This window comes from Papaver somniferum, chromosome 10 (assembly GCF_003573695.1).
Source record: "Papaver somniferum cultivar HN1 chromosome 10, ASM357369v1, whole genome shotgun sequence".
NCBI lineage: Eukaryota > Viridiplantae > Streptophyta > Magnoliopsida > Ranunculales > Papaveraceae > Papaver > Papaver somniferum.
Window position 1 is genome coordinate 53,620,142 of NC_039367.1, and position 72,089 is coordinate 53,692,230.

Below are 72,089 nucleotides of genomic sequence, written 5' to 3' on the forward strand. Positions count from 1 at the left end.
ACATTGGTCTTTGGTACCATTCAAGTTATTTCTCTTATATTCAATCGGGCTCGCAAGTTCCTATTTGCGAATTTCAGATTGAATTGAGAGATTGGGATATAAAACTCTTTGGTATACTTTTATATAGATTGAGTCTGACTGTCTAGTTGATTCTCTTGAAAGTATATTGGAGTTTGTCTATTCAGATTGCCGAACTAAATATTGGGTGTGGTTGATAGACCCCCGATTTTTCACGTAGCTAGAGCAAAAAGCTTTCCAACACATATTCGGGAAAGATATAAGCGAGTTAAACTCAACTCGAAATATCAAATGTGCATAATGTAAAAGTATATATAGCTATACGACTTAGTCTCTATATGAGATATAATAGAACAGACTTCTGAGTGATAGATAAGTTTTAGTCTCCACATACCTTTTGTTGATGAAGTTCCTCCAAGCTCTCCTCACTAGATCTTCGTCTTCAATCGATGAACACCGTGAAGTCTAAAGCTCAACTACACATTCTATCCTAAGAGACATGGCTATAAGTAGACTAGAAATCAAGACTTATAGTTTTGATCACCTAAACTTGACAAACAAGCTTGAGATAGCAACGCTTGCGAGTTCGACCGAGCAGTGCTCTAACAATAGTGATGCTCTTTCAACTGGGAAATTTAATCCTTGACACTTTGTGTCCCAGTTGATAGCTAGATTCGTCCTCTATTGACCTAGGTTTCGTCTAAAAAACATAATCAGGTCAACGACTGAAAGACTTCCCTTTAGGGATTCATGAAGCCAGGTACAATTATATTTATCTTGATAGTTCGTGTATCTATATCTTACTTTTCTGTTATTGAGGTTCTCGTAGTCTCTTTCAGGCAAGATAGTAATCGCAAAGTTCTCTTCATCTCAAACTTTGTGGTTCCTCAAGATAGATACCGAGAAACCTATTCTTAATTGATAAGTTGAAGATTGTTCTTGATAGGTGGTAAAAATCCAGGCTTCTCATCTAAGTGAGTTTAAGTGTTCTGCACTTTTGAGGTTTGCTAGCTTTATTTATTGAAAACAGATAATTTCCAAGCCTTGATCTTTGATCTAAAGGGAAATCAAATAGGCTTATCTATTTTGAGCTAAAAGTTTATTTATTTTGAATCCATTATGTGTTGTATAGTTTTGTCACTAAAAATTGACAATGGGAGAGATTGTTAGAGCAATGCTCAGTTGAACCCATAAATTTGTTATCTCAAGTTTTTTGTCAATATTCTTGGATATTTATTTTTGAGATCGTCCAAGTACTCTTCTTAACAATCAGGTTCACGGACTCCATAGTCAATAAGTACTGACTGAGAAGAGATTGTGATACAAACTTCACATACATATTGTCAAGGATCATTATGTTAGTCTGCTTGAAATTGTATTAGGTTTTGTCCGACCCGGTTGCCGAACGAAAAAATTCGTGGTGTACTTGGTACCCCACTCCTTTCAGTTCTTCTTATGGTGTATATTTTCGATGGGAATTGGGAAACCCATGTGTAGTTATTTGACCGAGCAGTGCTCTAACAGTTATATTTTTATTGATTAAAGATGAATTCAATGTTCAATGCCCCCATTAAACCATTGTTCTGGATTCACTACAAATTTTGCATGTTTATTATGTTAGTTTCTATGTAATTATTATGTGATTTTAGTTGTATTTGAGTATTGCAAGAATATTCATGATAAAGAGATAGAGGAAGAAAAAATGGCTTACTTTGGAGTTTAAAGGAGCATGGTTGAGAAAGAAGAAGAACCTCAATTGAAGATCATTTTATTTGATTAGTTGTCGTCACTCTCCTCAAATCACTAAGTTGCTACTACCTCTCATGTTTCCAATGAATATCAATAAAAACGAAGGGAATGTGCATCCCAGTGTTGGAGATAAATTTTTGTAAAATATGAGTCTAAAATCCCAAGTGCATGAGAAATATTAGACATCCCTGAGTTACAGATGCTCTTAGAAAATATGTATTGATTTGTTTTGTTTTGAGTAAAATCAAGAATAATCAACATTTAAAATATAATTTTGAAATAAAAAATCAGAACTTCATTTCTATATGATCATGCTTTCTAACTTCATTTCAATTAGTTTTATATTGTTTGTTTCGTTATGTTTTGTAATCTTACTTAGATTTATCTATTATGAATTATTAATTTTTCTTTAACTTTGTGAAGGAAATTAGAAATTTATGGAAAGGTTTTCTGATAAAGATGATGGAATTAAAGACTTTCTTTGTGAAAATTTTCCACGAGGAGCTGTGTTATTAAGATGTTATCCGGCTAACGAAATAAAAACAAAAACAAATATTAATCATGGATTGGTTGACTAATTAAAAAAAGGATAAAAAATGTTTAGGCAATTCTTCGTCGTTCCCAAGTACTCTTGAAACTAGGATACTATTTATTTTTAACCACACAAATAGACGAGGGTACCCGAATACACCACAATATTTAATTTATCCACCTATAAGTCCTATTACCGAAAGTGATTGTCTATGGACAAAGTCGAGACAATACTACAAATCGGTATTCATGACAAAGCGGGGGTCCAACAACCACACCCAATATTTCGATTAGAAATCTGTATGGACTAACTCCAATATACTTTTAAGAGATCAAACTAGACAGTCAGACTCAATCTTAATGAAAATATATCAAAGAGTTATATCTCTCTTTCTCGATTCAATACTTACTCAAGCAAATAGAAATCTGCGAGTCTAATTGAATACAAGAGAAATCACTTGAACGGTACCAAAGACCAATGTTCAAGTATCAATCAATTTCAATCAACAACCAAAGGTTGGATTTCCCAATTGATTGATTCAAACACACAACCTGTGATATTTCAATTATATAATAAAATATAATGCGAAAAATAAATAACACAGACACCAGAAGTTTTGTTAACGAGGAAACCGCAAATGCATAAAAACCCCGGGACCTAGTCCAGATTGAACACACACTGTATTAAGCCGCTACAGACACTAGCCTACTACAAACTAACTTCGGTCTGGAGTGTAGTTGTACCCCAATTAATCTCACACTGATCCAAGGTACAATCGTGCTCCTACGTCTCTGATCCCAGCAAGATACTACACACTTGATTCCCTTAGCTGATCTCACCCACAACTAAGAGTTGCTACGACCTAAAGTCGAAGACTTTAATAAACAAATCTGTATCACATAGAAAAGTCTACATTAATAGATAAGTCTGTCTCCCACAGAAATACCTACGAGTTTTTGTTCCGTCTTTTGATAAATCAAGGTGAATAGGAACCAATTGATAAAACAGACTTATATTCCCGAAGAACAACTTAGTATTATCAGTCACCTCACAATAGTCTAAATCGTATGATGGCGAAACTAGATATTGTGGAATCACAAACGATGAGACGAAGATGTTTGTGACTACTTTTATATCTTGCTTATCGGAGAAATCAATCTCAAGCCAATCCTTACGATTGTACTTAGTACGATAGAAACAACAAGATCAGATCACACAACTACGAGAAAGTAGTATCGGTCTGGCTTCACAATCCCAATGAAGTCTTCAAGTCGTTAACCTACAGGGTCTCGGTAGAAACCTAAGGTTAAAGGAGAATCGACTCTAGCTAATATAACTAGTATCACACAGGAGGTGTGGGGTTAGGTTTCCCAGTTGCTAGAGTTCTCCCTTATATAGTCTTTCAAATTAGGGTTTGTAATCAATGTTAGCTTAGTAACAAAGCATTCAATACTCACCGTTAGATCGAAACTTAGCTTGTTACACACAAATGAAATGCACGTTTATCTAGGTTTGTGTAACCGTACCGAAACATGTACATCTAGTTGGTTCAACAGTAGTTAACCAAATGGTTAGCCGCGTATGAGCACTTTCATATCAACCATATTTTTCTTTACCACAACTAGTTCAAATGACTCAAATGAACTAGTTAGAGAGTTGTTCAATTGCTTAGACCCTTATAATAGACAAAATTGAAACAAAACGATTTGATTCACTCGAATCGATTCATGAACTTTATATCCACGATTCGCAAACTTGCATTCCTTAGTTTATATAAGTTTAAGTTCACGAATAATCGTTTTTAGAAAATAACCAACTTAAGTACGTGGACTGGTACGCGGACTTAAGTACCCGGAATAAGTTTGTAAATAGTTCACAAACTCCAGCAGATTTTCTCAGGAAGAGAACCTCCGACAGTACGCGGACTGGGCTCGCGGACTCTGTTCCAGTTTTCTTGATCAACAAAGTACGCATACTTTGGTTCAAGGAATAAGGACTTATACATGTATGAGTTATCACACAATGCTTATATCCAACAATGGTTATATAATCTAAACTCTCGTTTCAATCATTGAAACATTCTTAGAGGACGTTATATAGTTGTTATTCACAAACCATTTTTCTTTAAAGCCATTTTCAAGTGATTGAAACTTAACATGACTTTCGTCACTAGTAAAGATGAACTTGGACAAAGAGAAAGCTTACCAACACATATTTCAAGAAATAGAAAAGCGAGATAAACTCGGCTCATAATAGCAAATGTGTATAATCATAGTCTATATAGCAAAACGACTTTTGTCTCAAGATAGGAGATAGAGTAGATAGACTTTTGAGTGATAGATAAGTTCAAGTCTCCACATACCTTTTAGTCGATGAAGTTCCACAAGTTCCTTGAGTAGTTCTTCGTATTCGTATGATGATCGCCATGGATTCTTGAGCACAACTACACTTTCTATCCTAGTCCGAGACTTAGCTAATAGTAGATTAGAAATCAAGACTTATAGTTTTGATCAATAACATTGACAAACATGCTTGAGATAGCAACGCATGCGATTTCGACCGAGCAGTGCTCTAACAATTCACACTTTGTGTGATTGTCTATGGATACGAGATCGAGATAATACGACTATCAAAGTGTGATTACTTGATAATAGGTTCGGACTTAACCAAACTCTATAGGATCACTATCAAATAAATTGGAGTTAACGTTTGTGTAATTTACTTTAAATTATAATAACAACAATTATAATTGCGGAAAGGAAAAGTAAATGACACAGCAAGATTTTGTTAACGAGGAAATCTGCAAATGCAGAAAAACCCCGGGACCAAGTCCAGAATTGAATACTCTCAAAATTAAGCCGTTATAAAAAATCTAAACCAACTTCGTATAATTGAGACCAAGCAACTACCCCTAGTTCACTTAGTTTCCTCGGTATCCCTGCGCTTCCGACTTCGATGAGTGCACACACTGGAACAATTCTTTTGGATCGTATTCCTAACACTAAAGGAACAACAAATTTGTTTGGTAACAACTCTATTGGTTCTTTAAGATAAAAAATATCTCAAGTCATATGCAAAGGCTCTTCCGTTTAAGCTAATAAACTACTTTTCCTGGTTAGATCAATCTATCAAATAACTATAAAGTAGTCAAGTTTAGATTCACAATCAATCGAAATAGATTCCAACAAGAAACTATAAAGTGATGCCGATCTCACGCAACTAATCAATCGAATATAATCGATTCTAGTTGGATCCCAGCAAATCAAGGTTTGTGCAACACAAAGATATGAGAAACCAATAAGAAATCTTCTTTAATCTTCAATTAAACCTGCATAACACCACTTGTATCTCTTGTGATCAATCACACACAGAACGGAGTCTGTTAACAATGGATTATCACAAGATGTCTTTAGATCTACACACTGTTCTAAAGATCTCATCGATAGTTCGATCTAGTTTGAGTGAATCTTATATTAGAAGAAAAGATTCTCAAAAATAAACAAACTAGGTGCAATCAAAGTTTCAACAAGCGTTAGTCAATCAAATCAATCGAAAACTAATAACACTGTAATTATCTAGTTTCCACCAACGGTACTCGTAGAGCTTCTTGATCCCACAGAAGTTTTTAAACGAGCGTTCGTAAGAGATTTCGCCTAATTAGGTTACTTTCCTCTCCGATTAGACGGCTCCACCAGAAATAACAAAAGGATGAAGTTTGTCTGGGTCTTAGGATAGTTTGCTAGAAATGCAAACTTAGGTATTTATAGACCAAGGATGTTTGGACACCAAGGAATTTCTAAAACCGAAAGTATTCACAAGATATGCAATAAATGCCCATTCGGTTTTCATAATTCCAGTAAATGCTTTGTCTAATTTTTCTCGATATCTCTCAATATAAAATCTCAAATTAGTAAATGCACATTACTATTTTTCATTCTCTAGATATATGCATTTAATTGCTGGTAATTAAAGCATATAAAACTAATAACCTTTATTAAAAGATTCTTAATTTATTTCGGAACAAGATCTCCTTGAGTACTAAGGAATATCTTTGAACAATAAAAGATAAGAGTTATTGTATGTGTTCAAAGAATGTTGACATCTCTTCTTTGTAAATCCTCTTTCATATTTACAATCTTGGAATCGATTATACCACACTTCCAAACAAGTTTAGAATTGGTTCATCTGTATTCCAAGACAACTATGTGATTGATCAAATATCAAATCACATTCATGGATTCAATCGGTTCTACCAAACACCGGGATCGGTTATACCTAATATGGAAGTACTTGTGATCGGTCACACAAGTTACCAGGACCGGTTGCATCGATTACATCAATTACCAGGACCGCTTACCATATACACATGGTATTGCTTGTGATCGGTCGCACCAGTCACTAGGATCGGTTACACCAGTTACCAGGATCGGTTCCACCAATTATTAGGACTGGTTACACCAATTACAAGGATCTATTACACAATTCTCTGTGATTGGTCACACCGATTACTAGGATCGGTCACACCAACTACAAATATCTATCATATTATCTCAGGTTATTACTTAGGATCGGTTACACTAATTAATCAAAACTAGTCATACCAAATCATAAGTCAGGCATTGTGATTAGTTGTACCAAGATACATAACAAAGTTACGATCGGTTCTACCATCTCACACATATTGGTAATCCAAAGATTTGCAATGAATAGCCGTACCAATAATCCTAGCGATTTCCCTTTCGATTTACAAAACAAGTTCATGAATGTACTTCCTTTAAAAAAATGTAAAACATTGTTTCCTAGGATGAAATCTTTACCTTTACCCATACACATAATCATAACAGCACTCATAAGATTATGTCGAAGTCATATCTACGAAGTTCAAAAGATAAGCGTTATACTTCGTAGTCTAATTCCCTAATATTATGATCATATGATCATGTCTCACTACTAGAGTAATATTTCCATACACAGCTTCGCAGTTATGTTTTCAATATAGAACGACTTGAAAAATACGTTAGGAATGAAACAGTTCAAGTCAATATTACTAACCTCAAGAGGAAGGATGATGTTGTCGTTCTAGCTCGTTGCTTCTTCACATTCTTCAGGTCTTCGAGTAATACTTGTATGTCTCAACATTCCTAAACTTTCTAGTCTAACCTAAACGAAGTTGTCTCTAGTACATAATCAAGCGACTCTTAGATGAGTTTTGACTCACTAAAATATTACAACCAAACTTGACATACCAACGCTTGATGGGTTCAACCGATTTATGCTCTAACATTTTTCCTTTTACTACACACCAATTATTTATCTTTTCATCTTGATAGTTCTCAAGTACCCCTGTGGTTGCACCAAAATACGTAAATCGACCCGTCCTAAGACAACTTATTTAACTATATGGTGAGTATATTTAAGGAATTTGCAGCCTGCTTATAATGGCAGGGAGATCATATACTCTGGTGGTCCTTTGTCATTTGAAAAAAAAGAGTTTATAGTCAATTTGGAGGGAGCTTCTCATGGTATGGCTTACATTTGTGTGGTTTCTTTTTCTATGCCAATTTCAAATATTATGCATTATGTGTCTATCCTATTCTTTGTAATAATTATTCATCATTGTTTTGTAATTGCAGAAGAGTTAAAAGGTATAAGTTGAAATCACAATTGCATCCAAGGATGACTTGCACCACTTGCATCTGTTTCTAAATGGTAGACAAAGTAATTCAAAAAAAGAAACAGTCCAAGTTGTTGATGTGGTTATGAGAAAAATACCAACTAGAAAGTGCATTTAGCAATATAATTAATTTTCGTTGTCCTTGTATGGCTCACATAACGTTCAAAAATTAACAATTAAAATTTGATTTTCATTATCTATATAAAAAAAAAACTTGTCATGAATTCTTAATTTTCTACCTAAAGTTAACGAAAACTTAATAGTACGTAATAGATAAAGCTAACTAGGATTTGAAAACATAGTGAAACAAACAATATTAAATAACAAACTAAAATGAACTTATGAAAGATATTATAATGATCAAATAGAAATAAGATTTTGATTATTTTCTTTTCTTTCAAAATTATATTTCTAAATCATGATTATTCTTGAGTTTACTCAAAACAAAACAAATCAATACATATTATCTAAAAATATCATCCAATTGTTTAGGAATGTCTAATATTTCTTTACCACCAAGAATTTTAGACCCATATTTTATAATTTTCATCTTCAACAGTGATGTCCTAAAAATTAAGAGTGATTACATGCGCAACAAAGGTATAAGTGAAAGTCTAATCTAGGTTTTATGTTAAACCTCCATATAATATCCAAGTCATAATTTTCATCTATTAAAAGTTATGTTTATGCGTATAAATTTGAGCACCTCCTATAAACTATGGTGCATATCCCCTCTCTCATGGATCGTTCACTTGACTAATGTTTAATTATTTTTAGTATAGTTTAGATTGCATTGAAAACATAAGAGATAGTAGTAACTTAGTGGTTTGAGGAGAGTGGTAAAACTAGATAAATGAAAAGACCAATATGAATGTGAGAACGCGAAAATAACATATTATTATGTTTATCCACATGTGAGTTCTCTCTAGTATTATGTTCCACGGCTGAATTTCTAAAAATTTTCCTTCATCAATATCCAAACTCAAATGAATGATATAGATTTGTTACAGTGTCAGAACAAGCTGATATGGAAAAATATGACAAACTGCACATGAAATACTTGATTGAAGCATCACAGCTATGTTCACAAAATCAGGTAATTCTCGTGTCGCACACAAGAACTACAAAAAGCTAGCAATTTTGTGTAAGACACAAAATTTGCTCACTTCACTCAATTTTGTGTCGAGACACAAAGTTTGCTCAGTTTACTCAATTTTGTGTCAAGACACAAACATTTGCTCGATTCACTCGTGTAAAACATAAAATTTTCTTACTTTACTCAATTTTGTGTCACTCACAAAATATAATCTCCGACCATCCGGACGCTAGCTTCTCCGAGCTTGGGATCACCTCCCATGATTGGTTGCGTCAAAATCCCAAATATGGAGAATAAAAATAGAAAAAATCCTATTTGGGCTTACGGTGGCTGACCACATCAGTCTTAAATCGATCCAAGCCATCCAACTTGGCCGGTCGTAGATCAAATCCCGAATGATCAAGTTGGCCAGTCAACTTAGTCGGCCATCCCTCTTTCACGCTGGACCATTCACGACCTTTAAACTTGGTCAGACGAGCTTCAAAAGGGAACCCAAAGTCGGCCGGACAAACTGTCATAAACATGTCAATCACATGAGACTGTCATGTGGTAAACATAGAATTTACATAGATGAGACTGTGCAATGCTTTTAAGCATTTCAAAACATCGTTGCAACGCGGAAGTCTGCACCTGGCAACGCTTATGCATTTATGTGTTGCAATTTGGCTTGTGCCGACTGCCACATATATAACGTTGAAAAATTTATTGCAACATGTAAGATTAAAGCATATTATAAGAGGCATCTATTACTTTCCTTAAGTATCAGATTCATGTTATTGATAAATGTGACATACTTCAATAGTTTATAACTCATATGACCTCCCAAATTCGACCCACCACGAGTGCCACACACTAATTTTGATCGGCTATCACATGAAATTAGAATGACAAGTCACATTTCTATGAAACCTGACTTACCACTCATGACTCACCATGAGTGCAATTCACACGTGACTGGCCATAGTGGCATGATATAATGATTGGCCAAAAATATTTTATTTTTCATGTGGCCTCACACATATGTCCTGCTACATATGCATGACAACTTTCATACTCTATATGTTCTTCTCCGCTCTTTCATGACCACTCAACACTTCTCGTTGATATCATGAAAATCGGTGCTTGACTCACTCAACAACCACATTCAACATCACTTGTTCATCCAAACATGTCAACACTGATTGACATAGATGAACTCTCACAACTTGTTCAAGATTCCTAATACTTGACATGAGACCTAAATAAATATATATTTTTATTTTAGTCTGCCTGCTCCGTACGAGCCTCACCAGTTTTGTCAGACTCATCAAGACTTGTCAATTACATCTAAACAGACATGATACATCACCAGTCAGTTTGACTATGCAAGTCACCTTTGACTTTACATTAAATTAATATTTTGTACTAAAATCATACGAGACGCCAACAATATCACAAATGAGGGAATATTCACTAGAGTATTGATCAAGTAGTCTACGCCATGTAGTGTAGCAATACACCCATTACGAGAAATGTCAGGATGTGCCGACAGTTGGCAAGAATATAGGAGTATTGGGTATGTAATCGTCCAGTCTTCCCGAGTAAGAGGGCCACTATTTTTCATCACTTTCATACGATCTCCACCTTCTCACTATTTCACTACTTTCACTTCCTACGAGGTCAGGGTGTGCGGTTATGACTCTATAAAAATAGATTCTTCAATATATTCAAATCAAACTATTTGAAACAAGTAAGACAGACAGAACACACTACATACAACTTACAAGCAAGTTTTGCATTATGATTACACAAAAGCCTTCTCTCATCATACACAATTAATTATTTATTTAGATTCACACACAACAGCCACACCTCATAGAGTCTTCCACTCTGATCTCAACACTTTTCTTGCTTCCCTACCTAAAACCAACCCTTCTTCTTTGTGACCGAAACAAGAATGGGATGGCCATTTCTTGGTTTAGGCCATAATTGTATCGATTGATCTTTCGAATCGAAGTGCTTCCCCATAGTACATTTTTTTTTAGAGTTCAGACTAATTTCTCATCAACCTACCCCACTTTTCAACCTTTTCACCAGAATTGGTTTTTACCCGTAAACAACTAAAAACATTCAAATTCCAAAGTTGTATTCAGATACAGAAAAAAATCTGACAGGTATTTAAGTTTGTTGCATGGAAGAAACAAAAGAGTAAAGCATAAAGGAGACAAAAGAGAAAGAGAATCAGATATACTTCTCATTCATTGTGTTTCTCATTAAATACATGTAGGAAAGTAAGAGAGGGTAGCTACTCCCATTACATGTGTAGTTAGTGGAAGAGAAAATACAACAGGTGTTAAGCATGAAGGAGGCATGTGCATGCACTATGACACATGTCGGTAGTGGTTAGACACATGTCACTACAACACTCCCCCTTGGATGACCACCATTATAGACTCATTGCATTGTCAAAACCTTGCCAGAAAAGTTCTTCGAGGTAAAAACTGGCCGAAGGAGAAAGACAATATTTGAGCTTCTAGAATGGCGTCCACTCTCAAGACTTTTCTTCTTTGTAGAACCGTGTCAGGAAAAACATTTGGTAGAAAAACCAGAACATATACAAGAATAAGAATAACCTCAACTGAGAAGTTATATTTCTGGTGATATTGTTGTCTCATTAAAAACCTTTCCGGATAATAAAACCCCGTGGGAAAAATAACCTCGGTAAAGGAAAAGAGTGCAACACACCTTTACGTTAACATCACATCGTTAGATGCTCCCCCTGATATCGACATCTCCCCATGATTTGTATTATGGTATTATTGTTGTCTCATTTAAACCTTTCTGAGTAGTAAAACCCAGTGGGAAAAAGTGACCTCGGTGAAGGAAAATAGTTCAACATACCATCAGGTGCCCCCCCTGATGCAGTCCAATTTCTTTAGTCTATACATTCATGGGAGTGGACAGTTCCTTTAGTCCTATGGGGTCATGGAAGTTCATACAATCTCTTTAGTCCTATACTTCTCACATGTTTTTCAAATGTGGCCTTAGGTAGTGACTTAGTAAATAAGTCTGCCACATTTTCGTCAGATTTTACTTTACTGACCTGAATGTTTAGAAGATATTGTTGTTGCTGATTGTAAAAGAACTTTGGTGATATATGTTTCGTATTATCACCCTTGATATACCCTTGCTTCATTTGTTCGATGCAAGCTGCATTATCTTCGTAAATGCAAGTTGGCTCTTCAGTGGTAGAACTCAAACCACATGTCCCTCGAATATGTGTAATGATACACCTTAACCATATACACTCACGAACCGCCTCATGTAGGGCAATGATCTGAGAGTGGTTCGTGGAGGTAGCCACAATGGTTTGCTTGGTCGATCTCCAGGATATCGCTGTATTCCCGATAGTGAACACATATCCAATTTGTGATCGACCTTTTTGTGGGTCTGAGAGGTACCTAGCATCAGCAAAACCAACCAAAACATTATTTGGGGTCTTGGTGTAAGGAGTGGCAATTACATTAGCATCTCTCCTTTCGTATTCATAGGGATAAAACAAACCCAAGTCAATGGTTCCCTTTAGGTATCTAAAGATATTCTTTATACCATTCCAATGACGCTGCGTTGGCGCTGAGCTATATCTAGCTAACAAGTTCACTGAGAATGATATATCTGCTCGAGTACATTGTGTTAAGTACAATAATGCGCCTATTGCACTTAGATAGGGATATTCATCTCCCAATACATCTTCGCTATCTTCCTTTGGACGAAATGGGTATTTATGTACATATAAAGTTCGACCAACCATGGGAGTGCTAGCAGGGTGCACTTTGTCCATATTAAATTACCCGAGTATCTTTTGGACATATACAGACAGGTGGATTAATATTCCACAAGATCGATGTTCTAGTTCAAGTCCTAGACACATCCGAGTTTTCCCAAGATCTTTCATCTCAAATTCGGATTTCAAATAGCTTGCGGTTTCTCTTATTTCATCAAGAGTACCTACTATGTTCATGTCGTCGACATAGAAAACTATAATTGCAAATCCGGAACTTGTTTTCTTTATAAACACGCATGGGCACAATTCATTATTTGCATATCCCTTCCCAATCAAATAATCACTTAGACGGGTATACCACATCCGCCCGGATTGCTTTAATCTGTAAAGTCAGCGTTTCAAATGTATTGCAAACGCACTCCGTGGTTTAGAGTTACTTGATTTGGGAAATGGAAGTCCATCTGGAACTTTCATGAATATCTTTGTATCAAGATCCACATAGAGATATGCGGTAACCACATCCATAAGTTGTATTTCAAGTCCTTCTGAAACTACTAAGCTAACTAAGTAACGAAACGTGATGACGTCCATTAAAGGAGAGTACGTTTCTTCGTAATCACTCCCAGGGCGTTGTGAGAAACCTTGCACCACAAGGAGAGCCTTATATCTCAAGAATTCGTTCTTCTCATTACGCTTTCTAACAAATTCCCATTTATGTCTTACAGGCTTACACCTGGTGGGGTTAGCACTACCGCACCAAATACCTGTCTTTTTTCCAGTGAATTTAATTCAGCACGGATTGCATCTCTCCATTGAGGCAAATCTTCTCTCTTTTGGCATGCTGCAATAGAGCGTGGTTCGATATCATCGTGCTCTATAATCTCTCGAGCAACAATATATGTGAATATATCATCAATATGTGTGGAGGATCTTTCCATCGACCCGTATGAACTTTCACAATCCATAGAGATTTATTTGTTCGCTGGAATCAATTCAAACTTCGGGGCGTCCCCCAGTAATGATTCATGGACATAACTGTAATTATATACAATCTCATGAGATGGATTATTTGTATTGATGATATATGGATCGGTTTGTGTTTTACTCGCCCTTTTCTTTCTTGGCTGAGTATCGATCGAACCAAATGGTCTCCCTCTCTTCTTTTTGGGGGCCACGGCCTCAGCTACACTTCCACCGAGTGCAGCCTTGGTACCTATATTTATGGTACCTTTTCCCTTGTCGGGGATTTCTAACCTTACAGGTACGTTTGCAACTGGTATATGTGATCTCGTCACTTTAGCGATATCAGTAAATGCATCAGGCATTGAATTTGCCACATTCTGAAGATCGATAATTATTTTCACTTCACTTTCACATTGTGGAGTGCGGGGATCAAGATGAGACAACGTGAGAACACACCACGACAATTCTTGTCATTCCCTTTGGAAGTCATTTTCCATACCTCTCCCTAACGACGGGAAGGTTGTCTCATCAAAGTGACAATCCGCAAATCTAGCGGTAAAGAGATCGCCTGTCAAAGGTTCTAAGTAGCGGATAATTATTGGGGATTCATATACAACATAAATACCTACTCGTCTTTGTGGACCCATCTTAGGACGCTATGGGGGCGTAATAGGCACGTATACGACACAACCAAATATGCGTAAATGTGAAATATCGGGCTCATATCCAGTTACCAACTGGTACGCAGAAAATGGTTGTCTAGCAGTGGGTCTAAAGCGAATAAGTAATGTTGCATGAAATATGGCATACCCCAGGCAGTAATAGGCAGGTTGGAACCCATAACCAATACCCTAGCTATCATCTGTAACCTTTTGATGGTAGCTTCTGCGAGACCATTTTGAGTGTGTACATGGGGTATGTGATGCTCTACGTCAATTCCATTTGACATACATAAATCATCAAATCCTTTAGATGTGAATTCTCCAGCATTATCAAATCTGACAGACTTGATTGGATAATCGGGGTGGTGGGCCCTTAATCGTATAATTTGTGCTAGGAGATTTGCAAATGCAATATTTCTTGTGGACAACAATGCAACATGTGACCAACGGGTTGAAGCATCAACCAGAACCATAAAATACCTGAATGGTCCGCATTTTGGATGTATAGGTCCACAAATATCACCTTGTATTCGTTGTAAAAATGAAATATTTTGTTTGGTATCTTTAGCATAGGATGGTCTCGATCCCGTCTTTGCTAAAGAACAAGCTTTGCAGAATGAGCGATGTGCCTTCGATAAGGACAACGAAGAAGAATGGGACAGGGGGTGCACTTCAATTACTTTGGAATACGAAGGTTGCGCTTCACTTACTTTAGAAGGAATAAAATGTGCATCATTTACTTTAGAATGCACATTGTTACTCTGCATTGTAACAATCTTTTGTCCCATTTTCTTTTTCATTCGGAATAAGGGATGTCCGTGCGAGTTCTTCAAAACACGGATCATCATATCACGACCTGGTTTCCCTAGTCGATCGTGCCAAAGCTTATATAAGTCACTGGCCAACAGTTCATCATTGGTAACAACATGGGATTCAATAATCCTAATAGTGGTGATGTACAATCCACTAGATTGACTCATTAGTTTCTCTAAGATACGCTTCCTTCCGCATTCACTAGAGGTCACGTATATGTACTCAATTCCATTTTCACAATGAGTTTCCAAGTGATAACCATTTGCACGGATATCCTTGAAACTCAACAAAGTGCGGTGAGCTTTTGGTGCATATAGAGCTTTTGTGACTTTAATCATTGTGCCGTTTAGCAACAAGAATTGAGCAGTACCTCGCCCAATGATTAGTTGTGATGATCCAATCATCGTAGTCACAGATGTATTATAAGGAGTAAAATCAACAAATAATTGTCTATTTCGTAGGATAGTATGGGTGGTAGCTATCAGCTAGACATTCAATTTCTCCTTGAGACATTCCTACAAGTACATTAGGCAGGAAGGTTATAAAGATGAACAATTTATCTCATTTTCTTTAGAGAAACCTGTTCTACTAAAATGACATCCTTACCATTCTAATATACATGCTAAACAATAAATTATCATAAACAAAGTAAAATTCTATAGAACATGATAGAAAACAAGTACTCATAGATAATCCACACACATATTGTAAAGATGCTAAGAACATGTTTAGAAACAACACCACCTACTCAAACCATTAAACAAACGGTAGACTAAGAAAACATAAAGTACCTCAAAGCATGAAAAAGCGGGGTACAAAAACCACACCAATAATTCGTTTGGCAATCTGTATAAACCAAATCCAATATATTTTCAAGGGAATCAACTAGACAGTCAGACTCAATCTTAAGAAAAGTATATCAAAGAGTTATATCTCTATTTCTCAATTCAATCCGCAATCAAACAAATAGGAATTTGCGAGCCCGATTGAATATAAGAAATAACTTGGACGGTATCAAAAACCATTATCCAAGCGTCAATCAATTTAATCAACAACCAAAGGTTGGATTCCCAATTGATTGAACTTACGCACAACCTGTGATATTTCAATTATAAAGATAAACAATATAACGCGGAAAAGAAATAACACAGACACCAGAAATTTTGTTAACGAGGAAACCGCAAATGCTGAAAAACCCCGGGACCTAGTCCAGAATAAACACACACTGATTATAAGCTGTTACACCAAATTCCTACTACCTATTCGGACTAGATGTAATACCTACTTCAGCACTTGTAGAACTCCTAGCAGAATACCGATTCTCTTTAGAAATTCTTCACGTAAATCTTCTAGCAGAACCCAAGGTTCCCTTTGGAAGATACAATAACACGATTGATATGATTTGATATTTTGTTTGCACAAAACACCGGTTTGATTTCCCTTTAGATGTGAATCAAGGTTTTGGAAATCTTGTGTTTATTTTGATAGAAACAATCACTAGGTAAAAGTAATTTCAAAACAAACTTGTAGATTAGTGATAGGTGTTTAAAACACCTAGATTTATATCTATTGTTTACGCTTTCTGTGCAAGTTTTCTGTAAAATATGTATCTTATGTTTGCTTTTGAGTTATTTAGGTACTTTGGAGTCATTCGGAGCGAAAGAGGAAAAAAATGTCCATTTGGAGCGTAAAGTGCAAAAGGTCAATTCACAAGCGAGCTATACTTGGAGTCAGCTAGGTTGCACAAGAATGAACTGTCAGATCCCCGCAACTGACAGTTGAGCCAGGAAGCAAATAAGCAGTCGGTTCTCTGAAACCGACAGGCCACAAATTAACTTGGCATCCGTTATCCTATTTATGGGTGTCATGATAAGTCTTATCATCTATTACTCAATCCTGAAACCGAGAATGGTCTTCATTACGACAACCACCTGAAATTCAGAAACGAGAGAAAATGGTGGCGCCGTATTTCAGAGAGATCGAGAAATTGGAGCTGTGGAAGATGATGATCGAGATGCTGTTTGATGTTGGCTAAAGAATCAATCGAGAAGAACAAGCTAGAGATGGGTGTTTTTGCTGACATCTAGGGTTTGCAATCGAAGAATTAAATGGGGATTTGAATCAGATGAGGTTTGAACAACAAATTTGATGAATTAGGGTTTGAATTGGTTTTCTGGGTTCATGAGGAATGGAGAAATGGGTGATAGATCGATGGGTTCTTACCCATTTCGAGTTTACAGTGAGTATTAGAAGAAGAGGGTTCTGAAATTAGTGCTAAGAAGATATTGAATTGCAGGTGGCCTAGAAGAGAATGCTGGAGTGATGTTGGCTGATTAAGTGATGAAAATGATGATGGTGGATCTGAGTTGCTGCCAGATATGGTGTAACTTTAGATGAATTGCAGACTGGTGGTTGAACTGAAGTGTGGGTGGTCTGAGTTGAGATACTGCAGATGATGCTTGAATGATATAGATGAATGTTAGGAGTGAGATGGCAGTTGCAGGTTGTGTAGCTGAGTTGCGGCTATGTTGCAGGGAAGACAATGGATTGCAGGTGCAATGGGCATGAGTTGGAGATTGATTCTGGTGTGTTACTGAGAGTATGGATGGATGCAGGTGAATGAGACGGAAGTGGAAGAACTAATGCTGCTGCTGGTGGCAATGTAGTGGTGGAATGGCTTACAGAGCTGATTAATAGGGAGCAGTGATGGTGGAATGAAAGGCTTGGCAAGAACTGAACCGAGATGAAGATGGAGCTGCAACAGAAGGTTTTTGATGATTGCCAAGGGTTTGGTTGTCTTTTTGTGCAACTGAAGTCGCAGTCTGGATGCAGTTCAGGTGGTGAATGCAGTAGCTGCTGAAGAGTTGAACTGAAGTGTTGCAGGTGAATGAAGTTTGAGCTGCTATTATTACAGATGATGCGAGACGGAAGTTGCGATGATGGGGATAGCTGGGATGTGAAAGCAACAGTGAGATGAGTGAGCTGAACTTGTTATGGTTGCTAAGCCTTGGTCTTGTGCAGTCAGTTAGCCATGTTGCTGGTGGTCAATAGAATGGAAGAATTTGGCTGGAGTTAATCTGCGTTGGCAGAGAAGATGGATACTGTGGTTTGTCACAGGGCAGTGCCGTAGAAAATGGGTTTCTCAGTGTTTGGTGCTTAGAGTTCAAGCTCAATTGGATGTTGTTGGTTGGCCTGAGATACAAGCAAGCAATGAAGCTAACTGGTGGCTAGTCAGGGAAGTGGTGATATGAATTGGTAGGAAGCTCAGGTCTGGTGTGTTGATTAAATGGGTCGGAGAACTGATGGATGATTGAGCTGTGCTGAAATGGAGTTCTGGCAGGATGATAGATAACAGTTGGATTTGTGCTCGATTGTGTTGTGCAGTGAAGGCATGAATCTGTAGCAGATGTTTCAGCTGCAATGTAAAGGAGGTATGAAGCTGCTTTAAGGGAATGTGATATGGACTGTTGAATGCAATGAGCTGCAGGTGATTGCAGTTGTGGTCTCTGGATGAATTGAGGTCTTGCATATTCATGAGGAATTGGCTTTGCGGGCATGTTCCATTGCAGCATTGGAGTTGTATACATGAGTCATGGAATGGATGCTGTGTTACAGGCACGGATGGTAGTATGTAAGTGATGCAGCAATGAGTTTTACACTGAAATGTGTGCTGCAGCTATGGGTCAGATGAGAAGAACAAGAAGCCGCTACCAGTATTTGAGTTTAACAGCGAGACGCCAAGAGAAGCTGATTGATGCAAAGAAAGCTAATGCAAGAGAAGAATGCACTACAGGGAAGTGGTAAGGAAGTGTTGGCAAGGCTGTGAAGAGCAAGGAATGAATGAAGTGAATGCTATAGATGTATGCTAGAAGTGTGCAGAGAAGGACTCAAAGAAAGGCCAGGATTTGGCCTGGAAACATACAGAACTCTGGATGAATCGGAGTCAGCCGAGTTGACTTACCGATCCAGTAATTGTTACTCATATGGACTTGGGCTCTTATGTAGCAGAAGCAACATTAGCCTATGCGGTGGGAGATGGCTGATATTTAGAAATCAAAGGCAGAGATGTATAAAAGGAGGGGCTCGATTCTATTATCTTTATCTTATCTTTATTTCTATTTTTGTTCTAGGGTTTAGAAATATGAGTTTTCTCTTTATTCTTGTTATGAACTCCATTAACATGAGTAGTTAATCTTATTATTGGTTATGGAATAATTGAATTTCACACAACATGCTTTATGATATGATAAATTAGTTTTCTCTCCATATTATCGATTATGATTCACTATTATATTGTTACATGATTTGAATGCTTGTTTGATCGAGTCGCGAATCGGTTAAGTTTGTGTTCATCTCTATTGCTCGATTAGGATTTATTATACGCAAAAGTGATAAATTCCTGATTACAAGTAGCATAATTGTGAATATTGCTTGTAGTGAAACATCCTAGTAGTCACAAGTGGATCATAACCTTTGTTAAATCGGATTAGTGCTTTTACACGTTCGATTGCTTTGATTGGCCTGATTTCATAGAACTTAATGCATCTAGGGAATTAAACTTGATTAGTGCTTTTACACGTTAGGTTGTTCTCTAAGATAGAATTCATATTCGCATCTTTTAATGTGTTTGTTGATGACAAAAGGAGATTTGCGGGATATACTTGCGATCAAGGTATCCTAGGGTCTTTGATAAAAGAGAGATTAAATATCAATTCTAATTATTGTTAAAAAAGCATGCTTGTGAATGAAGATGAATCCTTAACCAATATCCGTTCTATTTGATTTGCTTGTTTATTTCTTTATTTGCTTTTATTTTATTTTAATTTATGAAAATCAGAAAACTCCCCCCTTTGTTTATATATAAGAAATCGAAACATATTGACAACCTAGTCCTCTCTGTGGGAACGATCCTTTCTTACCCTGCTATATCATATATTTTGAGTAGTGAGAAAGTGTAATTTATTTTTGACGCCTACGACAACGATCAATTAGGGTTTTAATTTACAATCAGTATGCGTACTGACAACAAGTCCGTGAACCTGATTTTCGTAAGTGAACTTGGGTGATTCCAAAGATCAATTTACAAGTTAAGAAAACCCTAATAATTCTACAACAAGAACAACTAGATGAATCTAGAGATATCTTGTTTAAAAATTCTTAAGAATTTTTACGAGATGCCTTAATCGAAGTTTTCTTTCTAGCTTCCGATTTCGACTAACAAGTGTTGGTATACGATCGGAATTTGAAATCTATCAAAACCTAGGGTTTATGATCAACAACTCTTGAATGGTTTTATATCAGAAGAGAAAACCTTAGAATAGACAAGAAGTGAAAAACCTAGATTACAAGTTGTATAATCAATCACGAAGATTAGACTCAACTTGGATTTGTGATCCCCAATACAAATATTTTTATCTCACTCTTGTTCACGAAGAACAGAAGACATGGAAAACAACCTTATGAAGCTAACACCAATTTTCCAAAGGGGATGAAAACGTGTAACACTCACGAACCCTTTATTTATAGTGAAAGGTAGGTTGAAAGCTAAGCATAGCTATTTTTGTTTTTCAAGACTCTCCAAATTTTGGGAGTCTTTCCTAAGTTACAACTCTTGCCAAAATAATTAAATAAATAATTAATTTAGCAAATTGTACTTATGTGAATAAATCACAAATTAAATTAGGAAGGAATCACAAACACTTTAATATGGTAATCAAAGATGTTTGGAGTAATAGATAACTTGCCTAGATAAGGAAACATCACCAACTTGACTAAAAAAGACTTCTAGTCACGTAATTGGGCCCAAGTCCGTGAACCGTTACAAACAGTCCATGGATTGTTTCCTACTAACGAACTGTGACAATTACAACAACACTTATAATTGTTACTTTAATAAATCACTCATAACTTCATCGTTATAACTCTGAATTGAGTGATTCTTGGCTCGTTGAATTCGTAAGCTCATTCACTATAACATGAGATCCTCTATAGGGATAAAGGTTATTTTCATGAATCAAATAACCTCAAGTATATATACATAAATGTACATATACCGTCATAGGAATTGTTCCATAGAGTGAGCATTTATCTTGATAGATTAGAAAGGTAGAATTGAACAAGAATCCAAATGAAACCAATCACATACCTTTGTTGATGAAGTACTTGTTAATGTCTTCTTGCAGTCTTCAATCTTCATCCTTTAAGAATAGCTTCGATTCAACTTCTTAGACCTAATCTAATCCGAAACTATCTTTAGTATGCTAAATCAAGAATGCATTTTGGCAACTAAAATTGACAACTAACTTGACATACCAACGCTAGTGGGTTCAACCGAGCTATGCTCTAACAATCTCCCCCTTTGTCAATTTTAGTGACAAAACCGTTTTACATATGGATTGTACTTGTTAAAAAGCATTACAACTCCAAAATCCTACATACTTGATTTCCTTGGTTCTCCAACTCTGCGTGTGTTCATCCTACACTTGTTGAAGATCCATCATAGTATTATTACACAATATCAAAGTTTCATTGTATCTCAACATGAAAACCACTCCCCCTTACATAATGATCCGTGAACCATATGTATTTGTAGTGTGAACTACACATTAATTCTCCCCCTTTTTGTCAATATAAATTGGCAAAGGTACGAGAACTAGTGGGATCCTCATGAAATTTTCACCGAGACACTTCATGACTAAAAGAAAGAAACATATCAACTTTGTTTAGACGATATCACAGAGTCGAAACTTAATGACTTCATCAAGGAGTTTATTAAGATACAAGTTAACCCCTACATGTTCCACAACTGCTTCTCTCCTCAAAGATATAACAATTAAGCACAAGTTCATTTAGGAACTCTCCCACATAAAATGTCATTCCTGAAAGAACAACAAGAGCGACCTTTCTCCAGGGAGAATGATTTATATTGGATTTTAGAAATCCTACAAGGAGATACGATTTAAGAACAAATCATTGAAAGCCTCTCATGAGATCGTGTTACAAAAAAAAACTAGAACTATCTCATGGTAACAATACACAATATGTAATCATAAAGATCAAGTATTGTGATCATCTTTTCTAAGATACAAACTTGTATAAACAAGAGTTGATATGCTTAGAATGAAGAATAACCTTTTCCACAAGGATTTACACCAAGAATGGTTACCATAAGAGTATGAAAAGGTTTCTTTTACAATAAAAACCAACATCCATGGCTTTGATAATTGCTTCTAACCTGTTATATTTAAGAATTTCAATCACAAATCAAGTTAGGTAATTAAGAATCATACATGTGGTATCTAGCCATATTCATATTTCTCATATCTAGTTCAAATGACTCAAAAGAACTAGTTGAAGAGTTGTTTAAGTGCTTAGGTATTTATACATAGACACAATTGAAACAAAATCGGTTTGATTCACTTGAATCAATTCATGAACAATATAGCCATGGTTTGCAAAGATTACATTCCTTATAACTTTCTCTGGAATAGTTCATCCTAATGAATACGAGGAATTAACTATTTGAGAAAGTCTTTGGTTAAACTCATCAAAGGTTTCATCATCAGACATGTGAAGATTTTCCCAGTCAGAAGCTATATTTTGAAGCCTTGCTTATTTCTCCGCGGCATTCCCTTCGAATACGGTTTATAATATATCCCAAGCATCTTTAGACTTATTACACATAGTAACGTGGTGCTGAAGATCTGGGGTAATGACAAGGATGATTGCGTTTAATCCTTCAGAATTTTGCTTTGCAGCAAGAATCTCAAGATCATCATAATCACCAATATCCTTTGCAACAGTTACACCGTATACTGTAACCAATGGAGGATTATAGCCATTAACAATACGAACCCATGATTGAAAATCTCGCGCTTGAATAAAAGAACGCATAACAATTTTCTACCATAAATAGTTCGTGCCATTGAAGACTGGTGGGCACTTCTGTCCATAACAATCAGATTGCTTCAAACACAAACTTATGAGGTCTTAGCGTGTTTGCCTGCTCTGGTACCAATTGAAAAAGCGTGGGTATAACAACCACACTCGATAATTCGTTTGGCAATCTGTATAAACCACATCCAATATATTTTCAAGAGAATCAACTAGACAGTCAGACTCAATCTTAAGAAAAGTATATCAAAGAGTTATATCTCTATTTCTCAATTCAATCCGCAATCAAACAAATAGGAATTTGCGAGCCCGATTGAATATAAGAAATAACTTGGACGGTATCAAAAACCAATATCCAAGCGTCAATCAATTTAATCAACAACCAAAGGTTGGATTCCCAATTGATTGAACTTACGCACAACCTGTGATATTTCAATTATAAAGATAAACAATATAACGCGGAAAAGAAATAACACATACACCCGAAATTTTGTTAACGAGGAAACCGCAAATGCAGAAAAACCCCGGGACCTAGTCCAGAATAAACACACACTGATTATAAGATGTTACACCAAATTCCTACTACCTATTCGGACTAGATGTAATACCTACTTCAGCACTTGTAGAACTCCTAGCAGAATACCGATTCTCTTTAGAAATTCTTCACGCAAATCTTCTAGCAGAACCCAAGGTTCTCTTTAGAAGATACAACAACACGATTGATATGATTTGATAGTTTGTTTGCATAAAACACCGGTTTGATTTCCCTTTAGATGTGAATCAAGGTTTTGGAAATCTTGTGTTTATTTTGATAAAAACAATCACTAGGTAAAAGTAATTTCAAAACAAACTTGTAGATTAGGTTTTAACTTACAATCAATATGCGTACTCACAAGAAGTTCGTGAACCTGATTTTCGTAAGTGAACTTCGGTGATTCCAAAGATCAATTTCCAAGTTAAGAAAACCCTAATAATTCTACAACAAGAACAACTAGATAAATCTAGAGATATCTTGTTTAAAACTTCTTAAGGATTTTTACGAAATGCCATAACCGAATTTTTCTTTCTAGCTTCCGATTTCGACTAACAAGTGTTGGTATATGATCGGAAACTGAAATCTATCAAAACGTAGGGTTTATGATCAACAACTCTTGAATGGTTTTATATCAGAAGAGAAAACCTTAGAATAGACAAGAGATGAAAAACCTAGATTACAAGTTCTATAATCAATCACGGAGATTAGATTCAACTTGGCTTTGTGATCCCCAATAAAAAGACTTTTATCTCACTCTTGTTCACGAAGAACAGAAGACATGGAAAACAACCTTATGAAGCTAACACCAATTTTCCAAAGGGGATGAAAACGTGTAGCACTCACGAACCCTTTATTTATAGTGAAAGGTAGGTCGAAAGCTAAGCATAGCTATTTTCCTTTTTCAAGACTCTCCTAATTTTGGAAGTCTTTCATAAGTTACAACTCTTGCCAAAATAATTAAATAAATAATTAATTTAGCAAATTGTATTTATGTGAATAAATCACAAATTAAATTAGGAAGGAATCACAAACACTTTAATATGGTAATCAAAGATGTTTGGAGTAATAGCTAACTTGCCTAGATAAGGAAACATCACCAACTTGACTAAAAAAGACTTCTAGTCACGTAATTGGGCCCAAGTCCGTGAACCGTTAAAAACAGTCCATGGATAGTTTCCTACTAACGAACTTTAACAATTACAACAACACTTATAATTGTTACTTTAATAAATCACTCATAACTTCATCGTTATAACTCGGAATTGAGTGATTCTTGGCTCGTTGAATTCGTAAGCTCATTCACTATAACATGAGATTCTCTATAGGGATAAAGGTTATTTTCATGAATCAAATAACCTCAAGTATATATACATAAATGTACATTTACCGTCATAGGAATTGTTCCATAGAGTGAGCATTTATCTTGATAGATTAGAAAGGTAGAATTGAACAAGAATCCAAATGAAACCAATCACATACCTTTGTTGATGAAGTACTTGTTGATGTCTTCTTGTAGTCTTCAATCTTCATCTTTTAAGGATAACTTCGATTCAACTTCTTAGACCTAATCTAGTCCGAAACTATCTTTAGTATGCTAAATCAAGAATGCATTTTGGCAACGAAAATTGACAACTAACTTGACATACCAATGCTAGTGGGTTCAACCGAGCTATGCTCTAACAAAGCAAATAACAACCTATTAAAACAACAGTGTCCAGAAAGCCATGAAAATTGAAACTAAATGTTTAGGCCCAGGAAAAGTCAGGCACATCCATTGTTGGGGCAACGTCCTCGTTTCCCAGGAAGTCTGAGACTGTGAGGTTAGCGTCAGGGGTAACAATATTTTCTTCTGCGTAGTTAGCCTCCTGTTCGATAGCTTCCCGGTACTTTTTATAGCTCGAAGCTACATTGGCGCTAGCCTTGCAATGCTTGTACCAATGTCCGGTGAATCCACACTTAAAACAACGCGCACTTCCATCTGCAGCCTTTTTAGTGGAGGGATTCTTAGGGGTTTTCTCGAACTTAGGATCACTACCACTATGGCCAGAAGTTCCTTCTCTATGCCAAACATTAGAATGACCATTTCTCCCTCGACCTCGATTATGTCCCTTACGTCCTCTTCCATGAGAGGTGTTATCTCCACGTGGGTATGGATCTGAATCAGAATGTCGAGCCATCTTTCCTTTGGGGCCCTTCCCTTTATTGACCTTGCCATGGTTAGCTTCGGGAACTTTCTTTTTCCCGACAGCTCTGGCATTGTTGTTGACAAGAATCTCATTGTGCCTTTCGGCCACTTGCAGTAAGTTTATCAACCTACTGAATGTGGTGATTCTTTTGTTGTCAACCTCCAAACGATACTGGTTCGCTAGTATCATGGACGAGATAGGAAAGGTCGATAGGGTTTTCTGAATCATTTCCTAATCAATAAGTTTCCTTCAACAAAAGTTCATACGTGCCTGAATTTTCAGCATGTCCTTTTGGAAATCATTCACTTTTACATAATCGAGAAAGCAGATTTCGTTCCACAAGACATTCAATTGTGGTATTAAGGAATCATGAATTTTCCCAAAACGGCTATCGAGAGCATCCCATAGCTCTTTTGGTATCTTCAAGTGATGATAACCCCAACGCAGGTTAGGATCGATATGCCTCTTGAGAAACATAAGAGCATTAGCTTTGTATTTCTCAGTTGCCGGAGCAGTGTCGGCAGATGGCTTGATAGTGGAGGTGAAGTCCTTTGCCACGAAGGTAGTTTCCACATCAGCTACCCAACGGTGGTACTCAAGTCCTACTGAGTCCAAAAGTTCGAACTCCGGTCGAATTGGGTCCATCTTATTTTCAAAAATCCTACTTGATATTAATGGTAGAACCAACAACTTTTTTTTGTGAAGGATCAATGCGCAAGTGGAAACAAAGAACAAAGTGCTGATAACGTATTTAAGTTTGTTGCATGGAGGAGACAAAAGAGTAAAGCATAAAGGAGACAAAAGAGAAAGAGAATCAGACATACTTCTCATTCATTGTGTTTCTCATTAAATACATATAGGAAAGTAAGAGAGGGTAGCTACTCCCATTACATGTGTAGTTAGTGGAAGAGAAAATACAACAGGTGTTAAGCATGAAGGAGGCATGTGCATGCACTATAACACATGTAGGTAGTGGCCAGACTCATGTCACTACAACAACAACAAGAAACATCTATAACGAGATTTTTTTTTGTATAGTTTTATAATGCATAAATTAGAGACTTATTTTCCATTCAAAAACAAAAACTGGAAGAAAAGAAAAATGGGATCTTACAATCTCAAGAATGGTGTTCTTCGTGTGCAATAATGGATTAAAGATTTTAATATGAACAATTAAAAGCAAAATCCTTTTGTATGAATTGAGAATATTAGAACTTTTCAGCTGCACAATAACACTTTTTTCCGCAATTAAAGATTTTTGGCACTTGAACTATAGGCTTTTTCGTCCATCGATTGTGCTCATTGCTAAAATCACTTCACTCCTTTAATTTGGTCTTTAATCGGGCTTCTTCTACTTTCTCAATTGTGTCCCCTTTAAGTCTTAAGTAAGTCAATTTTCTTCATCCTTTGTCTATTTATCATGATTACTCCTGCAATACTCAAATACAATTAAAATCATAGAGTAATTACATGAAAACTAACAAAATAATCATGTAATAAACTATAATAATAAATAATATAAATTAAACACTCGTCATATTCTTAATTCATGGAGATGATTCAAGAGTTAAGTAGAAAAAATATTGTTTGTGGTCTTGTATTGTAAAAGAAAAAAAGTCTCGTATGAGAAGAGTATAGGAAAATCATTTCAAAGTTAAACTTCAGAGCATTAATTTCCCAGGGCCAGCGAGAGCCCTACAATCAGATGAGTAATACCATCGCTGAATTGACCTGTTACCTCCAACAATAAGTTTAATTTCCGCTCCATCATAAAGGAACTCGGGAAAAATAGGAAACTTAACCCTCCCTGGCAAAAGCTGCAAAATTCTACCAGTGTAGTCGATCTCGGACGACATTTTCAGTTTCGGTCAATGGCCGAGAAGAATTTCTGAATTTAGTAATACACCTTTGAGAACTCTTTTGTTACCTTTTTCAAAATTTGATGTTGTTCTTTTTATATCTACTATAGTTTAACATATGCAAAATGATCGATAAAATTTGATGTTGTTCATTCTAATACACTTTAACATGTGCAAAATGTGCAAAATGATTGACATATATATTACGGACATAAAATTTGAAAATGAGGAAGGATACGATGACATGGTTAGAATGACATTATCATGATATGGTGATATTCTTTTTCCTAAAAATCTAAACGACGATGAAACTAAGATTTTAGTGACACGTTCCTCGTATAAAAATCTACGTTCCTACCAAAAGTGTAAGTATTCCGAAATACGAAACTAAAGATTCCCAAATTTCACCGGGTGTTTTAGTCCGGACCAGGACGACGTTGAGAACTGAAATTGACTACAATGAACCTACCTCTCGCCCGCACTATTTAAGGAAATTCAATGGTATTACCGTTGTACTGGTCCGCGAACCCCTTTGGAATAGAACTTTGAAAGATCTAGGAAACCAGGGGAACACGACCGCACTAATTAAGGCAACACGCATGTGGCAACTGGCCTTCATATCCTATTGTATTAAAAAGTCTTCGTTACAGCTAAGTAGATGAGTATACATGCAGTCTACTCAAGGTTACTAGATAAACTCTTGCATTCCGATCATCTTCTAAATCTCATGGCTTCTTATTCTTTCACTTGTTTTCTTCTCATCTCCTTCTTACTTTCACACTCTGATGCTCAGCCTTTTTCTTCATCACGACCTCGAGGAGTAGTCCTTCCATTTCATAAAGATCCATCCACTCTCCAATATGTTACGGAAATCAGTTTAGGAACCCCCAAAGTTCCCATAAGCCTAGTTCTCGATCTAGGCGGTAAATTCCCCTGGATCCATTGTGGTCAAAAGCAACAACTTAATTCATCGTCGTATCAACCGGTGGATTGCAAGTCACCTCAATGCTTGCTGGCCAGCAGCAACTCCGCTCAGATTCCGCATTGCTGCAACGAAACATGTAGTATTTCCTCAACTAACACAGTAACTCGGTCAACTAGGAGCGGTCAGCTAGGTTCAGATGTTGTGACTCTGCAATCAGGTTATGAGCCTGGTCGACGACCTTATCTCTGGCTCCGAGGCGAAAATGTTACGGCTCGTCGGTTTGCTTTCGGATGCGGAACAACTAGTCTAATTGGACTTGCCAAGGGTGTTAATGGGATGGCCGGTCTTGGGCGTTCAGGACTTTCTTTCGTTTCACAATTTGCAGCTGCATTTCATTTTTCTCGGAAGTTCGCTTTGGATTTTCAATTTGGCAACGTCTATTTTGGCGGCGGACATTACATTCACGAAACGTTGAGGCCTTCTTTCATTTACACCCCACTCATCACTAACCCATACAATCAAGACTGTTCTACTGATTATTACATTGGCGTCAAATCAATCCAGATAGATGGTGAAAATGTCGCAATACACAAAAAAATTGTTATCTATTAACAGAAAAAATGGAGTTGGCGGAACGAAATTCAGCACTTTACTTCCCTATACTGCTATGGAGACATCAATATACAAGGCTTTCACTAGTCTTTATGTTAAGAGGGTGAAAGCCATGAATATCACTCGCGTTGCTTCGGTCAAACCTTTCGGTGCTTGTTTTAATTCATCTACCATGGCTACTAGCTATCCAGAAGGACTTGTTGTGCCGCAAGTCAATCTTGTATTGACCAACAATGTAGTTTGGCGTGTAGTTGGGGCAAAGAGTTCTTTGAAGTATGTTAACGATAATGTGTTATGTTTGGGGTTCATTGATGGAGGTTCAAAGGCAAGGACTTCGATAGTTATCGGTGGGCATCAACTGCAGGATAATCTGTTGGAGTTTGATATTCCAAGGTCAAGAGTAGGATTCAGTCAACCCTTGTATCAATTAGTTGGTCCAACCAACTAGTAGTTGGTTAAAATGGCATTCCGGGGCTTGCATCACCAGCTGAAGTACCGTGTCGATGCATTTAGCTAGTCGGTCGTTTTGTACTTTTTTCTTTGTGTGTTCTTCTCAAAATTCTAAACAAATGCATGAAAAGAAGAAAAGCAAAAGAAAGAAAACTTAAACTAGTATAGATTCCCACTTTTGTCTCTGTCACTCTCTCTATTATCTTCACTTTGGTGATAATCTGAACATTACTGATTATTCTTTGTCTATATTCTCTTTGGTGATATATAGATACAAATTGTCTTCACAAACCACTCTTCATGAACCCTGAAAATTCCTCCAATGGCTTCACTGTTTACCACCAAACCCATATCAAGTACTTCTTTTATCACTATATTTCTAATTCTTAATATAGCTTTCCCCAGTTTCATTTCTTCTCAATCATCTTTGTGTAGGACTTCTTGCGGTGATGTCCCAATCGAATATCCATTCAGTATTGATGCTGGATGTGGAAGTCCATATTTCAGACACATTTTTTCATGTTCTGATTCTGGAAAACTCGAGTTAAGAACACCCTCTGGCAGATATCCCGTGGTTAATATAAGTTACTCCGATTCGCACATCCTAGTTTCTGATCCTTTCATGTGGAAATGCAACGACCGCCATGACTTTCGCCCTACTAGACCTTTTAGTCTTGATACAAGCACACATTTAACTCTTTCTACTCAAAACAACTATCTGTTCTTCAACTGCAGTGAAGAAAAGGTTATCGTTTCACCGAAACCAAGTTTTTGTGAGCGGCTCCCAGATAAATGTGATTCGTCTTGTGACAGTGCTAGTTATCTTTGTCGACATTTACCTGACTGTCCTTTCGGTTTGGGTGGGAGGGTTCCTTGTTGTTCTTACTATCCCAAGGCTACTGAATCTCTAAGGTATTTACATTTCTATGGTTGTATGCATTTTCAATATAATTTTTATGATGGATTATGGTGATCATGCTGTTTTTCTTTGACAGGTTGATGTTGCAGTACTGTACATCATATACTAGCGTATATTGGAGAAATGTTGGTGCTCTTCGACCTTATGATCAAGTACCTGAATACGGAATTCGGATAAATTATGATATCCCCATCACAACAAGTTGTCTTCAGTGTCAAGAGTACTCGAATGGAGGGGGAACATGTGGTTTTGATACTCGATCTCAAAATTTTACTTGTTTATGCGAGAAAGGAAATGTAACAACATACTGTACAGGTAACTAAAATTTCCATTTTCGTACTACAATGTCGTGCATCTGCAACTTCCTAACGAAAAATTGTAATATTCTTATGCAGATCGTCAAGACTATCAGCACCATAAAAGTATTAAAGTCATAGCAGGTAAGCCAACAATGAGACAAATCTTATTTTGTTTTTAAGAAATTGCAAGGACATCTAGTATTTTAGGCAATGAGTAACTCAAACTTCTTCCACAATTTAAATTCTGTAGTGACAGCTACCGGGGTTTCATTTGCCGGGGCAATAGGAATTGGAGCAGGAATATGGTACATAAAAAAGTTGACAGCAACGGCTCCAGTTACATGTGGAGTTCAGAGTAATGAGAACAGGTTTTTTTGATGAAAAGGGACGAAGGCCAATACCTCTTGCCACTTTTTTTTTCCCTTTCAATTTCCTTTTTGTATAATTTGAGTCCTATTTTGTATACTGAGATAAGTTACGGTTTGAACTTGCAAATTGTTGTTAACTATTCAAAAGATATTCTTTCCTACATGTTGAAGAAAAGAAAAAGAGTTGTGCTAAATGTCCATCTTTTGTCAAAAAAAGAAAAAGACGAGTTGCTAACTTTATTTACAGACTGGTCAAAAGCATGGAAGATGCTGAATTGCTAGTAAATCAACCTTCAAAGGAAAAGAAAAGAGCAAGCCATGAGGCAGAATCATGAAATGAAGTTCAACTTGATACTGGTAACTACATGAAAACCATAATCTAATTGAAGGGGGCCTTTTTTTTTCTACATTTATTGACCCAACAGGGCCCAAAAAGATGAAAAGGAAATAAAGGTGAAACACACTGGTATACAACATTAAATTGCAATTAAACACAGTATTATTTGTAATATCAAGTGTTCCCTTTTAATATACAAATCCTCTTCTTCGTATCCTGAATGCATGCTTCTCATAAGCAAATCTTAACCAGTTATCATGACTGAACTAGTCGACTTACTTTGGCTTTTATGCATTAAGCTCACTGTCGAGCGTAGATATTTATCATTTGCATTCAAGCATGACTTGGCAATCTCAATAAGTTGGGTGCAGATTTGTGATACTTCATTACTTGCCTATCGGAAACCAAAAAACCAAAAACAAATCACCAACTTTTATTGGTTTAAACTTTAAATTACCCCTCATCTGATTGCAAAATAACGATAACAAAATGCTATTTTTGTATTCTTTTAATAGTTAACAGAGACACTATGGCTTACCTTGAAAGCTGTTAAGATACAGTTGCAAGCTTCCAGTGCGGTACTTCCTCGAGTAACCTAGTCATAATGGTTATGGGTTTAAAAAAAACTCAAATATTACCAAATACGGCGTTTTTTTTTATATATCCATACGAAGGCTAATTTATATACTTACCCCGTGTTGTTCTTGTTTGACATCATTGACTATGTTTTTAACAACTGAGGTTGCGACGGATATAAATTCTTGGTAATAACTCGGATCTCCAAAATATAGTTCGTCATTGCTCATGATCTGGAAATTCGAAATAAGACAATGCGAAGAGTAGAAGAGATCAAGTAATGGATATGCTAGATTTTTGGTGAAAGAAAAAACACACCTCTTTATTGTTCACATGGTAAGGGAGCTTATTTTGAAAAAGTGTGGCAGATAAAGAAACTATTGCGCAGAAAGCTCTCGTCCTCAACTTTGGTATTATCCTGCACGAATGTGCCACAAGTTACAGAAGCGATAAAAGATAAATAAATAGACCATCTAGAGGCAGTGGTTGCTTAAAAGGATTACCACTGCTTTGAATTAATTAGCGACAGTATGCTTCTCGGATAGTAAGCAACTCCGTGTTCGATATCTCCTTCAAAAGAAAACAGCATAAATATGACTGATTGATGTCCAAAAAGGTGCGACTAGATAGGCTCAAATTTTTGTTTTTTCACCGCTATCAGTTCTGCAGAAAAGGTAGAAAAACTTCTTGAATCTTTGGATATACCTGGAATTATGATCAGGAGGCTGCAAAGTTTCTGTACTATGGAAAGAGCCCCATCCATTTCAGTCGGCGATCCTACACAAATATATAAACCAAGTCAGTAGTGAGCAAACACTGAATTAGGTCCGTGTCTGGAACATTATAAGCAGAAGATAGAAGACATAATCTTTAAGATTAGCTTTGCAAAATAAAGGTACAAAGAAACACGTCGGTGAAGTCCATAGCATCTAAACTAAAGGGAACAACATTATTTCCAAGAAATGCTATGTAAATAGCAAAATAGAGGTTTTCAGTTTTTACTAATATTCATCTTAAGGGAACAGCAGTGCTTTAGATACTCCTGCTCCAAAACATTTCCTTAAAATTGGTAATATAAGTGCGGTAGATGGATCCTTCAAAATTTCCAAGTACTAGGAAAGACAAATAGAAAGTATGGTTGCAAATTGTAAATCATCAGTGCAGTTCAAAGCTATGATGTCAAAGGCAAGCACGCTGTACAGGGTGGCCGTTCCTCGTGAAAGGCACTCGAACAGAGGGGGTTCGAGAAATTTTGGGGCACCAATAATGCGACCATGGGAGACCTCAGGTTTTTTATTTTCTTGCATTGCTTGCTTGTTTGTTTGTTTGTTTATTTTCATCACCGTCAGCCGTTTATTTCATACATGTTCACATATAGATGCAGGAAATCAGTAACCGTTACTATAGTATATGCAGATTTTAAGAAAAAAGAAAAAAACTAGCCCTTTGTGCAAAGGTGATGCCTTAGGTTCTCCTGTTCTCCAATCGTGGGTCGTTTAAGCTGGTGCCTCGCCTAAACACAAATCATTACATGATGGAAAACATCTTACAGCTAAATTCTCAATATCTTTTAATGATCCATCTGGGAACAAGTTATTTCAGATCTATGTCCAGAGTTAGCAAATGGCAAGCAACTAATGCACGATTATATCACTAGAATATGTAAGGAGGCTCACCATCAGTTAGGTCTAAACTTTGGAAACAACTGATTGCCGAATCAACAAGTCCATCTGTATGAGAAAATAAGCCGCCTAGCAGAGCAACCTGAAATTTTGGAAAAGGATATTTGGTAAATGATCTTTTAGACTTTTGCAGGCAGAACTTGAAAAAAGGTGAAAATGTCACCTCTGCTGTCTCAAGATACAGATTTATCTGCTTGACGCTAGCTGACACTGACGGTATTGTAACTTCACTATATGAAATGCAGGACTTGATGAAACTGACAAGTTTGTTAGAACCTTTGATAGCTTTTATCGCTAAATTATTGCTTGCATGGACAAGAGTTTCCTGCCAGTGAATATCAATCACTGTAGAGTTATATTACAGGATCAACAAAAGGTCCAAAAATGAAAAGGTAACATACAACAATTTTTATTCAAATCAAAAATGATAAAGACAAGTAGTTCATTTAACTAAATCCACATACAACTAAGACATACCTTAAGCTCATTGATCCTACCAAAAGCTCCACGACATTTAACTAAAAATTCTAAATGGCGTTCCAATGCTGTCCCATAATCGACCTGAACAACATGCTAAATAATAGTTACGAAAACTCACAATCTGAACAGCAACGTATATATACTTATAAGAACATTACCATCTGGATAAAACGAGAAATGAGATGAGCTGACTGTTGCTGCTGATCGTCTTTGATGTTTGCCAAATCTAAACCTTGGTGAAGAGTCTGAGAAAATTCAAAAAGTACCCGTATGGTTGCTGGATCATGAATATTACCGCTCCTGCCCAATAAAATCAGGAACAAATATGGGAAATGAAACACTTTCAGTCACAGAGGAAAAACAGGAACAAATAGGGCTTAAAAATTTGGTTTGAAAAATCAAATTTCAAGAAGATAGCATGCGACATTACTCTACACCCAAAAGCTTTCAAGATTTTGTTTATTGAATTATCATTCAACTTAAAGATAACCAACTAACCACACCTGTCGAATAGATGATGATCAAAGTTAACTGTTTAGATGGAAATTTTCTGTAACTCAGAATAAATTATGTTTACGCAATTTGTCTGCAGAGGCTTAAATATACAGACAAATAGCATGCGAAACAGATCAATGGCCAACCGCTTTTATTTTCATTAAGTTAATCAACTTAAATCATTTCAGTCTTTTTGTCAAAGATTATTTCAGCGACTTCCAAGTACAGTGAAGACTGAGAACCCATTTAAAGACTAAATATATGCAATCTTTACAGGTTAAAGTTAAAAAGTGACACATAGTAGCATCAACTTACTTTATTGCTTTACCAAGGATATGCATATAGACAACATCTCTTGAACCCCCGTACATCACAAAATCTACGATCTCAACAAAGTGATTCTACATGGTAATCATTGTAGCCATATTAAATTATTGCACGAAAATAAAATATAATCCTACTCTTATCATACAAGATAGAACCCTGTAACTCAAATAGATCTGTCTAGTCAGGGACTAGCAACACATCTTTTGCTAGCATCTATCCAGAATTACTAACATATTTTCATATCGAAACACGATATTAAATCAAACCGCAAATGATTGTGATACAGTTGAGAGATGACATAAACGATCCCTAATAAATGACAAAGAGCAGTACAAGTGAAAGATGTTGCTCTGATTTCATGCGATCGTCTAATTACTACGTACCAAGGTTATCTTAATTCATACAATAAGACCTTGGAGAGATAAATGATACATTAAAATAGATGCAGAATCAACACTGCTCAAAGTCTACATAGAGAACATACAAGCATCTAAATAGCTCATATTGGCTCAAGAACAAGCTTACCAGAGCAAATGCATCTTCCAGTTTCTTGACATGAGCAAGAAGTTTTACGAAAATGGACTGCAGACTGCTCAGTTCACTTTCCACAACAACCTGATTGGCTGCTCGAGTGAAAATACCATCTAAGATGATGGCTAAAAAGTTATCCTGGAACAATTTCAAAAAAAAAAAAAGAAAAAGAGAATTATTAGGGAGGACATGCCATTAATGCTGAACTCGACAAGTCAATTTACAAATTTCTGAATGCAATTGGGGTACAAAGTGACAAATTTGAAGAAGCAGGGATGGGGTTTAGTTGATTCGGTAGTACAGTTAGGGATGCAACCAAAGGGATTCAATACTTTTGCTACATGGAAATTACAGGGGTATTTTGTTTCAGGAAATGCCGAGTGTGATTAACCAAAGGGAAAGCAAAGAAGCGGCAAATTTATAGGACGTAAATTTCAAAATGGAAAGGATGCTTTAAAATCAAGAGAAGTTGATAATCACCATCTGGTGCTGAAAGACGAGGTCTATGCAACCATCCACAACCTTCAAGTACTGATCAAGGCTGCTGGATAGAGTTGACACCTATAATAGAAGCAACCAGAACAATAAAAATACATGGATTATATACACATATCATCAGATCTATCCAATTACGATCCTAACATCCAAAGAGAAAAGTTCAGAAACAGTAATTAGTAGATGCTCACAAGTAGTCAACCTTTCATGTTACTAAATTGGAGCTACTTATTAAGCATTCAGATAATTCAGGAACAGGCTACCGGTCAGAAGTAAAAATAACTTCTTTATCAGAGTCACATAGACTAGAGAATAGTCCAGTACATGAGAAATGCAAGGCACCTCACATGAAGGAGTATCGTTCTAATATTGAACTGATTAAGTAATGCCAAGGAGGAAGCACGTAATGGGAGTTCCCAATGATGCTGTGACATAGACTCAGAAATCTGTGGCAAAAAGGACATGTTACTTTTATTTGCATGGGCCATAATCGAAGCCCTTTAGACAGACATGCAGAAACTATAGCATACAGCCTCCAGGTGGCTGCTATTACCCACTCAGTGCACAACTTACAGTAACTAAATTGTAGATGGCGAAAAACAGGCATTTGTAAAGTTGTGCATGAGTCGAGACATTTGCACACTTAGACATCGGAAAAGATTAACAAAATTAAATTGCTAATGAATATTGTACTAATGAAGAGAAAAAAGGTCGGGCACTCAGTCAAAATCTTATAAGGAGGTGAAATATAGAAACAATGCTTCTTGATTCTTTATTTTCTCTTTTAAATTGCTTATTTACTTGGAACACCACGTATCAGCGATTGAAGGGAAACGGCCGCATACCTGAAAAACATTACCCAGTACTGCACTGACAAAATCGATTGGAGGCCTCTTCTCGCAGAGCCTTAAACCAAGTAACCTGTAGTTCATATACTGCAAAGTGAAAAATAAAAAAACTGACTAAAATGAAGTATACGTCTAATTAATTTTGTTCCCCACCAGTATCAGTACATAAGGGGCATAGATAACCATGACTTCCATGAAGCGGACGCTTACCTGACCAAGCGAAATATCCTTGTTGGACTCGATAAGCTTCACGATCTCTACCGCATGGGAGCAAACGCTCTCCGCAGGAAGTTCCTTGAGGATATAATGAAGCACAATTGAGGTACAAGGGACATTACCAATCATCGTCTTTATGTTCCTTTCTACCCCAAGCTCCTTGAGTATATTATAAGCCTGCTTCTTCTATATATAAAATAAATTTCAGAAAAGAGTCGGTAGTTTGAAGGCAAATGTACTAGCAGACAGTGACCAGAAAAATAACAGTTCATGCCCACTTTCTTCACTAGAGGGTTGAAAAATAAAAGGGAATCTTGCTTTGGAATGACATGAGTGGGGGATTATAATCCTCCAAGTCTCTAGAAGAATGCATAACCCATGAAGATACATTGCATGTCAATTTAAAGCAGGAGACCAGCAAATTGTTTCGTACAAATAAGTTCCCACTATGTTTGAAAGACATCCAAAGATGAAGCAGAAATAAACGTACACACTAACAACCCCATACATGACAAGCAAGATAAATAGACATAGCAGGACGAACTGACGAAGATAAAATGCTAAACACATTGCTGACCTGATGAGCATCCTTAAGAATGCATCTCGTAATCCACTCAATGGTAGGTTCCACCAGGTTGATGAGCAAATTTTTGTTTTCCAGAGAATTACTGGGTGTGGGTTCTTTCTCCGAAACAATACGGGTCAATACAAGATTGATGTCGCGAATGCAAGTGATGAGGTATCCTAGCAAAAACTCATCCCAAATAAAGAAAAATCAACATTTATAATTACAAATAGGGCCACGACCATCTGAAGTGCGAGAAGGCAAATCAAATTACTGCTTTTTAAGGAGGCAATAGTGAGTACTCAAAACTTCAATATGGTGGAAAGATTGACAAGGCAGAGAGACGCAGATGTTTCGTTAAAACAAAATATCTCATAATATTGTATATATAAAAAAGTCCATTGAAAACTTAAGGGGCTTGAAGACATATGTTGTTTCTTCTTTCAACCTAATGTTCTTTTGAATGCTAAAACAACTAAGGTAAATCACCAAGAGGATGAGATCAAAGAAGAAAAACATGCTTTGGAAAATTGCAAGTGGAGTAAAAATCATTGGTCACAGACTCACAGCTTTAGGCTTAATTTCAGAAAAGCTACCCAAATGGTAGGTTCTACAGAAATTCTTATGCAATTATTAAATGTGAACTATATTCTTTCTTGACACTTTTCGCAATTATCACATATAATATCTCATAATAACTTCTTTGTTTCGCCAGAATTATCAATTAAATGTCGACTTACTTGCTAACCGAAACCTATCAGTTCTTCAATAGCACAAACCAAAAGCTAAAATAAAAATCCTACTATGATCCCACGAAATTGACACATTTTTATATTTGCATCACATGAATATTCACTAGATCCCAAATGCAGCATTTATCTTCTTTACTTAGGACAAAATACGGTATGTATGTATGTATAAGCATAAAGCTCTAGAGGCAACCATGGACGGGAACAAGGGTGTAGTAGACTAGTAGTTTATAAAGAGATGGTGAAAATCTGATGACTGAAAAATTGTCTGACCATCTTTTACCAAAAGCAGGAGTCACTCTAACCAATGTGTATCTTGAATGTGTACCTTTATCACTTGGAAGCAATTTTTGAGCACAGCGAGCCATATATAGGCGACAATATGCAGATGCCAGAGGATCCGCTATTCCCCTCGTCATCATGACCAGGCGTTCAAGATTCTGCCACGGTTGGTCATGCTGGAAACGCCAACAGTGCAGTATCGCCAGCTCCAAATAACTGAAGGGGCATAGTAAGTGGCATACCAAGTCAGACACGTTTCTAAAAGAAGTAGAGAGAACCCAGTTTGCTGCATTCATAAGTGCTTTTCAAAGAACAAGTGAAGAAACTAACAAAAAAGAGAACAATTAAGGAAAATGTGCTGTCCAAAGTTTAGTATACATCCAGCAGTTTAAAGCCAAATATAACAGGTTTTTTGAGTTGGCAAATCCCTTGAACTCTACACTCTCAAATGTAAAACAAGAATGCAGACCCAGTTGTAAAAAGTGGTAATTCAACCATTTCGCTCTTGAGTCAAGATGGGGAGTCCAACATGTTTTTCTTTGTTGCCCATATCAGAAGACCTTCACAAGATGATATCATGATTCAAATCCCGAACAGGCACACACTAAATAAGCTCACGTCTATCAACCAAATCACCGGTCATTCCCTTTCAAGCATAAATTGTTTCGGGCACCTAACCACAATAAGTTTACTGCTGCTGAGAGACCTCATTGATTTAGAAATAGCGACATCCTCAGTACATTACTAGTACTACTACTTCGTCTCATACAAACTGCTTTAAACCTTTAGGCTTTAGCTAATCAAGACAAAAAAATCTAAAAACTCAACAGTCATTCCCCGGAACAAATTATTTAGACAAACTGAAGGAGTGCGTCTCTGAAATAAACTCATCTAACTTCTGTACAAAGTGTCAATAGAATAGAATAACTAGGCTTAAAAGTAATGTGTCTCCATAAATTTGATGTTTTAGTTAGATTAGAAAGTGAACAAATTTTCACTCAGATGGATTTACACAAGCAACTCATTTTTATGACCAAATCAAATGTTTCACAAGCCATCCCGTCATCAAAGCCTGTAATTAGTAGGAAAAACTTCAAATGAAAGATGCATTACATGGAACCAACTAGGATGAGTTAAGAAGTTCACATGCGTGGAAGAAGCTCGCGGATGGAACCAATTTTGCAAAACCAGTTATAACAGGTTTCCTTAGCTTCAGAACGAATATCACTAGAAACAAAGTTATCTGCGGACAAAGAAAAGGCACAAATGTTAAAAATAAGAAACTGTCACTTGCCACCAATTATATATTTGAAACTATGGTAAGTTTCTAATTTTCAGCACATGACAAACAAACTTTTCTAGTTACATTTTTTTTTCTTTTTTTGATTGATTGACAAGGGTTGGAAAATCAGGTTAATAATAGTGTAGCTACAGTTCAAGCCAACATTAACTAGCATTTGGATCGCAATTAAGGATAGGCATAAGAAGAGTCTGTCACATGGTGTCACAAACCAAATCAAGTTTTCCTCCACCTTTAGCTCTTCTAAACTAAATTTAGAACAATTACACAAGAAATGCATGCCTTTTACTGCAACACTTAAACAGAAGCTACACCTTGCAAACAGCATATTATAGTTCCATCATCCGAAAATTCCGCCCTCCTTTTAATGCGCTCCCACACCATGTCTCCAACCATATCCAGTATTTCCGTAACTAAAACAAAAAGGGCAGGATAGAATTGTGAAACAGATGTGTCCATCAGAAGTCTAGCAACCTGCATAACAAATGAATTTGACTCATATTCGAGTGACCTAAACTTTGAATCAAGATCTTCCAGTGTACGTTATAAGTAAGGATTTCGTGGCTGTCATCAAGATTTGAAAGTTCAAACTATTTTTCATAGCTTTCCATGTAATCCTCGAAGACATAAGTTTGGTCTTACGGTTCATTAGTGCTGCACATACAGAATGGCTCGAGAACACCTAATCTTTTCACAAAACAGAGACATTCTTTGAAATTATGTACACATGTTTTAGTGAAGTACCCCTTTACCTGTTAGTTTATTAAAAAATAAATTTTAAAGAAAGTGATTAGCTTAATGTGGTTATTTCCACTTAACAGACTCAAATCCTAATTTCATAAATTGACCATGTGCTACTTAATGAACGGTTTATGGGCAAGAACACTTTGCTGCTGTTACCTAAACCATGTTCAAAGCAACTATGTTCATATACCTGATGAGTGCCGGTAAAGGTCACCTCACCATTGTCGTGTTTGTTGTCTTTGTTGAATGACAGACAACAGAAGTAGATACCATTATCTTCCAATCCACTCAAAAAGAGAAATAACAAAAATGTAAACAAAAAATGTGAACAAAACAAAAAACATGAACAAATCACATAATACCTATGCTCAACCAAGATTGAATCTGACTGGAAAAATGATCATAAAAGATAGGGAAAACAAAAGCCTAACCTTGATAGATAGCTTCAGGGATGTTACGCGCTCATCAGCCTGCCATGCGCGACGAATTTCATCTTTCAGTTCACGCAATCGGGATACATACTCTTGCCGTGTAATTACTTTGACATCATTCTCAGCAAACTTTTCAGGATCATTCAATTCATCTAGATGCAGGCTTGTTGATGGTTTCTCATGAACTGCAAGATCCCTAATGAAATAAGTAAACTCTGAAAAGGATACTGAGACATACATACACGGAAAGGAAAGGAAAAATATAGAAACGCCAAATTTAACATACCCTTGACATCTTTTACTATTACATCATGCATCTGCAAAAAAAAACAAAGACATACTATTACAGCAGATAACGGCGAAACCAACTGTTCTATATAATGGTCATATGTTAAAACACTTATTTACAGAATTCGAAACTAAACCAGAAAACACAAACATGTTTTCATTTGACGGGAAAGGGGATTACAACCTTACTTTCTAATTTAAACTAAACATTTGTACTTTAGTTTAATACTCCCTCTGTCCTAGTTTACTTGCCAAAATAGAGTTTTTTTAGCAAAAGTTTACCAAAAAATTTCTATATTTCCCACTAAAATTTTCTAATTATGAAAGAAATAAAAACTAGGATGTGAAAACTAGTATATTAAACAAGTAATTTGGAAGATTGATGGTGTATGTGGAAGTAATTTGAATTTCTTTCAAGTTTTTGCAAAACCTTATTTTGGCAAATAAACTAGGACAGAGGGAGTACATCATTTTGATGTCCTGAATGAAAACATAAAGTAGTTTAACTGTGACAGCAAACTAAGAAGGGGCAAGGATACTGTAGTTTCAGTTGCATTTGAAAGAGATATACAGACTACATATCATGTTTTCTTTCATTAGAAAAGCAAGTACTACCAAATAGAAGTTGCACGACAACATGGGCATCATGGAGAAACTACTTAATGCATAAAATGGCCATTAAAGTAAGAAATTACTACGACGAGGATACTCATCCCTCTACCAATTCATACAATAAAACTATTTATTCAAACCTAAAAGTCAATGTAGAAGCCTTAGACAATACTTTGATGATAAACTATGAGTTACTACATGTATCCAGCCAGAAAACTACTTAATTCTTAAATAAAAGCTTAGGAATCACACCAAATCAATGAAAGAATAACAAACTTACTGACGAAATAGAGACCATCTTCAAGACCGAAAATCGCTGTGCTAAGGATCTCTTGAAAGAAGACCATTCTTTAGCCGACAATTGAAGTTCGTCTTTGCTTGAGATCCCTCTTGTATCATCAATATCATGAATGCCCTCTTTATCCCTGACAAATTCTTCTGCATTTCCTCCAATAGAGCTTCTAAGTGGATCATAAAACTCGATATTCTCTTTAACCACAGCATCTACCTATCACAGAACAAACAAAAAATTGATAACTCAGTGTCGTTTATAGGTTAGGGATAACCAGAGTCCAATTAATTTCAATCCGATTTATTTTGACATCTAGATGTTTATTAGAAACCTGATTGAAGGAAGGGCGGGTAGCAAGAGGATGAAATTCTGCTCGAACGCGATGTAATGAATGAGTTGTTTGGTCGACAATGTAATCCCTTGTTCTGAACTCCATGACTGCTTCCTTCACCTACCTACTCACCTCATCTCACTGCTTTACTTGCTACTATTTCTCTTTTGTGTTTGGGTATTCCGTCCGTCCGTCCGTCCAGTTGTGTGTTTTGGTACTTGACCATGAGTTGACTCACTTATTTTTTTTTTACACAGATGGGCGAGTTGAATCAATGAGAGCGTGTATATCGTAGAGTGCAGCTGGTGTAGGATTAAAAAGGTCAAACAAGTATTTCACGGCGGCGAGGATCGTTTACTTACTTTTATTTTCTAGCGAGGATTAGGACCTCGCTTCATCAAAGCGAGGATATCAACCTCGTTGAAACCAGTAAAGCGAGGCTTTGATTTTCGTTTTTGAGATTGTTGAGCTGCTCACTCAATTTGATTCTCGCTCGTTAAAAAAGAGGTTGAGAGATATAATTCTAAACACTATTCCTTGATCGAGTTGAACTCTCGGAGTTGTGTTGAGTTTGTCCATACAAATTGCCCAAGGAAAAAATGGTGATGTATTTTGGTACCCCTCGCGTTTTCAATTTGTTACTACCATTTTTCTAGTAGCAACAACCAAATGAACAAGATCATTGGATCTTGATTTAAACCATAAAACAACGAGTAAAATATGACATATAAACAAGTAAATAAGAGACTCACACAAAGATAATTAATGTGGTTCGACAACGGAGTGTCTACATCCACGAGAAGGTAAAAGAAAGTTTATTATGCTTTTGATTTGTTACAAGGTTGATGAACTCCATTAATGATAATGAAGTTCAGTGAAGGTTTCTAGTAACGAAGGTATAACGAAGGGGTAGCAAAGGTAGTAATACTACCCACCTATTATTCATCTCTTCAGAGGTAGTGGGTTTCTTACTCTTCCCTCTTTCTCTCTCCCCAAAAGTCCTCCTCTTCTTCACCTTATCTCCTCTGCTTTATAGGGAAAAAGGGGGTACTTGGTTATTACGAAAATGACATCTGCTTAGATTCTAAGCTAACTCAGAACTGATTCGGTGTGTGACGTTGTATGCTTGTATACAGCTGCAGCTTCTAATCATCTTCCACGTGTCCAAGTATTTTATGGTGTATACAATTTGCCCCTTTTCTTGAGGGTTGTTGACGAACGATCCTTGAGAAAAATAACTTATGCCTTGCGCTTCCATGCTTTTATCAGTGCTTCCTTCTTCTGGCTTCTATGTTCTTTGTGGAGGAATTTCGGTGAAGAATATACTACGTCGAAGTATTAATACTTGCCCCTATTCTTTACCGAAATTATGAAATGCCCTGCAAACAAAAGGATTCAAATGTGTCTTACCCTTTCTCGTTGTAGTTTCCCCCTTTGGTGTTGTGTACTTTCCCCATGCATGCTCCATGTTGGAAGAACTCCGCACATCATCGAGCAGCAGCTTTATGTACGTCGTAGCATTACTTGTAATTAAGACCTTGTTTGTATCATCATCGGCAAATCTACTTTTATTGGTTGCTTGAGGTTGCTTGGTATATGCTTCAGATTGTGGGTGAGCTGTTCGTCGGTCCTCAATTGTGCTGAAACATCAGTGGATAACCCTAATGGACGGTAACAGCTATGTCTGGCAAGGACTCAGGTAGCCAGCGGTGTAGGCAATCCTTCGCATCCCTCTTCATGTGTCCATCATAATGTGTGTGCCCCAATAGTAACGGTGAGCCTTAATGGGTTGTATTGTGCTCCTCCGCAGCTTTATGCACGCCAAAACTTTCATCGTCACAGACCTTTATATCTTCATTGTAGGTGTAGATAATCCACAGGGCTAGGTGGAAAGATCCTAAGTTGTGATACACCAAAGAACAAAAAGCGGAGAAGCACAAGATAGAACCAAACGGCGCAAAGAGCGAGGTATCACGTGGGTCGGACGCGATGGCCCAATAGGTGTCGGATATGACGTGACCCTTATCCTCCGACAGGTCGGGAGAACAATCATAAAGCACTCGGTCAGACGAAGGAAGATGGTCAAACAAAGGAACGAGAAGAAAGAAGGGTGACATCGTGTTAGCCAGACGACTAAGACTCGGACTCGGGTGAAGAACTATCGGTCAAACAGAAAGTCGGGCGAGCAGTGAAGGTCCGATAGGGAACAACTAAATTGATGCAATGTGACTAACATTGTAATTCTGTTGTATGTCGACCTTGGCCTATAAATATAAGGGCAGGTCGAGAGAGAGAGGGAGGCAGGTTATAAGGAGAAAAAGAGAAGGCACCATACTTGAGTTGTGAGAACTTCATCATTTGAGAATGAGAGAACATTTGTAACCAAAGAAGAGAAATAATAACATTCACCCTTTCACCCCGTGGACGTAGGTAATCATACCGAACCACGTATATATTTGTGCCTATGTTTGTTTGTGTATCTTCACTTTGTGTTAATGTATCTTCTACTTTGTTGGATATGGTGTGTGGTTTTATGCCACTACATTCTGGCGCCGACTAAGGGGAATGTCTAAGTTCTTCGGATACCTTGACTACATGTGCCGACAGAGACGATCCAAAAGCTCCTAAAAACACTTTGTGTGTTAGTTGATGCTATGGGATGAACTCTGCTCGGTGAAAGTCTGTAGATGATCGTTTGGTTTGAAGTCTGTTGATATAGTTAAGTTTCCGTTGTTAAGACCGAGTCATTAGCAAACATGTTCAGTTGGGTCGATCCCGAACAGTCGACTAGTCTTGCTTGTAGGCGAGTCTGTTTTCGTGTCTTAATCTCCGTTTTCATAGTATTTTTCGCACTTATTTTCGTATTTTGATCTTAGTTTTTGTCTTGCGAGTTCAACAACGGAATACCCATAAACTTCCAAATAACATCTTTGATGTGTGGTTGAAGTTTCTTGAGGTTCCATGTCGGCTGGGGAAAATGCCAAAGCAACAACACGGCGAGATCACCGGTCGCTGGTGAAAAAATCCAAGGAATCAAGGGAAGACATCCCTTTGTAGTTCCAAGGGAGTGCATAAGTCTTAGTCCAGTTTTTGCCATGGCATGCTGACCTCATAAAAGTACGAATTGGGACCTTTTACACACAAAGAACTAGGTGTTAATGATTTGGAGTCTAGGGAATGTAGGAAAAATTGTAGTTAGTGCAGAGTCGTGGTACTGAAAGCGACGTCGTGCCCTTGAAAGCGACGTAGCATGATACTCGTCTAAAAGAGACACTTAGAGTCTGAACAGGGCAAACTGGCGAGGTCAGCATGACAGAGCAGAGGGAATCGTACTTTTGAAACTCAGTTTTAGTGTCAGTCACCTTTTTCTTCTAAAAAACCGTACGTACTATAGAAACTTTTCAAAAACAGGTCAAAGTAAGGTGTTGTCTGTTTTCGCTGACGTAGGTAGGGACGACTCTCGGACTAACAGCACACTGTGTCCGATGGCTAGCACGTCAGGTATGGGAAGAACTCTGAGGAACCGCACGATCTCCAGTAACAACATGCAAGGAGGAGTAACTGGAACGAGGAGAGGGAGTAACGGGCATCCACCACCAGAGGAATCACGAGCTGCTGCAAGGGGTATGCCAACTGTGGACGAAGAGATCGATCTGGGACGAGACGGTGACCCATCGCCTCTGGAGCGAATCGCCTCGCCCCCAAGGAGGGATGATCAAATAGATGGACTTACTACGTCAGACACGGAAGATGATGAGGCAACATTGATCCTGCATGCTCAGAGACGAAACATCAGACGACAAGCTGAGTATCAAGAAGCCCTCGGGCGAGAGAAATAACGACTAAGGCGAGTACAACTAGGACGAGAAACAACTATTGGAATCGATCCGGCGACTTCAACTCAGATACCCCCCGCAGTACCACCTCCACCACCTATGATGACGGCACCACCCCCTACCCATTTAGGCCATCCAAATGGTCACTCTAGCCATGAGAGTACAGATCCAACACTCCTCGCAATTCTAGAAATCCAAAGAAGGAAAGAGGCGGCTTTAAGAGATCTTCAGCAGAGGAACCTAGCTCTAGAGTTCGAGAACTATCAGCTATGGAACTTAAGGTCGAGGTCGAGAGGATCCTCTAGCCGAGGGACATCAGAACACCAAGGCCGTACCGAGCAGATACCACATGCAGTTGGACCAAGCAATTCCGGTCGATCAGGACCACCCCCAACACCACTTATCGGAAGATAGGTCCACCCGAGGATTCATCGACAGACGACGAAAGGCACGAGAGGAATAATCAACAGAGAAACACAAGGTCCGACAATGCGACTGAAGCCAAGCTAAGAGAGTTAGAGGAAAAGATAAGGAAGTTGTCAGGAACCGGCGAAGAAGATAAGCTCGCCGAGGTCATAAGTGAGGCCGAGAGGACCCCTTTCACCCAAGAGCTAGAACTAAGGGCCTTCCCACCTAAGTGCACGCTCCCCACCTTCCCATCAAGGTTCGACGGCACGGGAGACGCAGTTGAGCATTTGAAGATGTACACAATGTCCCTAATACAATGGAAAAACCATGAGGTGGTAATGTGCAAGTTCTTCCCTGCAAGCTTGGAAGGCGAGGCAAGGAAATGGTTCTACAACCTCGCACCAGGAACAGTCAAAAGTTATGAGACTCTAGTCGAAGCCTTCCTTGAAACATACATGCACAACAGCAGACCTCGGCCCAGGGTCAACAGGTTATTCACCTTGGCCCGACGGTTCAGAGAACCTCTCAGATCATTGACCGATAGATGGAGAAATTTGTGTACAGAAATTGGGAAAGTACCCGTCGACCAGCAGATATTCGGGTTTGAAAACGCACTTGGGAGGTCGGATCCCATCTGGATAGCCATGTTCACTGAAAAACCACAAATTGAAAGAAATGAGGAAAATGCAAGAACATTTCATCGCCCTAGAAGAAATTCAGGAAGAGTCAAGGGATAGGGGAGTGCAAGAGGCTAGTGCGGCGCCCGAGTCGACATCGGACGATGTTCAAAGGCGGCCCGAGAAGAGACCGAGCCCACCTACGCGAGGAAATGGGAAGAAGGAATGGGTGGCTAAAGGAAAGAGGCCGAGGCACGAGGAGAATACACCCCTTTGAATGCTCCACTAGAAGAAATCTTCAAAGAGGTCGAAAAAAGTGACATCATATACCCAGCTTCAAGAGGGTACAGTTCGAGGAGACCAAGGATCACCCGGAATATTGTCATTATCATCAATATCGAGGCCACTCTACAAATAACTGTCGAGAAGTGAAAGACATCGTGCAACACCTTATTAGATGGTTATCTGAGGCAGTTCGTCCGACACCCAGCCCAGACGACCGCAGCGCCCGATGCACCCGTTCATCAGGTCCGGATCGACAGATCCACACAGTTTGTCAACACGATTTCCCATTCCGCCACTCAAGCGTACAATCTGAATCCTGGAATCATGTCAAGAATCCACAAAAGAGATCATAATGGGAAGGAAATTTTCAGTGTAGCAAAAGCTTTGCCGATGGAATCCTGGATGATGCGACCCATCTTTTTCTCTCAGGATGTCCCGATGAACGGCCAAGCTCACAGTGATCCCTTGGTTATCACCCTACTGATTGAGGAATGGGGGGTAAGAAGGATACTAGTAGATAGTGGGAGCTCAGTCGAAGTACTCTTCTACGATACGTTCAAAAGGATGGAGTTGTCAGATGATATACTCGTCCCATCGACATATCGTATCTACGGTTTTAATGGGACCGTAACCATCCCAAAGGGCGAAGTAACTCTAAGGGTATCAGATGGAGGTGGTTACCTAGATACTTTAACCACATTCTGCGTGGTTGATGTCGCCTCGCCCTATGAAGCTATAATCGGAAGACCATGGATCGCGGGAATCAAAGGAGTGGCATCGGCCTATCATCAAAGGCTACGATTCCCAACGTACAAGGGGATAGCTGAGGTCGTAGGAGATCCACAGGCAGCCCGACAGTGCATGCAGGTCGATGCCCAGATAAATGAGGAGCGGCGAGCACGACAAAGGGGAGAGAAGAAAAGGCTAAAGAAGCCAAAGTCGCAGAAGAACTGGAAAGAGTTATTTCGCAGGCGGTCATGACTTACGAAGCACAAGGAAACGAGCCTTCATAGCAATTAAAGGAGACGGCGCCGGTGAAGGAATCAAAACCAAACTTCTCGGCCGTGGAACCTACTCGGGAGATTAATTTGGGAACTGTAGAAGAACCAAGGGTGGTAAGGATCGGGTCCTTACTATCGGACGAACAAGTAAACCAGCTCGTGGCGGTGCTAAAGGAAAACATGGACGCATTCGCATGGAACATGCACGATATGGAGGGTATAGATCCGGAGGTATGCTGTCACCATCTAAGGATCGACCCAAGCTTCAAGCCAGTCCGACAAAAGATGAGGCGAATCGCACCAGAATTACAGGCGGCCGTCGAGAAGGAGCTAAAGAAGTTACAGAATCGGGAATAATTAGGAAATCGCACTACCCACAGTGGATATCTAACATGGTCGTGGTACCAAAGAGAAACAGGAGTCAGAATCTGTATCGACTTCAGCGACCTGAACAAAGCTTGTCCGAAGGACAGTTTCCCTCTCCCAAGTATCGATCAACTGGTGGAATCTATAGTGGGGTACGAGGCACTAACGTTGATGGACGGATACGCGGGGTATAACCAGATCCCGCTGGCTCCCGAGGATCAAGAACACACCTCCTTCTTCACACCAAGGGGCCTATACTGCTACACCAAGATGCCGTTTGGGCTGAAGAATGCAGGCGCCACATATCAGAGGTTGGTGGGCGATATGTTTGAAGACCAGATCCACAACACCATTGAGGTCTATGTCGACGATATGCTAGTAAAAAGTCGCCTAGCCAAGAATCACATCCGAGACCTGCGGGAAATTTTTCGAACGATGAGAATATAAAATGAAAGTTAACCCGACCAAATGCGATTTTTGGGTCACATCGGGCAAATTTTTGGGATATATCATCACTCCAAAGGGGATAGAAGCAGATCCCGAGAAAGTCAGAGCCATCCTCGAGATGCCGTCACCAGCCACAATAAAAGACGTACAAAAGCTGAACGGAAGTATAGCAGCATTGGGGCGATTCATATCTCGGTCGTCCGACAAATGCAAGGATTTCTTTAGCACTCTTAAAAAGGGAGAAAATTCAAATGGACGGACGCCTGTGAGGAGGCGTTTCAGAATATTAAGCTACATCTTGCAAGTCTTCCAGTATTACAAAGACCCGAGCCGTCGGAGGTCCTCACATTATACCTCGGAGCAACTTCATATGCTATCAGTGCAGTCTTAGTTCGAAATGAAGGGAACGAGGAAAAGCCCGTTTACTTCATCAGCAAACATTGTCCGGCCGAGAAAAATTATACAAGGATGGAACAGATGATTCTAGCGCTAGCTTTCGCCACCTTGAAGCTAAGGACATATTTCCAAGCCCATCGGATCCGCGTGCTCACAAAATCACCTATTGAGGCGGTACTGGACAATGCAGGCCGATCTGGAAGGATCTCCAAATGGGGGGCAAATTAAACAGTTCAATGTTTTCTACGAAATGAGGACAGCAGTGAAGGCACAAGTAGTGGCAGATTTTTGGCAGATTTTCCACTAAGCGACGAAGATGAAGGACATACCCGGAATGGAAGAAGATCGAGAAGACCCGGCCGACTTACTCGAAGCAAGTAGCCCATCACGTTGGGAAGTATTCGTCGATGGAGCGTCGAACAAAGATGGATCGGGACTTGGGATAGTCTTTACCACACCAAAGGGACGAAAAATGGTCCATTCGTTTAGATTGGAATTTAAGGCGACAAACAACGTCACCGAGTACGAAGCTGCGATTCACGCCCTGAGATTAATCGTCGAGATGGGCCTACAAGATGTAAGACTAACTAGCGACTCGCAGTTGGTGATCCGACAAATCACAGGCAAATACGCCATCCACGACCCGATTTTGCAGAAGTACTGGGAGCTCGCCCAATTCTATATCGACCAGATCCCCAACATCAAATTTCGCCACATATGCAGAAAAGATAATCGACATTCGGACGCATTGGCATATATTGCATCCCAGCTCACAGACCCAAGTGTGGAGGGTATTCGTGTCATGAGACTCCTCGCCCCATCTATACCAGAGATACCCGAGGTGCACGTCGACGTGGCTATCAACACGGCCGACAGATATCCGGACGGAGATTGGAGAAAGCCGATTCATTCGTACTTGGAGACAGGCGAGTTACCCAAGGGGCGACCCGAGATCAACAAAGTGAAAAGCAAATCGGCCGCTTACGAGCTAAGAGACGGAATCCTATACAGGAAATCATACCTGGGACCACTCTTAAGATGCTTAAGTAAGGAAGAAGGCCAGACAATCTTGAATGAACTACACTATGGAGCGGCCGGAAATCACAGCTCGGGACGAAGTCTGTCAGCGAGAGCGAAAACGATGGGATACTTCTGGCCGTATATGAACGATGATGCAAAACAAATGGCGCAAGCTTGCGAAGAATGCCAGCGGTATGGTAAGAAGATACATGCACCTTCTGTAGCTCTAAACTCGGTAGTAAGCCCCTGGCCCTTTGCAAAGTGGGGGATCGATATCGTGGGACCATTACATGTGGGATCGGGGCAGAGAAAATACTTAATAGTAGCGACGGATTACTTCACTAAATGGGTGGAGGCGGCACCACTGAGACATATCCGTGACAAGGACGTCTTCAGGTTTATTTGGGAGCACATTATATGTCGTTTCGGAGTACCGACGGCCATCATCTCGGATAATGGAAAACAACTCCAGGGAGAAAACATAGACCTACTATTTAACACCTACAACATCATAAAAAGAAAGGCTACCCCCATATACCCTCAAAGTAATGGGAAGGCCGAGATCACAAACAAAACTATCGCCGATAATATGAAGAAAAACCTATATGGAGAATACGGTAATTGGTACGAAGAACTCTACAATGTTTTATAGGCCTATTGAACCACTCGAAGGGAAGCAACAGGGCTATCACCTTTCATGCTGACCTATGGAATCGAAGCGATACTATCAACTGAAGCAATGATACCCACCACAAGAACTGAAGCCTGGAGGCGAAACATATCGGCAGATCTAATATTGGCCAAGCTCGATGACTTGGAGGAAACAAGGGAGATGGCGTTACCAAAGGAGATTACAACGAGAATACAACAAACGAGTTCAACCAAGAGAGTTTCAACCAGGGAAGCTAGTGTTGAAATACCTAGCCGATTGGGAACGTGACAAAAGGGGCGGTAAACTAGCGGCGAGGTGGGGAGGACCATACACAATTGTGTCTAAAGCTGGCGAGGGAGGTTATCGATTACTCAAACCAGACGGCAAACCCGAGCTAAAACCGTGGAACGCACAACATCTGAAACTCTATTACCCATGAGGGGTTCGAGGGAAACAGGAAAACATACTTGTCATTCATTTCTTTAAAACCGCGAGGGGTAGGAAATATGACATGAGCGACCAATGGTCACTCGTACTCGGGGCAAAGCCAGTGAGGAAGTGCTGAGGTGACTTACACTCGAATGGTCATTCGTACTCGGGTAAAAGCCAGTGAGGAAGTTCCTAGGTGACTTACACTCGAATGGTCATTCGTACTCGGAGAAAAGCCAGTGTGGAAGTGCCGAGGTGACTTACAGTCGACTGGCTATGCGATACTCGGGGCATTGGCAGTGTTCAAGTGCCGAGGTAGCCTAAGGGTACTGGTGGTTAGAAGCCAGATACCAAAGTTTGTTAAGATACGATTTCTTCTCAGCCAGGTAACCTACTTACATCTGAAAGGTTACCCTCATCGCAGGTGGCCGTGACCACTTGACCGAGTTGGTTGGTCGATAACCACTCAGGATTATCGGGCCTAGACCTAGGGTGACTATAACCCTTCCACTGAATCTAAAAGATAGTAATGAGATACCTCGGCTGGGACATGGCATCGGGCCCGATGACCCTCCTTGTTGAGTGTGTTCGACAGAAAAGGAACTAATAACTAATACATGTGACATTAAATGCAGGTGCGTAACATAAACGACAAGATAAGGCTGAAATTATCAAGAGAATTGTCAACACAGTGGAAAAGGCGGAAATTGTCAAGGAAAATAGAAAAGAAAAAACAAACTTGGCGACGCAGCACCCCATTTAAAAGAAGTTGTTCAAAGAAGCATGGGACAAGTGTTCAAACGAATTACAACCCGCAACAAAGGGCAAATTAGTGGCGTAGCACTACAAAAGGCGTGATCAACTCTTGGGTGGAACAACACCGGCCCCTCCCTTCCTATGGGCAACCTCGCGGCGCTTTTGCGCGATGTACTCATTTAAACCGGCCTTGATCGCCTCAGCAAGCTCGCTCTGATGAGCGTTTCTCTCATCCACAATCTGCTGAGAAAGCTGCTCGAACCTCGACTCGGCGGCTTGGAGCTTAACCTTCGTATCGCCTTCAGCCTTCTTCTACTGCTCCACCTCTTGCCCGAGGTTGTGCACATCTCGCTCCAGATCCTTAGCACGACCCTGCTCAGCTGCAACAAAACATTATAAGCCTGTTAAACACAGAATATAGCAGAACACGGAGTAAAAATAACAAATTAACTCGGTCTTAGGGCCACCCCAGCATGCACTCCAGAGACCTTATATGGTTGACAACACAAATTCTAACGACTCCACGGACTTGGACAACTCATCCTCGGCCTTAGAAAGCTTCAAAGTTAACTCATTATAGTATTGTTTATTGAATTCATTTGAAGGGCAATATTTCTTGTGATCGCTCCACTCGGCCCTCTGATGATTATATGACAATTGTAGCATCGATAACTGGGCTTGGGTCCACTCTAGGTCACTGGACAGCTTATCGAAGCCCTTGGTCCTTTCAAGAAGATCTCGGTTGGACTGTTCGGCCTCAACTTTTCCCCCCAAAATTCGTTGCCGATCTTCATGAAGATCTCGATTTTGAAGCCTAAGGGAACCATTTTGACTCTCCAGATTATCGGCTAACAACGTTTTATCACCAGCAAGTATCTGAAACATCCCCAAGCGAGCCCGTAAGTTATCTATATCCTTGGGGACATACTCAAACAGGCGATATCTGTCCTATTCCTCTTGAAGTTTCTGGATCTCGGCCTCTTGTCGGTCTATCTTCCCATCCTTATTGCAAATTCGTTGTCGAATATTCTCCACAAGATCTTTCTCGATATCCCATTTTCTCTTCATAAGCCTATACTCCGAAGAAGCATCTAGATCTATACTAGATATTTCTGCTAGAAGAACAATAATTGACTCAGGATATCGGTACGAAGAACCCAATCAACAAAACTATGTAAACAATATACCTTGAGCATCGGCGAGTTTGATCTCCAGGTCACGAGATCGTTCCTTCTTCTGCTGAAGAGCAACCTCCAACTTCCTAATCTCTTGTCGACGGAGTGCAGCCTCCAACCTCGACCGAGTCAACGCCTACAAATTCCATCCCAGGACGACATTAATAAGGCCCGATAACATCAAAACGAAGAGTTCAAACAAACCACTTACCAGATTATCAAAGACCGGCGCAATGTCGGGATACAGGGGCATGACAGCAATCATCTGCTCATAAGTATAGGAGCCGAATTCCTTCGAGTGTAATGCGCCAATAGAATCACACATAGGGCCCGATATGGTAAAAGATGTCAGAACACCCGATGAAGACCCAATATCCTTCTGGGGCAGCTTTTGGAGCGATGTATGGGTCGTTCCCTGAGCTCCATATTGCGCGATAAAAGTCATAATAGCAGTTTCCGCAGGAACCTCCCCTTCCTTCTGACCACCAACATCCTCATCAAACAGCTGCTCGTCCCCGAATATATCGTCCTCATCTTCTTGATCGGGGATGTCGATCACAATGTCCGAGCTTTTCAGCACCACTCCCTTCGCAACCACCTTTCCCCGAGGAGGATTACGCCTTGGAATCAAACCTTCACCACCAACAGTATCGGACCCTCCAACATCTCCATCCTCGCGCCTAGGGATTTTCTGCACAAGGTTCAGCGTCAAAACACGTGAAGGAAAAAAACAGGGGCAAGTACATGTACTTAGAATAAAATCTATATGTTTGTTACCTTTCCCTGGTCTTCCTCGACCCTTGTGCCAGCGCTCCTCTTCTTAGAAATAGAAGCCGATTTGGTAGGCTCGCCCTGAGGCTTAACCTACGACAAGAAAGTAATCAATACACTAAGCCGATACAGCGGGAATCAAAGAAAGTGGAAAGAAAGCAACATACCTTATCATCATTAATCACCCAGAATGGATAGGGCTCTGCAGGAAATTGAGGAGGAGGAAAGCTACCATGCAAAATTTGGCCGCGAACAAGAAGTGGAACTCGGTCCCAGTAGGGGTCATTGGTGCGGCGAGCACGCTTGTTGGAACCTTTGCCAAGGGGATCAACATCTAGCATCAATCTGTCAACACCCTCGGGCATAGATTTCTGACGGTGAGGGATAGCAGCAAAACCAGCAAGGTCACCGTTGGTAGTTGTCCCGCTTCGGTAGTTCACGATAAAATTGGCAGAAGTGTAATCAGGAGCATCTCCAGGCTTATAGGTCGACCAATCGGCCGCAGAGCCGCGACCCTCGCGTCGGTATCTCCACTCATTCATCAGACGGAAAGTGTTACTATTCCACTGAGTCAAGGCCCGATACAGACGAAGCTGCGACAATACCTCATAGTAGAAAGGGCTGGCAGGGTTATATAGAGGAAAGCGAAGGCCAAGTTCCAACTGCCCACGAGTGACGATGACCGCCTTCGGTCTTCTTCAACACACCCATTTGGCCCGAGACTAGGGTCACTTCATAGTTTTGAAGACCGAATTCTTCCTTTAGCTATTCAATAAACTCATCATCGGACAAGTCTTTGGAGACTCTCTTATCAGCCCTACATGAAAAAGAGGGAGAATCATCAGGAAAAAGGGAATTTATAGCACGATAATCGTGATGAGAATGACTCTCAAGCCAAAATAAGGAATCAAGATAAACAACATCGCTCTCGGAGAAGGTATCACTCACACATCTTTTTTCAGTCATTGACGGAGAAGATGTAGCCATGGCAGAGAGCAAAGGGAGAAATATGAATTCTGATGAAGAGAGAAGTAAAAAGAGGAACCAACCACGACTGTCGCAAACCTCACCAACGGAAACAACGAAGATGAAAACTGAGGAGATAAGAAGGTCACCGGAGTTAATGGCGTCGGCAAGGAAGGAAGGTGAAGAAGAAGAAAGAACATCGCTTGGTTTCTCTGAAAATGGCGAATATAGGAAAGAGAACATAAAGGGAGATACTTATAGGATGAAGAGTCTTGACCGACAACAGCGGTTACAAGTCATAAAGGGATGTTTAGTGGGGAATTGCATGGCGTAATTCTCGGCATGCTCGAGGACGTGGGAAGGTTGAGGGATTTTCTTTCCCTCGTGCCAATCACACGAGCGAAAGAAGGGGCATAAATGTAGGTGCAGATAATCCATAGGGCTAGGTGGAAAGATCCTAAGCTATGATACACCAAAGAACAAAGAGCGGAGAAGCACAAGATAGAACCAAACGGCGCAAAGAGCGAGGTATCACGTGGGTCGGACGTGATGGCCCAATAGGTGTCGGATGTGACGTGACCCTTATCCTCTGACAGGTCGGGCGAACAATCAAAAAGCACTCGGTCAGACGAAGGAAGATGGTCAAACAAAGGAACGAGAAGAAAGAAGGGCGACATCGTGTTAACCAGACGATTAAGACTCGGCCTCGGGTGAAGAACTATCGGTCAATCTAGAAAGTCGGGCGAGCAGTGAAGGTCCGATAGGGAACAACTAAATTGATGTAATGTGACCAACATTGTAATTCTGTTGTATGTCGATCTTGGCCTATAAATATAAGGGCAGGTCGAGAGAGAGAGGGAGGCAGGTTATAAGGAGAGTAAGAGAAGGCACCATACTTGAGTTGTGAGAACTTCATCATTTGAGAAGGAGAGAACATTTGTAACCAAAGAAGAGAAATAATAGGATTCACCCTTTCACCCCGTAGACGTAGGTAATCATACCGAACCACGTATATCTTTGTGCCTATGTTTGTTGTGTATCTTCACTTTGTGTTAATGGATCTTCTACTTCGTTGGATGTGGTGTGTGGTTTTATGCCACTACATTCATGGTGGATGATCAGAAACTGCATCACTGGAATAACGATCGGGAATGCTTTGTATATCTGTATGATCGGACTAAGGCTATGTCATCGGATTGCATGGTGATTGTATCATCGGGTTACTTGAATCTTCGTCATCGGGCTTTACAGTAATCATCTTCATCTTCGGGTAAAAACGGTGTTGCATGTGATCAGAGGTGCTGCCTTTGATCTTTTAATTTGGCACTGGAACGAAGACGTACCGCTGGAATGATGGACCGAAGCTGCATGTCAGTTTCTGATGAAGGAATCCGCTGAAGTGGTCAGCTATATTCTTATGGCCTCAACTTGTTGTTAACAGCAACGTTTGGCAGGTACCCAACGATTGTATTATGGAAAATTGTTGATTGGTCCAAAGCCCATATAGTTATTTATAGTAAGGTCCAACCAGATTTTTTTTTTATCCAGAGGTCCAAAATTAATTAAAACATAGAAATGACCATAATACCCCCTGCTACAAAACGTGTGTGTCTACACTGCTTACAAATTTGAGTACATATCTGGCACACTGCTCACAAATTCGAGCACATATCTGCTAACAATTTTGAGTACATATATGCCGCACTGCTTACAAATCTGAGTACATATCTGTTGCACTGCTTACAAATTCGAGTATATATCCGATGCTTACAATTCGAGTACATATCTGCTGCACCGCTTCCAGGTAAAGTACATATATTGTAGGATCATACGAATTAATCTAAATAACAGACCCATCGACTGTTCTCAAGGACATAAAAGTAGATGAACTAGTTCGAGAAATTCTTGATAAGTTTCCTAGTTTTGGGAGATGATATTTTTTTTCAATATCATCCCCGTTAGGTAGATTGTACACAAATTCATCTGCACCGAAGAGATCCTATTTGACAATAAATACCAGGATATAGAAAACTAACCAGCTTAAAAACAACATCAAGCAAGCTTAGTGGAATTCAACCATACATCTGCCGGAGGCTTTAGGAAGACTTGGGAACTCTGACATAAGTACTTGTTTGTTTTTCGCATTATAGGATTGACGTAACTTCCAACAGTAACTGTATGCAAAACTTTTGCATTCCTCAGAATTAGTTTCAACCACCTCACCTCCCTCGCATTTCCATTAAAAAACATGAAACAAGCAGACTGGAGGTGTTCAAACAAACATCTTGTTGTCAACATAAGACCATCCCAATCTTCATTTTCTACTTTGTCGTGAATGTTTTGGGTTGGGATTAGAAAAAAAAAGAAACAGATAAACATTAAAAGAGTAAATCTTTTAATGGCATAAATATGCTTAACAACACCCAGGACTTTTTTTCTAAGATGGGTAATAAACATCACAAGTTTTCTGTACTTACCTCATTAAATTCAAGATGAGTCAAATTAGGTGCTGCTTTGAGCAGTGGAAATACTGATTTATCAATAGTTACTTCCAGTTCTAGTAACAACTTCTCCAAATTATGAAATATAGGTACAATGTTTACGAACTCGTCCGCAACGGATATTTTCTATTCATCACAACTAAAGCAACATTAGCAAGTATATTAGTTTTTAGGAATCTGCTTGAGCATATATTACATAAAAATTTAAAAAGAGCAAAAGAAATAAGAGTACCTGTAGGGTTGCAGCACATATTGTTAAATTTTTTACATGTGCAAGCGCTTGAAAAAACTTACTTACAGCTGCACCTATCTTTCGCCCCCTTGGTACACAAAGCCAAACGCTTGCAGACTCTAGTGTTTGAAAACTGGAAAGAAAATATTCCTTTGCCACCCAACCATGATAGGTAAATGACACTATATTTGGTGCATTAATTTTGAGAGCACAGTCTTGTAAACCATCATCATCATCACATATGCCGTTATCAATTTCCAAAATATTTGAATTAGAAGATTACCTCAACTCTGAAGCTTTGACAAAATGAAGAATCAACTCTTAATTAATCACCAATTCGAGTAATTTAATGCTCAATAATCATAACAAACTCATTACACCAGATATGTATTGTCAATTCATACACATATTTCAGTATTACCCATATGTACTAATGGATCAAACAAAAAAAATGGCAAAACACTGAACAAACAGAATTAAAAGAATTTTATATCAGTACACCAGATATGTACTGTCAATTTATACACAAAAACAAACTATAACAAACCCAAAAAAATAAGAGAAAACCTATAGATTCATAGTAACCACAAAAAGAAAACAGTACGTCATATATGTACTGATAGGTAATACACAAAAGAAAACTGAAAAACAAACCATAAAAGTATCAGATCTACTAATGAAATAAACACAAAACATGATTGTTTATTTAGATCTGAACTTGTTCCATCAAAATCCACCAGTATATCATATACGTACCAATGATTAATACACAAAAACAACTTAAAAGCATATAAAAAACAACCAAAATGAAACTAAAATCAGTTGCATGTGAAAACCAAGTAATGAATCTCTAAAAACCAGAATCGAAACACTTTTTTTTCTTCAATATTCCATATATATACTTCTATATCGAAGAAGAAAAATATCAAAAACTACAAAAATAACAAAATTAAAGCATAATTTTTCAGTACATCATATATGTACTGCTGATTCATAATCTAAACTTCAGCTGCATGTGAAAAACTAGTAACGAATCTATGAAAAAATAGAACGTAAACCGAAAATCATTGTTAATATACATACCTGGAAACACAAACAATCTTCTCGTCGTAAATCATAACGATGCATCTTCTTCTTCTTCTTCTTCTCAAAAATAAACTAAGTTTCTATCAGTACGGGATATACGTACTGTTGCTTCATATACAAAAAAGAACTGAAACACGTCTAAAACATCTAAAATGGAAGTGGCATAATCGAATCTAGCAACGAAATGAACAAAAAATGTGATTATTCATCTAGATCTAATATATAGTCGATAAATCAACCATGGAGATCGAAAACATAATCAAGCACAACAATGATTAGATCGCCAAAACCTTAAAAGAAACATTACAATAGAAAAATCTCCATCATCTGATTAGGTAGAAATGAGAAAGAATAAAGACAAATCTTCATCTTCATCTGGAACAATGGTGAGAGGAAAGAGAAGAAGAAAATGAATATGAAATGTGAATAATATTTCTCCTGCTTTTAACATATTAAATAAGAAAGGTTATTTGTGGTATTTTCATATTACGTATACTTGATCTCGCACGTGTGCAGGACCTGGGCTTAAAAAATTTGGTCCATTTTCATGTTTTCTTTTAATTATGGACCTCTGATTACTGGGCTTTAATGGGTGGACCTGCCACTAACTAAGAACACTATAATGGTACCTATTGGTAATTCCTACTTGTATTATAGGTAACTTGCACTTTGGAAGGTCCGACGATCACTTCGATCTCAAACTTCCCGAAGTTTTTACTTAGGGCGGGAAGTTAATACTTGCCCCTATTTTTCTTCGAAATTGTGAAACGTCCCTGTGAATAAGAGATGTTCATACTTACCGGCTCGAATCAACGATATCCAGTGGTATGCTCGAATCACCAGGTATGATTCAGTTCACGTATGCTTTGGAGTCGAGAGTACTTCCGGTTGACAGGTGATCTTCCCTCCATTGCCCTAGCCTGCCTCTTTTCCGAATAAGTTTTGGTTGGCAGGTATGACGTGATGCCCCTGTTCTCCCAGCGACTTCGTGTACACCACAACAGGATTGTTGGTAGCCGCAGTAATGAATTGTATATTGTGGCATCAGCAGCTTTTACCACAGCATCAGCTTGTGTGTCTTAAACTACACGGTTTCTCTGTGTAATTGTCTCACAACTGTGTCGACTCTTTATTTTCATTAGATATATATATGGATACAAAATACAGAGAATAGCTCAACTTATCACGAATATACAGGGAAGTTTCAACTAAATACAACAAACTATGACTGCATAGGATTCGGACCTTCCTGGAGACTTGTTCTGGTGGTTACTGACGGCTTGCTCTGGCTGTTGTTGTGCCACTGCTGTGGTAGAGCATGTGTACACGTCCAATACCCCCCCTCAAGTAGGAGCGGGAGGATGATGTTGCCGAACGCCCAACTTGCTGACAAGATGGCGAAAGTGATCCACACCAAGTGGTTTGGTGAAAAGGTCAGCCAATTGGGCTGCAGTGGGAATGTGGGTCGGTTTGATGAGACCGGAGATCAATTTTTCGCGAACAAAATAACAATCGATTTCGATATGTTTAGTTCGTTCGTGAAATACCGGATATTCAGAAATGTGAGTAGCAGCCTGATTGTCACAATAGACTGGGATTGGTTTCGGAATATTAACACGAAGATCAGTGAATAAATAATGTAGCCATTGTAACTCAGAAGTTACCCTGGCGAGAGCTCGATATTCTGCCTCAGCAGAAGAAAGAGAAATAGTGGGTTGTTTCTTGGATTTCCAAGAAATAGGACTAGCACCCAGCATTGTGAAATATCCTGCCGTAGAACGACGAGTAATTGGGAAACCTGCCCAATCTGAATCAGTATAACCATCTAGGGAAAGAGAGCTAGTTGCATAGAGAAAAATGCCATGACTAACAGTACCTTTGAGATAACGAACCACACGATAAGCAGCATCCAAATGACTAGAACAAGGATGTTGCAGAAATTGACTTAAATAATTCACATAATAAGTGATATCAGGGCGAGTCACCTGAAGATATAGTAGACGACCAATTAATCGTCGATAGACACTTGGATCAGGTAGAGGATTTCCTGAATCCGGTAATAATTTAAGGTATTGCTCCATAGGAGAAGCAGCAGGTTTAGCACCCAAAAAACCTGCATCTTGGACAATGTCGAGAATATATTTACGTTGTCCAAGGAAAATACCTTTTGGAGAACGAGAAACTTCAATTCCCAGAAAATATTGCAAACGCTTAAGATTTTTGAGCGAGAATTTGGCTTCTAGTTTATGTTTGAGTTCGTGAATAGCCAAGTCATTATTACCTGTAACGATGATATCGTCGACATAAACCAAAACATAAATAGAGACTGCACCTTTGTGAAAAAGAAAAAGAGAGTAATCAGCACGAGACTGTTGAAAACCTTCCTCAAGTAAGGAAGTAGAAAATTTAGCAAACCATTGACGAGATGCCTGCTTAAGACCATACAAATATTTATTGAGTTTATAAACACGAGTATCTCCATTTTTCTGAAAACCAGGAGGAAGTTTCATGTAGATTTCTTCATGGAGATCCCCTTGTAAAAACGCATTATTGACATCAAGTTGATGAAGAGGCCAATTTAAAATGGCAGCAATAGACAATAAAACACGAACAATGACTGATTTAGCAACAGGAGAAAAAGTATCATGATAGTCAATACCTTCTTGTTGTGTGTATCCTTTGGCAACCAGCCGGGCTTTATGACGTACAATGTCACCATTCGGTTTATATTTAAGATTGAATACCCATTTACAGCCAATGGCAGATTTTACAGGGGGAAGAGTAGTCATAGTAAAAGTATCATTATCTTGGAGAGCAGTATGTTCTTTAATTATGGCATCACGCCATGCTGGAGGTTTAATGGCCTCCGTAAAGGATCGTGGTTCATCATTAGCAATGACCGAAGAGAGAAAAGCACGATGTTGCGGAGTGAATTTATCAAAATAAATATAATTGGTGAGAGGATAGAGAGAGTTGGAAGAACCTTTGTTAACAGAGCAAATGTAATCTTTCAAGTGAGAAGGAAGATGATGTTCTCTGATGGATCTGCGTAAAACATTCTCGGTGGCAGAAATAGGATTAGGAGAAACAACTATGTCAGGTGGTCTCCCGGAGAACTGAATGTAGAATGAGAGTCATTCACAGGAGAAGAAGAATCATTCGAAGTGTGTGTGGACGAATTAGAATCATCTTCTTGCAAAAAAGGTGAAAGACTAGGAGAAGATGTATCTGTCACATGATTTGATGGAATAACAGGTATGAATTCCTCATAGAAAACATCATCAGAATCTATAGAAGGTGAAATTACATTGTCAGATGTCAATTGAGAATCTTTGAAGGGAAACAAATGCTCATGAAAAACAACATCTCTGGACACAAAAGTTGTCTTTGTGAGAAGATCCAAAATAATGTAACCTTTGTGATTATAGGGATATCCAAAAAATACACCAGGCTTAGCTCGTGAATCAAATTTAGAAGTTATTTTTGTGTTTCGAGCATAACACAAACAACCAAAAACGCGTAAATGACGGTAATTAGGAACAGTACCAAGGAGAACTTCATGTGGAGTTTTATGTTGCAAAACAGGAGTAGGCATTTTATTAATGATATAACATGCCGTGAGTAAACATTCTCCCCAGTAAGTGATTGGCAAATGTGGTTGAAAACGAAGAGCACGAGCTACGCTAAGAAGATGACGATGTTTACGTTCAACAACACCATTCTGTTGAGGAGTGGAAACACAACTCCGTTGATGATGAATACCATGTTCATGAAACCATGTTTGCATTTCTCTGGATAAAAATTTTGAGCCATTATCAGACTGCAATCTTTGCAAGGATGAAAGAAATGGAACGGGAATGCCAGTGGATATGTGATCAATTTTGTTAGAATATTGAGTGATAACAAAATTAAAGAAGTATTTGAGAAATTTAAAAGTTTCACTTTTAGTGTGCATGAGATAAATCCATGTACAACGTGAAAAATCATCAACTATAGTGAGAAAATATTTAGCACCTGTGAGGGAGGGTGTCACAAAAGGACCCCAAATATCCCAATGAATAAGTTCAAAACAGCGTTTCGAAGACAATGCAACTTTATTAAAGGATAAACGACTTTGTTTAGCCAATGGACATACATCACAGAAGTGAGTAGAACTAGATTTAATATAATCAAAATTACGACAAAGAAATTGGAAACGTTCTAAGCTAGGATGGCCTAGCCTGCAATGCCAAACATCGACAAATGCTTTATTACACAAGACTCGATTGAAGGACTGATGAGGATTGACTTGGAGATGATACAGGCCGGAGATGAAATCAGCCTGACCAATCACTGTTCTCGTTACTCGGTCCTGAAAGAAGACATTGTCGAAGAAATAAGCGACACAATTAGTTTGGCGAGTCAACTGATTTACAGAAATAAGATTGAATTTGAAATTAGGAATATGATGCACATTCGACAGCGTAAATGTAGGCGAGAAAACAACTTCGCCAATATGCTTAACAACGGAGAATGATCCATCCGGTAGTTGCATTTGAATCAATGACTGAACAGGCATATATGATTTGAAATAGTGCAATGAATTACAGATGTGGTGTGTGGCACCACTGTCTACAAATCAGGGATCAACAAGAGACATGGATAAGGTGATACCTGCAAAATTGGCACGAGTGTCAATCTGTGCAGACTCTGGCGCAGGATTAATCAAGGCTAGAAGACGGGAATATTGGTCAGCAGACAACGTTGGCAGAGCATGCTGAATGGCAGACGTATCAGCTGGTGCAACTGCAGTCGCTGCTGTGATGTGCATATTGCTGGTAGATGGAGGCAGAGAGTTGCTGGTGCTGGGAGGAAAACCATGGAGTCGATAACACTTGTCTCTGACATGGCCAAGCTTGTTACAATAGTCACAGAACGGACGCTGGCGCTTGTTTTGGTTGGCTGAAGAACGAGAACTGGATGGAAAATGGCGATTCGAATTGAGTGCAGCAGCATCAACTGTTGGAAGAGAAACAACAGTGATGTGTTGTTGTTCTTCCTCCTGCTGAACCAGATTGAAAATACGGAGTGCAGTAGGGAAAGGGTCCATGGTTAAGATCTGACTGCGAAGGTTGGAAAACCTGTCATGCAGACCCTGTAGAAACTCCATGGCACGCTCCCTTTCAAGCCTTTCAATCATGTGCTTGCCAGCACCACAAATACAGGCCTCTGTAGAAGCTACCAGGGAATCATACTGATCCCAGAGTGTTTTGATTTTCGTATAATAGAGTGACACAGGCATAGACTCATGTCTGATGGAAGCAATAGAGGACTTTAAACGAAAAAGAATTGGAGCATTGGAAACACAGAATTTCACCTGCAAGTCCTTCCAGATAGCATGGGAATTGGGGGCATATAGACAGCTAGCCCTGATGTCTGGTTGGCATGAGTTGAGAAGCCAACTGCCTACAAGATCGTCACATCTCTTCCAGCATTAGAACTGCAATGCATATGTTGGAGGAGGGAGAGAGCCATCAACAAAACCAAGTTTTCCCTTAGCATTCAGAGATTTTGTGATTCCCCTGACCCATGAACCATAATTATCCCCTTGCAGAAGTGGAGAAGACAGCACTGTCGCAGGGTTGTCACTAGGATGGATTATGTAAGGGTCTAGAGGTTTTGGATTCCCTGAAGGATTGATATGGGTTTCATTGGGTTGGGTAGGGTTCCCTGAAGAGGTGTGAACTGGAGAATTAGGAGATGATTGATCAGATTCAGTCATGATGAAAGAAAAAAAAAAGGATGACAGAGGTGAAGCGGAAGTCTGGAGATTAGGGTTCCTAGGATCTACAAGGATACCATCTTAAACTACACGGTTTCTCTGTGGAATTGTCTCACAACTGTGTCGACTCTTTCTTTTCATTAGATATATATATGGATACAAAATACAGAGAATAGCTCAACTTATCACGAATATACAGGGAAGTTTCAACTAAATACAACAAACTATGACTGCATAGGATTCAGACCTTCCTGGAGACTTGTTCTGGTGGTTACCGACGGCTTGCTCTGGCTGTTGTTGTGCCACTGCTGTGGTAGAGCATGTGTACACGTCCAATAGTGTGCACCAGCTTCATACGTCGTTTGCTTTGGGGCAAGCTATCCTTGGCTTGATCTTCGTTGGTATCCAATTTTCAGCACTCCGCTTGCCCCGTGTATGCTTCGTGCCGTAGAGGAGCTTCTCATCGTGTCATTATGTGAACAGCAACAGTAGTAAGTATGCGGAAACATGTGGAATCAGTGGAGTTCGTGGAAGTAACGACATCGACACGATAGCTTTAGGCATGCATCAGCAGCAACAATAGCGTGTATGCACTCCCCAGCTGGATAGAGAAAGGAATGGAGAATCCGTTCGAGAGTCAGTAGCGTCATCAGTAGTAATTGACGATCCGTTTGCGTCGGTGTTGATGGATCTGCGTTCATTGAGAGATGTAAAGTACTACGGTTGCTGAATCAATGTCCCTAAGCTTGCAAGCTTCGAGCGTTGAGGTTGCGCAAGGCTTTCTCCCATTTTGCAAGCTTTATTTCGAGATTCTTATTGTTGCCTTTGTCACGATTGGTTGACTTGTTTTGCTTTCTTTAGTTGTTCCTAACTCCGGCTATCCTTGCTTTGATTGTTCCTTCTTCCAAGCTGAGAATTGTGCTCTGTGTTGAGGGTTTTATGCTCCGTGACCATAGTTATTGACAATTCTGCTTTTTCGGGGTCCCCATGCATCTTTGATTCGCTTGAGCGGCTTTAACCATCAGTGGTGTTGCGAAATAGCAGCAGCTGTTGCCTGTTGGTGTGGGTTCTGCAATCGGGCAGCAACTTGAACGTTGTAGCAAGCATCAGCGTGTCATCGTGGTACCAGGCGTGAAGCATTAGTGCGGGTGTCATCAGCAGCATTTCATGGCATTAGGCAAGCAATAGTAACTTCTCGCTAGCTTCGGTGGGTAAGCGTCAGATTGCTTAGGATGAATACATTCCTGTATAATCTCAATTGGCATAAAAGCATTGGTGTATGACATTTTAAATATATTTCTATGTTATAAGGGAAAAGATGAATTCATGGTGTAAGTAATTAACATCGTTGGTTAAATGTAAGATGCTCAAGGAGTAACAGATTCGTTAACTGTTTATATGGTTGCTTTTGCCCCGTGCAGATTTATGAATTCATTATCGCGCGTGTGTTTGAGACCATAGTGTCACGAAGGAATTGCCTTGTGCTATGTTTGGGACCTGTCATCCCGTTGGTCAATCCCGGGTCAGGAGATTATCGAACGGTGGGGTCTATAGTTTAGAAATGATGGGTATCTCTTTCTGCTAGATACCTTTCCCGGTCGTACACTCATAGACATTTATGGGGGAGTCCGGAGAAATTGCACGCAAGTACTTTTCCCATTATGATGGTTTGAGACCGGTGGTGCTTGCCCCAGCTCTCGTATAGATATGCAAAATGAGAATACGAAGCGTATTGTAGAAGTATATGCACATGGGTTATAAAAGTGTAGGTATATGCATTTTGAAAATGTATGCAAGTATTTTCAAACTGTAAGGAGCATAAGTATTAGCAAACTCTTTGTGTGTGTTGTATATATTCCCCCTTTTGGTTTCGGAAGCTGGTTTACGAAGCTTGTGAAAGAAAAAGTAGTTTCCCTAGCTATGTTTCTATACTGGTGCTTTAAAGTAACCATCTTGGATTCTTCCTTGGGTAGTGAGGCAGCAGCGGAGACCATCGTCGTTGTCTTAGTGTGCATGGTGTAATCCTGCAGTTTGAGTTGCATGGTGGAAGGCTGTCATCGTCAAAGACCATCGTTGCAGGACTGTGTTTTATCTTCGTTAGACTTTGGATCACCGTCGCTGGAATTTGGATAGTCGGAATTGTCTTTTGCACAACTATAGCCTCTCTTGAACTTTAGTAGTGATGGATAGCGTTGTTGCAGCTACGTATCCTCTTTTTAGAAACTATGAACTGGGCTATGTTGTTGGGAGCGATCATCTTTGCTTGTCCTTGAGGTACTGCAAGTGCTTTGCCTTTACGGGGATGAGAGCTTCAAAATGCTTCACAACTGAGCTTTGGCATCCTAGCATGAACGGGAGTTACATCATCGGAGTGGAGCTAGTGAACATGGTCGGAGTGGAAGGCTTTGGCTCATCGGTGCATTGTTTTCGTCAGAATCTCAATCGTCCTCTGGCCTGCATCGTCTTCATCGTTCTTTATTTGGGCTTCAGTCCACCGTCTTCGGACTTTTGTCTTCGCACTTTGTTCTACGGGTTACTTTGGACGTCGGATAATCCTTTAATGTGTATCATCGTATCAGGGGACTGGAGCTTTATCTTTGTCAGCATCAAATTAGAATGAGGGTTGGAGCTGTACGTTGGCTGGAATGTGCTTCAGATTACTTGTATTATCGTCCTCAGATTTGGTGTCATCGTATTAAGCATCGTCACCTATCTTCTGAGCATGACCGTCGAGGGGAAACTTAGGCTCATCGTCTTCGTCGTCATCAAGAACGAACCATCGTCGTTGAGCTTTTACTTTGATCTTCGGCATCGGAATTTTATATCATCGTTGCACTTCTTCTCATCATTGGCATGAGGATCGAAGCTATCATTGGAGTTGAGCTTGTCTTCGGCCTGCTGGTGACTGCATCATCGGAGTATGGGGACCGAAGCTTCATAAACTATCATCGTACGTCCTTTGGAGTGCTGTTGGTGTTGCTTTATACTCGAACTGATGCTCCCTTCGTCAAAGTAAGTAGCTATGTGACTGGTTATTCTTACATGGCCACCGGAGGAGATGTGCCTAATTATTCAGTACTTTTTGTAATTCGCACGTCCTTCCAAGCTCCGTAACTTACACGTCCTTCTGAAATTTGCACGTCGGGTACCATCGGACTGAACCTAACGTTGGACTGGAGAAATCAGTACATCATCGGATTTAGGGGAGCTGAGATACCAACGTTCGAACTTGCACCATCGTCGTCGGAGATCATCATTGTTGTACTATGGAATTTTTGTGGCAGCCTTGGGAGATCATCGTCGTCTTCGGGGATCTTCGTCCTTGAATTTTGGATCGTCGTACCAAGACTTTGGCTCATCATCTTCGGAGATCTTCGACGTCGGATTTTAGCTCATCGTCTTCTAACTTTGGCACATTATTCCGGGATTTTGTATCAACATGTATGCGACTTTGGTTCACCTCCCGGTAGGACCTCCATCGGATTTTGAATCGTAGTAGCAAGGCTTCGTTCCACCGTCCTTGTCTGATTTTGAATCGTATTAAACTGAGCTCTTTTTAGCATCGTCGGGTTCATCATACTTTGCACCTTCGTAATTTGTGTCAACATTCCTTTGTTGAAGGTTTTAGAGAATCTGAACGTCAGGCAGCTTTCGTCCTCATCATGCATCATCGTATGGCTTTATAGCATCGTTGGTTGAATTTTGATTTGAACTGTGGTACCGAAGATACATCACCGGGTTGTGTTGGCATCGTCGTTGGATCGGTATCTCTGTCTTTGGCTCTTCATCTTCGGATTTGGGTCATCTCAACAAGATCTGGTCTCATCGTTGACGCACTTTGGATTGTCTTCGGCCTTTATGAGTCATCGTGGTTTTAGATTGAAGCTTTATCTTCTTAGCTCCTTCGTTAATACTTGAATAAGAAGTGCGTCAAGTTTCCGACTGGAGCAGTCAACGGGGTGAACATGGGCACCGGATGAACCGAGCTTCTGGGGTCTTCGTCGTTGACATCGTTCTTGGCGTCATTATCTAGTATCGGTTCATCATCTTCGGACTTTGGCATGTCGTCACAAAGTTTTGGCTCATGGACTTTAGCTCTTCGTCGTCATCGGGATTGGACCATCGTTGCTGAAGTTGTGCTTCGTGATGCTTTGGTCATTTGTACCCTCGTTGCAGGCATTGCATCAGCGCAGCTGCAACACTGTACATCGGGTAGTTCATTGTTCTTCGGGTCACCATCATGGTCATCTGACATTGTACAATCGTCTTTGGTCTTTGCACTATCGTCTGACTCTCGGGGTTGGGAACATTGTCTTTAATCTTTGCCTTAGGAAACTGTGCTTCAGGTGTCTTCAGCATTGTTGTTGAAATCTCATCCTTCAGTAACATCGGTGGATATGCAGCAGTTGAGCTTTGTACTTCATCATGAATTTTGTATCTTCGTCGTCTGACCTGGCATCCGTGGCATCTGACTTCGGTCATATTAGTAGGATTTTGCATAGTTGAGACGGGGCTATCGTCGTTGCTCATCTTGCATCACCTTACACCAATTGTATACACCATCGTTGCTGGTAAGATGGTTACTTGAATATTGCCTTTTAGCTAGCTTGACTGGAGATGCATCATCTGGACAAGGGACCAAAGCTGTGCCACTGGAACGGGTATCGAAGATACATCATCGGTGTTAGGATCATCGGACCTTTGCATCGTCGTTTACATCTTTCTCATGTGTCTTTGATTCATCAAGCTACGGCTTTATAACAGCATTGGACTAGACTGCGGCAACCTCGTCCATTGGTTTTAGTATGGAAAGACTCCACTCATAGACCTGCATAAGTTTTGGACTTCCTGTGAGCTTCTTTGGCTGATTAGAACTGGTTGATTTTTTGCTTCGTTTTGTTGTTGGTGCAATCCCAAGCTCGAACTTCTGCTCCCCTCCATGAATTGAACTGGTCCACTATATTCGTATTTGAACTACATGCCGGCTTGAGTTTCTTAAATCATCGTCGTTGAGCTTTTGCTTCGGGATTCTTTGATCATCGGCACCGGAAGTTGTTCATCGTTACGGGCATCACACCGTTGTACAGACATTTCACCACTGTACGCCGGGTTAGATTGGTACTTCAGACGAGCTTTTGAGCTTGAACTGTTGCTCCTCTCCTCCGAGTGAGTTGGTCTGCATCTTATCACGTCGTGGCGACCACAACGGTGGTATACAGCCCTCCTCTGAATGAGTCCTTAAAACAAATAAAAGAAAAGACCAGCAGAAAGTAAAATGGTAGAGATCACGGTAATCTGGAAATGGTTTTAAAGTGTTTCAGCTGTTGGCTATTAGTGGAGTTTCGATCACAGAACTCATTTGATCATTTTGACAAACAGTTTAAAAGCTAGCTTAAGAGCAAAATGGTTCGAATCTTGATTTAAAATGAAAACTAATCAAGAAGAGGTTACAAGCCTCATAAACTGGTTAAGTTATTAGCCACATAAAAACCCATTTGATGAAAATAAGAAAATTCGTAGATTACAATGGAAAAGAATCAAGCTACTGTTGGCTCAAATCGATTACACAGATTACTAAAGGAAATTCCGCATAAACATTTTAACAAACCAGTTACACGCCAGTTTTTATAAACTCGGTCCAAGGCATGAACTGTGGGGAAGACAAAGCTACCGATGACAGGGTTAAAAATCAAAGAGAGGCTATGCTCGTCTCAACACGGGGAAGACAAAGCTACGGTTCCGTTTTCTCCAACAGGTCGAAGGTATGTTAAAAAGTTGAACACAACTTAAACTGGTTTATCATTAGAGCAAGTCTTATGGTGGAATCCATCCATCTTCCATCTTCCACGCCATCTCAGCACTTGGAACTGTGGATGGAAGCGCAAGTGTAATGGTGGAATAGTGAAAACGCTATTAAGAATAGCACAAAAAAAAAACGCTATTAAGAATAGCATTTTTTTCTCAGCCGTTAGATTTCAGCAACTCATTTTAAATCTACGGATTAAAAAAAAGCTATTCTTAATAGCACAAAAAAAACGCTATTAAGAATAGCACAAAAAAAACGCTATTAATAGCGTTTCTTGTCTTCTACTGCGCTATTCTTATTGGCGTTCACATGGATTCCACATACCCTTCCACAAAACCGTGGGACTCTGCTTGGATTTTCTGTGGAAGACCCCAACTTGGAAGCCACTAGACTTGACATTCCATGGTTTTTCCACACTTGGAATAGGTTGGATTCCATGGAAACAAATCTGGAAAGTATGTAAATCATTGCATCTAAATAAACATCAACTAGAGGCTGTTTTTGGATTAAAAAAAATGTTGAGAAGGCGAAGATCCCCTTCTGGGTCTTTTAGAGACTCAGGAAAATGTGGGGTTTCATCAAAATATATAAAACCAATTTCAGAAAACTTCATTTCCGAGAATAGTAAATGAAGCAAAGCCATTATTGAATCCTTTTCAAGAACAGTAGATTGAAATTTTA

The 72,089-nt window shown here is 39.1% G+C and overlaps 5 protein-coding genes across 8 annotated transcripts; 2 read left to right on the plus strand and 3 right to left on the minus strand.

The window, feature by feature from the left end:
• Positions 1 to 25,443: 25,443 nt before the first annotated feature.
• Positions 25,444 to 26,073, minus strand: LOC113315646. Its single transcript, XM_026563910.1, has one exon. The coding sequence runs from the start codon at positions 26,071 to 26,073 to the stop codon at positions 25,444 to 25,446; it is 630 nt and encodes a 209-aa protein (XP_026419695.1).
• Positions 26,074 to 26,133: 60 nt separating this feature from the next.
• LOC113315647 lies at positions 26,134 to 26,529 on the minus strand. The gene has a single exon (XM_026563911.1). It carries the CDS (start codon positions 26,527 to 26,529, stop codon positions 26,134 to 26,136), a length of 396 nt encoding a protein of 131 aa, XP_026419696.1.
• Positions 26,530 to 28,470: 1,941 nt separating this feature from the next.
• Positions 28,471 to 29,280, plus strand: LOC113315648 (protein ASPARTIC PROTEASE IN GUARD CELL 1-like). The gene has a single exon (XM_026563912.1). It carries the CDS (start codon positions 28,471 to 28,473, stop codon positions 29,278 to 29,280), a length of 810 nt encoding a protein of 269 aa, XP_026419697.1.
• A 642-nt stretch (positions 29,281 to 29,922) lies between these two features.
• On the plus strand, positions 29,923 to 31,504 carry LOC113318471. The gene is made up of 4 exons (XM_026566637.1): positions 29,923 to 30,642; positions 30,726 to 30,964; positions 31,045 to 31,089; positions 31,199 to 31,504. Exons 1-4 carry the CDS (start codon positions 30,053 to 30,055, stop codon positions 31,324 to 31,326), a joined length of 1,002 nt encoding a protein of 333 aa, XP_026422422.1. The 5' UTR covers positions 29,923 to 30,052; the 3' UTR covers positions 31,327 to 31,504.
• Positions 31,505 to 31,635: 131 nt separating this feature from the next.
• Positions 31,636 to 43,072, minus strand: LOC113318469 (UPF0505 protein-like). 4 transcript variants are annotated; one of them, XM_026566636.1, is made up of 23 exons: positions 42,898 to 43,072; positions 42,555 to 42,782; positions 41,661 to 41,691; positions 41,375 to 41,559; positions 40,514 to 40,673; positions 40,046 to 40,142; positions 38,946 to 39,115; positions 37,881 to 38,047; positions 37,298 to 37,480; positions 37,085 to 37,174; positions 36,225 to 36,305; positions 35,739 to 35,882; positions 35,202 to 35,287; positions 34,550 to 34,691; positions 34,389 to 34,472; positions 34,075 to 34,236; positions 33,906 to 33,993; positions 32,935 to 33,006; positions 32,733 to 32,799; positions 32,548 to 32,647; positions 32,346 to 32,462; positions 32,192 to 32,248; positions 31,636 to 32,047 (listed from the first exon to the last, which is right to left on the minus strand). In XM_026566636.1, exons 1-23 carry the CDS (start codon positions 43,000 to 43,002, stop codon positions 31,898 to 31,900), a joined length of 2,766 nt encoding a protein of 921 aa, XP_026422421.1. In that variant the 5' UTR covers positions 43,003 to 43,072; the 3' UTR covers positions 31,636 to 31,897. The 4 variants fall into 4 exon arrangements, with proteins under 4 accessions (XP_026422421.1, XP_026422419.1, XP_026422420.1 ...); XM_026566634.1 differs by having other exon boundaries at positions 37,298 to 37,486; XM_026566635.1 differs by having other exon boundaries at positions 32,733 to 32,796; positions 37,298 to 37,489.
• Between the last annotated feature and the right edge of the window lie 29,017 nt (positions 43,073 to 72,089).

Bases quoted from the DNA above. Each gene is read 5' to 3' on its own strand.
- LOC113315646 (XM_026563910.1), bottom strand. From the start codon at position 26,073: ATGATACTAGCGAACCAGTATCGTTTGGAGGTTGACAACAAAAGAATC.
- LOC113315647 (XM_026563911.1), bottom strand. From the start codon at position 26,529: ATGGACCCAATTCGACCGGAGTTCGAACTTTTGGACTCAGTAGGACTT.
- LOC113315648 (XM_026563912.1), top strand. From the start codon at position 28,471: ATGGCTTCTTATTCTTTCACTTGTTTTCTTCTCATCTCCTTCTTACTT.
- LOC113318471 (XM_026566637.1), top strand. From the start codon at position 30,053: ATGGCTTCACTGTTTACCACCAAACCCATATCAAGTACTTCTTTTATC. The intron at 30,643-30,725 runs GTATTTACATTT...TTTCTTTGACAG, and splicing joins AAGGCTACTGAATCTCTAAG to GTTGATGTTGCAGTACTGTA. The intron at 31,090-31,198 runs GTAAGCCAACAA...TAAATTCTGTAG, and splicing joins AAGTATTAAAGTCATAGCAG to TGACAGCTACCGGGGTTTCA.
- LOC113318469 (XM_026566633.1), bottom strand. From the start codon at position 43,002: ATGGAGTTCAGAACAAGGGATTACATTGTCGACCAAACAACTCATTCA. The intron at 34,237-34,388 runs GTATGTCTTAGT...ATTCACTGGCAG, and splicing joins GTAGGATCAATGAGCTTAAG to GAAACTCTTGTCCATGCAAG. The intron at 33,007-33,905 runs GTGAGCCTCCTT...ATATTTGTGTAG, and splicing joins AAGTTTAGACCTAACTGATG to GATCGCCGACTGAAATGGAT.